Source organism: Capsicum annuum, chromosome 5 (genome assembly GCF_002878395.1).
Source record: "Capsicum annuum cultivar UCD-10X-F1 chromosome 5, UCD10Xv1.1, whole genome shotgun sequence".
NCBI classification, from domain to species: Eukaryota; Viridiplantae; Streptophyta; class Magnoliopsida; order Solanales; family Solanaceae; genus Capsicum; species Capsicum annuum.
In genome coordinates, this window is record NC_061115.1 from 179,952,530 (window position 1) to 180,024,618 (window position 72,089).

The following is a 72,089-nucleotide window of genomic DNA, read 5'->3' on the forward strand; positions in this document are numbered from 1 at the left end:
GAAAAACATGAATTGCACAAAAGAAATAGATGGAAATAAAATGCTTTCAAAAGATGGGTGAATTAAGGTAGTGAAAGTAGTCACATTGTGAGTTGGAAATGAATGAAGTGGCCCATGACCTAAAGTTTGATCGTTTGATGTAGAGTTCAAAGAGGGTGTAGTCACTTTGATCCCAAATGCGTATCCTACCCCTTTCCCGAGCCTACATTACAAGCATGAAAAAGTCCTTCAAGATCTGCAACCAAGTGCATTTAAGTTAGTGGCGATTAAAAATAAGGGCAAGCATATGACATGATACTTATTTGCATTGAGAGATTCTTTTTGAGAGTAGTGCTTGCAGTTTAGTCCCTTTTTGCATGATGGATACTTTTATGTGTGGGATTTCCTTTCGTAATGTGGAATGTAGAATAATTGAGGCAGGTGAAGTTTTTTCCTTCCAAAAATAAGGCAAAAGAGTGTAGTTGAATCATTATTGATAGAGAGTCACTTCTAGAGAGTTAGTGGTTGTTGCTTGGTTGTTCTTAAAAGTCTTTAACATCCTTGAAAGTGTGATTAATTTTAAGCGTAGTTGTGCGAATAGCTTTTCCCATGCTTGAGGGCTAATTGGTGGTGCTAATTGAGTTTGGAATCATTATAATCATTTGGTTGTATGATGGGCTTATAATTGAGTAGCCTCATTTAATGTGGAGTAGTGTTGCTTGAGTACAAGCAAAGTTTTAAGTTGGGGGTGTTGATGAGTGGTAAATTTGCCACTCATCTATATCTAAATTCGTGCACACTACGATGAAATAATTGTATATATGAGGAAAATTCTTTATTGAAGTGCATTAAATCCCATGGTTTGTATGTTGAAGGTAATTGGATTAAAAAGGAGTGAAGCTGAGCTGAAGAGGAAAGTAAAAGACTAAAGTGCTTGCACAAGCTAAAAATCAGGACCAGGGATAGACCCTCAGCACCACAATCACGTCCTGAGGGTCACAATCATGATTCGATGCCAACTCAAGCCTCAGTGATAGCGAGGGGATCATCGCAATTACGTGAGTCGCGAATGCGGTAAACCAAAAGCAATCGCGATGGAGCAGAAATTTTCTAAGGTCAAAATCATAAATTCGTGGAGCTGAATCCCCAAACTCAAAAGCACAAACCCTTGCACAATTAGGGTATCTTGCAATTAATTTTCAAGTTTTTAGTAGAGAAAAACATTCCAATTTTGGAAAAGAACAATTGTAGTAAATTCTTAAGAGATTTTAGTTGTAATTCGGAATTGAAGTTTGGATTATTCTTGCTTGATTTTCAATGGGTGCATAGAATGTCAACATGGGTATATTTCTTTTCTCCAATTTCATGAGTAACTAAAATTCTTATCTTGGGGTTATGTAAAATTAAGTGGTTAACTTTGTGTGGGTGTTAATTGTTAATCAAAACAATTAGTTAAGGAAGTTGGGTTTTGCTATTACTATAGGTTTGACTTGAGAATTATGGGTGAAAATCCCAATTGACTTGGATCCCATATCATCCTTGAAAGAGGATTATGGGTGATGAATAATGTAGACTACAATTTCATTTAGCTTCTCTCATGGAATTATCTTAGAAATAGAGATGTTGTGTCAGAGTGCTATGTTCATAAGCATTTTCTTTGAAATAAGGATGCAAGTATGAGGTGTTGGGTTGATGAATTTGTTATGCTCATAAGGTATTTGAAAGAATCCATATGGATCGAGTACTATGCTGATACGGTACATAGACTTAAATTGTTCCCTACAAGGCATGACTAATTGGGCAAAATTAAGTCCCTTAGCATGTGTGTACATATTAATACTTATTTTAAAAGGTTGTGTGGTTTAACAAGCTGTTAATGAGCAAATGGTTTTCTAATTATGAGGTATAGAAGGACATAATTGTTACATATGGAAAGATTTTTAGTAGCAATGTGACCGACATTAAATTTTGATATTGCTACTTTATTGATTTCTCTTGCAATATGACCGACGTTAAATTCTGATATTATTGTGATATATGAATAGATCAGATGCCACGAGTCGTCATGGTGATGACGGTGATCATAATAATAATATTAATAATAATAATAATAATAATAATAATAATAATAATAATAATAATAAAGGAATTTTTAATAAAGTGATCCAAAGTGATGAATCCAACAAATAATTCAAAAGAAATGATTCTAAAGTTTCAATAATTGAATTAATCCTTCTCAAGAGTATGTATGAGGTTTGTTAATGAGACTTGAGTTCTCTAGCATGAGTTACTAAGATATGAGTTGACTTGTATTCCTTACTTGATTGTATCCTTGAGATTGATTGTGTAACATGTACTTGAAAAAGTGAAATTATGTAATTACTTTCTATATGTTAGTCGACTTGCTTCATTTATACTTGTTGTAACCATAGCTTACCTATTGGCTAGTTATCATTCTTTAATATGATAAGAAAGTATTTGGTTGTTAGTCCGAGGGTTTAGTATGGATTGTTTACGTGAATGTGAGTAATGGAAGAGGTAAGGTGAATAGCATGGGATGGTGGTTGATGGTTTGAATTAATGAGGCTCGAGCATGTTAGTATTGAACATAACATTGATGGAACTGGAAGAGTAGTTGGATGATGTAACTTAAATAGGTAAATAATAATGTTGTACCAGAGCTGGATTATATTTCTATCAAGATATCATGATTTTTTTTCTTTAATTTTATTCTATGATTATGTGATTAACACTGGTCGCTTGATGATGCCTACCTGTACATGTGTTTGTACAAACCCTACTTTTCTATATCTCTTTTTTGGGTATAGATTGGAAGCAGGTTAGTTTTATAGTTACTAGATGGATGATGATATTAAATACCAACTTTTGTACCTTATTCCTGGCAAAAGTGGAGTCTTTTTGTTAATTATTTTAGTGACAATATATTTTGTATGTAACGACCTGAAAATTTGATGAAATATGTGTAATTTGTGATTTTGTGTGATTTAACTATTTTACCCTTTCCCGTAATTTCATTGTGGTACTTCTGGAGTGTGGGGAAGATTGACACGGTTTTTGATGCATTTTGGTACCTTTTGTACGATTTTTGGTGCCTTCGAGGGCCTTATTTTGGATTTATGTGGATATATTTTGATCCATGCAATGGATGGTAGAACGGACTGTGTTAGCAGCTTCAGAATATCAATTTTAGGCTAGGTATACCTTTGGTTTGGGTCCCGATGCACCCGAGCTCATCTTGACCTGTTGGTCGAAAAGTTGAAAAATTAAAAATATGAGTGTGGGACCCATATTTGGTCGAAACTACCTCGAATTAAAAATTTGACTTTGCCAACATATCCAAAACATTGATTTTAAGGTGGTTACATGTTTTGTTGGATTTTATGGCTTTTAAATCTTATTTCGGCCCTCGATTTGAAAATTTGTGATTTTAGGTTTGGGGGTCAACTTTATGTAAATGAAATTTTTTAAAAAATCTGATATCACCATTAAGTCCGCAGCATTGAAGTTAGTATGGTTACATAGTTCGTTTTCATATATCGAACTCCAAACGAATCTTGGAAACCCCATCAAAGTTTAGATTGGACTTACAAAGAAAAAAAATCTAGTTTTTTTTTCAAAGAAAAAGCTGGTGCAGCTCATCTAGCATATAAAAATAGCTCTTTTAGCCCATTTTGCCCATTCTTTCACCTTTCCTTTGGAGAGTTAAACCCTAAAATAGTATGAGAGCTTAAAAGTGAAGCTTGTGAGAGCTTGAAAATCTAGATAAACATCTATTTCTTAATTCTATTACAGATTTAAGGTGACATTTCATTCTTTCTTGCTTTAATTCCTTGATTAATTTTTTAAAATTCCAAAAATCTTAAGACTTGATTTTAAATCCCAATTTCACTTCTTTTCACTTTAACAATATTTTAATATTATAATTACTAGTTTTCATCAATTTAACCTTCAAAACAACTTTGATTCTTAATTTTAACACGAATTTCAGCTCAAAAATAGTTTTTCTTTGATTTGAATCTCATTTTTGACTCGATTTGACTTGAATTTTTAAATGTAGATTCCTAAAATTATGAGAAATATATTTTTGAAGTAAAGTTATGATTTTTTCCTTCTTTTTTGAAAATCCGTTTCGGGGGTCCGTTTTGACTTCGAACCAAAAGTAGTCAATATGGGTAATATTGGCTTTGTTTTGATACGTAGATTCTATATATTTTTGGTTTTAGTTGATTTCGAAATTAGTCGTGGGTTTAAAGTGTAGCGGACCAATTCTGGTATTTGAGGTAGGTTATGACTGAACTCTTTCAGACTGGCTGAATAGTAAAAGTTGGTATAAAATGCATGTTAAGAGTGGAAACTAATCATGAAATATGACTATCTATATTTTGTGCTTGTGGGGACCTGAATATGATGTAATTGCTGAATCTGAGATATCTTGTGATATATGTGCCGTGTGGGGTCTTATGTTAGTGCAAGCGGTATGGGCTAGCATTGTGAGACATTTTTTGATTGCAAGTGACGTGCCCTTAGTGTATATTTTGTAAGCTTTATTTATAATTTTGCTTGGTCGACCTATGATACCTACAGAATACAAGTGGATTATACTCACGCCAACAATGCCCTTTCAGTGTAGGTCCTAGCTTGAGTGTATGCCAAATTGGTTAAATTCGAGTGCCTTCAGATTTATCAAGGTAGAGGTTAGACATTCATGCATCTAGAGTTCACCTTTATATTTCTATAGTAGATATGTCTTTATTTTATTCTGAGAGAAATGTTAACCCTTCGTGGGTATTTCTAATGTATTGACTCATGGTTGTATTAGTAGTTCTTATACCGTTGACACTAGATTTGGGAGTTATGGTTGCATTTTTGATTATATTCATTTTAGATTTAACATACTTGTATGGCTTGATTTTATTCTAGAAGCCTTACCTTGAGGGTATTTATGTCTTTTCTTCTTTGCATATCAGTTTGGGTGAAAAATGCCATCATGACCCTTGATTTTTGGGTCGTGATAAATTGGCATTAGATAAGCCATGTTTTATTGGTCTCAATGCTGTAAGAATGAGATGTCTAATAGAGTCTCGCAGATCGGTACATAGACGTCCATATCTATCTTCAAGAGGCTATAGGATGTCTTTAGAAAACTTTCCTAATTTTATTCCTCACCATGCAATGTACTTTCATGTCTTGTATTCTATGTTGTGTTTCACTTTTTCTTCACAGATGGTGTTGACTAGGTCCTGTAAGGTTAATAATGTAGAGCTTGCTTCTGGAGAGATATTTCAGTTGAGAGGGAGAGCTTTGAATTGTGGACAGACTCGAGGACGGGGATGTGCTCGTGGTTTAGCCCCATCTAGACGGAGTTCTAGGGGACTCTCCCTTAAGCCTCGTGTTGAGTAGGTTGGAGGTGTGGTAACTACTCTAATTCTTTAGAGTTCGTCTGCCTTAGTTTTTGAGGGGTTGCTGGTGTGTTTATTGACCCGTTTAGAGGGTTCTCCTTTGGTTATGTTGGGTATTCCTCCAGTCAAAGTATGGATCCTCCTATTGCACCTGCTTCTATTTTGGCTAGTCCTCAGACCTTAAGTCTTATTCTTATTTTAGCACCGACATCAGAGCATGGTATTTTGAGATTAGAAGTTCAGCCGTTGTCTATGTTACCTCCTTAGATGAGATCTCAATATGTTAGATTCAGTATATCTCCACTAGCTGTGAGTATTGTGATGCCTTCTGAGAATCATAAGAGGTTTGAAAGATTTACTCATTTGGGTCCTCCTAGGTTCAGCAGTGTTATAGACGAGGATGCCTATGAGTTTTTTGATTGATTGCCAAGAGAAGATGCATAATTTAGGTTCATTAGAGTCGTATGAGGTTGCTTATACTACTCTTAGTTGAGAGATACGACTAGAGATTTGTGGAGATCAATTATTGGTTGTAGATCTATTGATGCTCTTGAGATATTGTGGGATCAGTTTGCTGATTCATTTCTAGAGAGATCTATGTCTTACAACCTACGGGATTAGATGTGTGATGAGTTTGACTGGCTGGAGTAGGGATCCTGCATCCATGCCTTGTACAGATATACCCATGCTAGGATTTCCACTATATCTGAGAAGATTCAAAAATTTGTGAAGGATTTGGATGTCTCCTTTTAGTTGGCTACATCATAGATGGTCATATTTAGGGAATCTTTTCAGAATATTATAGATCAGGATAAAATAATTGAGGGTATTCTTTGGAAATCTCAGGGAGGCGCCCAGAAGGTACAGAATTTTAGTGAGTTCATAGGTCAGTCTTTTTATGGTAGAGATTTCAGAGGTTCTCATGGATATCAAGGTAGGCCAATACAAGTGACTTTATAGAGTTCAGGTGGTGGATATTTGGGTTCAGTAGTGCAGGATGGCTATTCGGGCCCAGTGGTACCTACTTCTATTGATGCAGGCTGTAGGATTTGTTCTGTATATCCTGAGGTTAGCCATTTAGACCAGGACTGCCCTCATCGTATTATTAGGTCTACTTCTACTTCAACAGTGAGAGGTAGGGTTACTACTAAAGGACTAAGAGGTAGAGATGGTGTAGCCATGGTGGTAATAATGGGTCTATTCAGTCAGTTGATGGTCGTAGGCAATGCTATGCTATACCAACCAGACTTGAGGTAGAGGCTTGTGATGCTGTGATTATATATATCGTCATTTATTTTAGACCTGCATCTATATTATTTGATCCTAAATCAACTTTCTCCTATGTGTTTATATATTTTGCTTTGGGTTTTGATCCTGTCAATGAGCCTCTTGTCATGCCTATTCGTGTATCTATTCTGGTAGGTGATTCTTTAGTGGTGGATTGGGTGTACTACTCTTGTGTTGTGACTTTTGTTGTGTGAGACTTTGGTGGACTTGCTTGTGTTAGATATGGTTGATTTTAATGTTATTTTGGGTATGGATTGGTTGTCTCAGTATACTATCTTAGATAATTTTGATAAGATTATGACTTTAGCTTCGCCAGGTGTGCCAAGGATATCTTGAAAGGGTGCGCCTTATTCGGGACCCAAGAGGATCATATTTTATGTTCAGGCTCATCGTTTGGTTGAAAGGGGATATTTATCTTCTTTGGCTCATATTCGTGATACTATTTATTATTTAACCTCGTTTCTCGAATTCTTTTTGTGTTGTTCGTGAGTTTATGGATGTGATTCCTATAGATTTGCTTGTTATGCCTTCGGGTTGTGATATTGATTTTGCTATTGATGTTGAGCCAGGCATCAAGCCCGTTTCTATTTCTCCATATAGGATGGCCCCAACCAAGTTAAAGAAATAGATGGATTAGTTGTAGGAGTTGTTGGATAAGGGATATTTCTGACTTAATGTATTGCTTTAGGGCACGCCTGTATAATTTGTGATCAAGAAGGATAGGTATATGCGGATGTGTATTTATCATCGACAGTTGAACAAGGTGATAGTTAAGAATCAGTATCATCTTTCTTGCATCGATGGTTTCTTTGTTCAGCTTTAGGGTGCTGTATTACTTTTGAAGATCTTTTTAAGGTCTGGTTATTACCAATTGAGGATTAGAGATTCGAATATTCCAAAGATAGCTTTTTGGACTCGTTATGGTCATTATGAGTTCTTTGTATTTTCTATTGGGTTGACTAATGCCCCTGTCACGTTCATGGAGTTGATGAACTGGGTGTTTTGATCGTATCTCGACTCTTTTGTTATTATAATTATAGATGATATCTTAGTTTAATCTAAGAGTGAGGCTGAGCATGAGAAGCATTTGCGGATTATGCTGTTGAGCTTGAGGGATGAGAAGTTGTATGCTAAGTTCTCCAAGTGTGAGTTTTGGTTGGAGCCTCTTTCTTTATTGGGTCATGTGGTCACTAAGGAAGGTATCACAGTTGATCCAGCCAAGGTTGCAGTGGTTCGTGATTGGTCTAGACGTATTTTACCCACATAGATTAGGAGTTTTATTAGTTTGGCAGGTTATTATCGGCGTTTTATTGAGGTTTTCGCTTTTAATGCAACTCTTTTGACTAAGCTGACTTAGAAGAAGATTTCCTTTCAGTTGTTGAATGGTTATGAGGCGACCTTTCAAAAGCTTAAGGATTTGTTGACTTCAGCTTCTATTTTGGCTTTGCCCAAAGAGGGCGTGGCTTTTACAGTGGTTATGATGCTTTAGGTATTGGATTGGGTGTTATGTTGATATGTAATGGCAAGGTGATAGCTTATACGCCTCATTATTTAAAGCCTCATGAGAGGAATTATCGTACCCATGATTTGGAGTAGTGCACAGTTGTGTTTTCTTTGAAGTTGTGGACCTTCTACATGTATGGAGTTCATTATGAGATCTTCTCTGATCATCGTAGCCTTCAGTACTTCTTCACCCAGTGAGATATTAATATGAGGCAGCGCCATTGGCTTGAGTTTCTTAAGGATTATGACCTGACTATTTCTATCATTCGTGCAAGGCTAATGTGGTTGCGGATACCTTAAGCCTAAATTCAACTAGCATGGATATCTTGGTGCATATTTTGACCAATGAGAGGCCTTTAGCCTTAGAGGTTCAATCTTTAGCAAACTAGATGGCTAGGCTTGATATTTCAACACCTGGGCGCATTTGGTATTTGTGGAGGCTAGATATTCTTTGATGAAGCAGATTCGAGCTCATCAGTCTGATGATTTTGGATTACGGTTGGTTCGCGATAAGGTGTTGAGTTGGGAGGCTAAGGAATCCTCACTTGATTCAGATAGAGTTTTACGGATTGGAGACCGAGTCTGTATGCCAAAAGTAGGTAACTAGATTAGGTTGATTTTGGAGGAGGCCCATTATTTTGGATATTCCATCCATCCAGGTGTGACTAAGATGTTATCGTTATTTGAGACAACATTATTGGTGGAGTGGTATGAGATGAGACATAGCATATTTTATGGCTCATTGCCTATGTTTTCCGCAGGTAAAGGCCGAGCATGTGAGACCTGGTGGTTTGCTTCAAAGGTTATCCATTCTCGAGTGAAAGTGGGAACGGATCACCATGGACTTTGTGATTGTCTTGCCTCGTACATCTCATGGTTTTGACAATGTGTGGGTCATCGTGGATTGATTGACCAAGTCAGCTCATTTTATTGTAGTTCAGGTATTATTCAGTGCTGAGAGGTTGGCCCGTATCTACATTCATAAAATTGTACATCTGCATGGTGTGACGATATCCATTATTTCAGATCGAGGTTTTGTGTTCATATCTCACTTTGGAGGACATTTCAGGATGATTTGGGCAATCAGGTTGTTGTCAGTACAACGTTTTACCCCAGACTGATGGCTAGTCAGAGTGAACTATCCAGATTTTAGAGAATATGCTTCGCGCATACATGATGGATTTTGGTGGCTAGTTGGAGAAATATTTGGCTTTAGCAGAGTTTGCTTATAATAATAACTACCATTCCAGAATTGATATGGCTCCTTTTAAGGCGTTGTATAGTAGGTGTTTTCGCTCGCCAGTGGGTTGGTTTGATGTTTTAAAGGTGAGGCCTAGAGGTATGGACTTACTTCGTGAGTCTTTAGACAAAGTTCGAATCATTCAGGATAAACATCAAGCGACTTAGAGTAGATAAAAAGCCTATGAAGATAGTAGGCTTCGTGCCTTGAGATTTGGTGTTAGCGATCGTGTTTTCCTTCAAGTTTCACCCATACAGGGTGTGATGAGGTTTGGGAAGCGGGGCAAGCTTAGCCGCAGGTATATTAGTCCATTTGTGATTCTTCGAACTGTTAGTGATGTGGCCTATGAGTTGGCCTTGCCCCCAAATTCGTTAGTTGTTCATCTAGTTTTTCATGATTCTATGCTTCGCCATTATATTCCTTGGGAGTCGGTTCAGTTAAATGAGCGGTTATCTTTTGTTGAGGTGCCAGTGTCCAGTTTGGCTAGGGATGTTAGGAGGTTGAGCTTAAGAGTTATCCATCTAGTTAAGGTTCTGTGCGATATCGACATGTAGATGAGGCTACTTGGGAGGTTGAGTCTGATATGCGTAGTTCCTATCCTTGGCTCTTCGTTGATTCGGGTATTTCTTTGCCTTAGTTTGAGGATGAACTAGATTTTTAGTGGTGGATGATGTAACGACCAGAAAATTTGATAAAATTTGTGATTTTATGTGGTTTGACTACTTTACCCTTCTCGTAGTTGCATTATTGTATTTCTGGGGTATGGGGTGATTGGCACGACTCTCAATGCATTTTGGTGCCTTTTGTGTGATGTTATGATTTTTGGTGGCTTCGAGAGCCTTATTTTGCACTTTTGTGAAAATTTTTTATTTGTGCAATGAATGGCTGAACAGGCTATGCTAGCAACTTTATAATATCGATTTTAGGATAGGTGGACTTTTGATTCGGATCCTGATGCACCCGAGCTGATCTCGACCTGCTGGACAAAAAGTTGCAAAATTAGAAATATGAGTGTGGAAATCACATTTGGTCAAAACGACCTTGGATGAAAAATTCAACTTTGCCAATGCGTCTGGAAAATCAATTTTAAGGTGGTAACATGTTTGGTTGGATTTCATGGCCTTTAAATCTCATTTCGACCCTCGATTTGGAAAATTATTATTTTGGATTACAGAGTCCACTCTGTGAAAATGATGTTTTTTTGAAAATTTGATATCACCATTAAGTCTGGAGCATCAACTTTAGTGTGGTTACATAGATCGTTTGTGTATATCGGAATTCGAACAAATCTCGGGCACCCCGTCGAAGTACGGGTTGGACTTACAAAGAAAAAATCTAGTTTTTTTTAAAGAAAAAATTGGTGCAGCTGGTCCAATGTATAAAAATAGCCCTTTTGGCCCATTTTGCCCATTCTTTCACCTTTTCTCTTGAGAGTTAAACCCTAAAATAGTATGGGAGCTTAAAAGTGAAGCTTGATGGGAAGCTATATTAACATCTATTTCTTGATTCTATTACAGATTTACAATGAGATTACATCCTTTCTTACTTTTATTCCTTGATTAATTTTTTAGAACCCCAAAAATCTTAAGGCTTGATCTTAAACCCCAATTTCACTCCTTTTCACTTTAATAATGTTATAATCTTATAATTACTAGTTTTTCATCAATTTAACCTTCAAAACAACTTTAATTCTTAAATTTTAATGCGGATTTCAAAGATTTTACCCAGTAAAGCTCAAAAATAATTTTTCTTCGATTTGAACCTTGTTTTTGACTCTATTTGACTTGGATTTTCAGCTGTAAATTTTTAAAAATATGGAAAACACATTTTTGTAGTAAAGTTATGATTTTGCCCTTCTTTTTTGAAAATCTGTTTCAGGGGTCCGTTTCAGCCAAAATTAAAAATAGTCAATATTGGTATCGTTGGCTTTGTTTTGATGTGTAGATTCTATATTTCTTAGTTTTAGTTGATTTTTGAATTGCTCGTGGAAATTAAGGTTGTGGGTTCGCAACGTAGCAGACTAATTTCGACATTCGAGGTAGGTTATGACTTAACTCTTTTAGACTGGGCTGAGTAGTAAATGTTGGTACAGAATGCATGTTAAGGGTGGAAACTAACCATGAAATATGGCTATCGATATATTGTACCGTGTGGGGGCCTAAATATTATGCGATTGTTGAATCTGAGATATTTTGTGATATATGTGTCCGTGCGGGGTCTTATGTGTATTGATAGCCTGAAATACATCTGAATCATTGTGTTGTTAGAAATGCCTATTATAGTGCCTTTGGTGTATTGAGATATATATATATATATATATATGTATATATATGTGTGTGTGTGAGTATATATATGTATATATATAAATATATATATTCATACTTTGTGGGCATATGAATCATGTGAAAAATTCATGGATAGTGGAAATAGTGAGTGGATGTTCGCTTACATAGTTGTGGAATAGTAACATTATGGTTAGTGGTGGAAATACATCATATGAGTTGGTTGTAAGAAATACACCTTGTAGATTGGTTGTGGAAATACTTACTTTGTATGGTTGTGAACATTGCATCATCATTCTCATGTCATCATATGCATTATTTCACTTGTTTGTTTTATTACTTTATACTTACTTGTTGTCAGCACTTGATTTGTGTCTTATGTTATGTATGCTTTTTGATAATACTGAAAATATTGAAATACTAGAAACAATAGAAATATTGAAAATACGGAGGCTATGTGCCAACCCCAAGGTTGTGTGCTAACCTCAAGGCTGTGTGCCAACCTATGTATCCTTATCACAATCCTCATCATCATCATCATTATTATCATCATCATATACATTGCACTTGCTTTATTGTGTTTATGTTCTGCTTGTATTGCTATACTGATTCATCATTTATCTATTTATTTTATATCTTATTAATGTCTACTTGTTCTATTTTCCTTTATTTGTACTCGATGATATTGATTATAAATACCCCTCTTTTGTTCTACTTGTATATGATATTGTGTGTATTTGTATCCCTATCAGGTGTGTTTTTGTATTATTATGTATGGATATTGTAGAGTTATTAGTGCAAGCAGTGTAGGCTACCATTGTGAGACATTTTCTGATTGCAGGTGACGTGCCCTCAGTGTATTTTGTACGCTTTATGTACTACTTTTCTTGGTCAACCTATAATACCTACTGAGTACAAGTGAACTGTACTTACTCTTATTACGTCCTTTTGGTGTAGGTCCTAGCTCGAGTGTACCTCAGATTAGTTGATTTCGAGCGCCTTCAGATTTACTCAAGGTAACAGTTGGACATTCATGCGTCCGAAATTCACCTTTATCTTTCTATAGTAGTTATGTCCTTATTTGTATTCGGAGACAAATGTTGATCCTGTGTGGGTATTTCTGATATATTTGACTCATGGTTGTATTAATAGTTCTTATACTGTTAACACCAAGTTATGGGATTTATGTTTGCGCTGTTGATTATATTCCTTCCGCATTTATCATACTTGTATGGCTCGGTTTCATTCTAGAAGCCTTACCTTGGGGGTATTTACATCTTTTCCTCTTTGCATATCAGTTTGGGTGATAGGCTTACTTGTCAAGGTACACCGCAACAAGTGTCATCATGACCCTTAGTTTTTGGATCGTGAAACTGTAATAGGTAGCTTTTGTACATGTCTAAACAAGTCTTAGGGTAGTGAAAACAGTTAAAAGATGTTTTTGAAAAGTTTGTTTATTGGTATTTAATTTTCTTTATTATATACAATTCAGTATTCTCTTAAAAATAGAAGTCTTCTGGATATTTTTTATTAGGTAATAAGGGTTCTTCTAGCTACTTAGGATAGAATAGGTGCCCGCACGGCCCGTTAATTCAGATTGTGATAGTTGGTATCAGAGCGTTAGGTTCACCGGTCCCACAAGTACAAGAGCAATGTCAAGTAGAATTTCTTAGATTAGTATGTAGGGGACCTCACCCAATCTTCAAAATGCTATGAGGTATATAGAAGTCATTCTTCTAAAAGATTAGGGAAAAGCTTGAGAAGATAAATTATTGTTGACTTGACCTTGTGGCTGAATTACTCATTTACACGTTCTTTAGAGTTGGTGATATATGACACTTTTAGAGGGTAGTAATCCCCATGATGATGGCAATGTAAAATCAAATGACTTAGTTACACCTATAGAATAATTAAGAATGACCCTGAATGGGAGAATACGTGGATTATTAAATGAAATGATTGATCTTTCCATGGATGATACTTAGGTGGATATTGTTTGTTGAGTGATTAAGGTGTGTTTATTAAATGGGTATTAACAATGTTGTGGATGAGAATATGTTGTAGGCTCTAATTTTATGGATCTCTATGGCTAATAGTTGTAAGTTTGTGTAATGAGTGAGAAGTTGTGTAGTCACCTATGTATAGTAGTAAACATTAAGCTTGAACCGTGGGTGATCTTGAGGTAAAAAGGAAAGTGGTTGTCAGATATTTAAGGTAGCGTTATATAATAAATCTAGTAGTTTTAATTAAGTGTATGCGAGTATCTAAGTTATATGACTTATAAATGGTGTGGTGACTTACATATGATCAAGATATAGATTATCCATAGGGTAGTCTTGGCAAGAAACTGAGTCAGGTGTCTTAGAGAGAGCTTGTGTGTTGGGTGGATTAGGCGTGACTTGTCTAGTGTTGAAATTCAAATAATAGATTCATGCAGCATCTCATAGCACTTTTCATAATTGAATTTGGAACTCTAGAGCATCGGTAACGAAAAAGAGGTGCTTTTGGATATTTGTTTTCTTCAAGGTGAATCGTATAATCATCTTTATCGGTCTTTGACACATAATACTCAAGTTTGAAACTTACATTGTTGAAAGGAGGGTATAATCATTTTTATCTGTCTTTCACTAGTAAAACTCCAGTTTGAAACTTACAGTGTTGAAAGGAGCATAAGTAATTCGTGCGTAAATGTTTGGCTCTGCATCTTCATATTTTGAAATGCTTTGATAGAATGATTGAGTATAGAATATGAGTTGGTTGATAAGGATATCAAGTGACTGAATAGGGTACAATATAAGTAACTCTGTCCAATTCAGATTAGGTCGGGTTGGAGTAATGGGTCGGTAGTGCGTTTTAAATTAGGATGGATAATTTATTTAGGGATGAAATAAATAAAAATAGGTAAATAGCTAGGATCGCGACACGTGGTACTCCGTTAGTGAAAGGTATATATGTACCAAATAATTAACGACAAGGGTATATTTGTATCCAAAGTATGACGAAGGGTATATACGTACCATTTATCAAATATTGAGGGTATATTTGTACCTTTTCCAATTGAAAATTATCTTCTAACTAGGTCTGAACATAAAATTTCAAAAACCAAATTATCAAGCTGAATAAAAAATAATTGGTAATTGGTATTCTGTAATTCGGTGTTTGGTATGGTATTTGAGAGTAAAATTTCAACATTTCAGTATTCGAAATTGGATTTGATACAAGATATTAATACCGCTTGGTATTTGGTATTTACCGAATATCAAATATATATATATACATATATATGTATGAATGTATGTGTGTGTATGTATGTATGTATGTATATAATACGATATATCTAACTAACCCAATAGACAATAGTATTAGTTATTCCAAAGAATTTCTTGAACCTTGGTAATATATTTGTAAACATCACAAAAATGAATACAAAATATGGTTTCTATTAAATATACTCTTTGAAGTTTAGATGTAGTTTGCACATCTCCAACTTTACTATGGTATTACCAAATACCGTACCGAACCGAAATTTAATTTACCGACTATCGAATTTTCAAACCGATGTTTAAAGGTATGGTATGTGGCATCTACTTTCAAATACCGATTATCGAACTCACACTTTAAAAATACCGAACTGACTACCGAACGCCCACCCCTACTTCAAACTAATCATCCTAATTGGGAAAGAAATATAAACTATTTAAGAAAAAAATTTAAAAAAAAATTTGGGATTGAACATCACCCCCAGGCCTTATCATTAATCACAAGAAGCTGTACATAAAGGGGGACATAAACCTCACCTCCAATCTATGAATACAGATAAATGCAAACGACAGTAAATGAAATATACAAAGAATGTTTGTCTATCTCTATGGTATACTAAGACTGCTCTAAGGTGGCTCATGTAACTTGTTCAACTTTCTTCTTCTAAAACTTGGCATGCCCAGTTTGTTTAGCTGAAAATAGCCTGCAACTTCTGAGGGAAGCTGACAACAATGGAAATAATGCTGAGGTTGATATGACAAATGACTGATTTGGATAAAGCATCAGCTACAAAGTTGGCTTCCCTGTAAACATGTCTACAGATGCACAATTAGAACTGTGCAATGAGATTAAGCAAGGACTCAATTAGAGGTTGTAGTTGCCATGGGATTGGTATCTGCACTCTTATCCACCTGACCAAGAGTTCAGAGTCCACTTCCGATATAACCTGTTGAATGTTATTCCTCAGACACTAAGATAATCCCCAGATAGCATCCTCTACTTTTGCTTGATTGTTGGTCCCCTGGCCCAAAGGTGCAGCATAGGCATAAATGAGATCACCATTATGATCTCTAATGATCCCCTGCTCCAATCCTTCCACGATTAGTGAGAGCACTGCTATCAGAATTCAACTTGATCATATTAGTTGGTGGTTTAGACCAATACACAGTTGTTACTTTGGTCTCTTGTCTGCATTTCTCAACATATTCCATCAAGTAAGACCATCCAGTAGGCCAGGAAATGTAAGGGAAGGCAGTGTGCAATAAGTGATGGATGTCCTTGTAGATGAGAAATTTAACTTTGGACAATTGAGGCTGTTTTCCACCATACTTGACAGCACATCTATATTTTCACAAATTTCAGTAGATAATAATGGAAAGAGCCTGCATCACCAACTTGTGAGCACTATTATTGACCTTAGAACTCCACCACATCATCAGCAAATTTTTGAGTGAAGTTGTATCCTGAATCATCCCCACAGAGGAAGAGAAATAATACCAGATGAGCTTACCAAAGGGTCTATTAACAAAGGTATGTGGGATGGTGTCCCAGCCAGAAACAGAACAACAACCACAGGTAGCAAGAGCAATACCAAATTGGGTGAGTCTGTCATTTGTAGGCAATTTTCTTCTCAGAACTCTCCAAAGAAGGAAGGAGCATTTAAAGGGGATCAAACTGTGCCAAGTGTAAGTATTCGTCATGGTTTTGTCTCTTTGCTCTCTACTTAGTCCCTAGGCAGAAGAACAACTAAATTCTCCACTTGCAGTCAGTGCCCAAATTGGAAAATCAGTTGTTCCTTCTTTGAAATTAAATGAGACTTTAAGGATAACTTGTAGCAGTTGTGGGGGAAGAATTGTGGTTAATCTTTGCATATTCCATGCACCCTTAGCAATGAATTCTTCAACCTCAACATTGTTTGATCTAATACCATTAGCTCTGTAATTATGTAGAGGTCCCAGACCAGACCAATTATCCTACCAAAAGAAATATGTACCTGATCTAATTCTCCAACATATATGATTTTCAGCTTTCTTCGTGTTTTTCATCATGGCCTTCTATATAAGGGATTGCCCAATTTTGTAATTTGGAGCTTGTGGCCCCAAGAAGCCATATGTCAAGTAAAGAACTGTCTCACATAAATAATATTTGCTAGGTGACTCACGAAATAAAATTTCTCAGTAAAGGAACAAATATTTGACAACAAAAGGAAAAGAAAAATATCCTTGGTTCTTAAAAGTTGAAAATAAAAAAAACAAAAAAAGAAACGTCGCCTGAGAGATTTGAAATTTCGTAGGGAAACCCCATGTACTTAGCAGGAACACGCCTTAACCACTCGGCCAAAGCGACTTGTTGAAAGTAGGCGATCCTAAGTTATTTATTTACTAATCCGAGTCAGCTGAAGGACTCCAGGGTTATCGAAGTAAACGTTGGGTATTATGTTAATGGGGTAGGGTGTGGGTTATGTTTTATTTCAATGTGTTTAAATTTTAACTAATATTGATTGATTTTAATTTAATGATGTTAACCTTGAATATGAAGTTACGTTGAGATTTTGCAAAATCATATGAACACTGATTTTTTTATAATGATAGTAGCTTTTAACAAGTGATATAGATGATTTATTTCTGATAATTTAATAATATATTTGAGTTTTAAAAAATATTTATCCTAATATGAGAATGATCAAAGCAAATCCAAGTTTATTCGGCCCCAATGCGAATAGAGAACACAACTGGAAAACCAAAAATATTAGCGTGATTGTGTGAAATTCAAGAGAATACAACAACAAAAGAATGCAAAAACTCTTCCCCTACTTGTCTTGTTCAAAGAAAATGGCATCCCCATTAACTCTCACAAACAAGAAAAAAATACATTGTTACAAGTAAACATCAGTTGTAAGTCTTTATTATTTATTGAATTGTTTTAACTGTAAGTTTTCTGGGGCATTGGGTTGTAGGTGACAAAAGAGTTTTAAAATGAGGTGTAGGTGACAAAAGTCTTAACTATTGAGTGGAGGTGACAATTACTTTATTATGGATTAAGAAAGTTGGAAAAATTTGAAAATAACCCATAAGTTTTTAAATTTATACCTTGATCCAAATGTTAATATAATAGGAAAGGGGGAAAAGACGCATTTCTCTCTCTTCTCATCCGTTGTTGTTTTCTCTCTCTTCACGATTATTGTTATTCATTATTGTTACTGCTTTATTCATCATCTTCTGCTTCATTATCATTATCTTCATCTTATTCTTGTCGATTATTATTGATGTTGTTGTTACCGCTACTGCTTCTATCTGACCAAATTCTTAGGTCAAATTTTATTTTCTACATCATTTTCTACTTTGGTATTACTTCATATTTTACTTTGGTAAGTAAAATTATGGTTTTTATTCAAATTTGTCATCTGGGTATACAATTGCTATTTTTTTTTCAATAATGGATAAAACCCGATCATAATCCAACATAAGTGCCCACAATTTAAACAGGTCACTCATCTGATGTATTAGATGATTAATTTATTGCAACATAAGATTTATCTGTTGCAACAGACTAGTTATCTATTACATCAAACTGATTATCTGTTGCATCAGACTGCTTATCTGTTGCAATAGATGATTAATCTGTTTGGAACAACACAAATTAGCCCCTGCCACAAACCCAATAAATAAGCAATGTGTTTCAACTCTTGTTATTGCTACTGGATTCAAAATTATTTCTTACGTCCAATCATCGACATGTTTGTTGAGAAGATAATAGACATACTAAAAATTAAATATTCCCTCCATCTCAAATAACCCATCATTATCTGTTGCGACAGATGATTAATCTGTTTGGAACAACACAAATTAGCCCCTGCCACAAACCCAACAGATAATCAATATGTTTCAACTCTTGCTATTGCTACTAGATTCAAAATTATTTTTTATGTCCAATCGTCGACATGTTTGCTGAGAATATAATAGACAGAACGAAAATTAAATACTCCCTCCGTCTCAAATACCCATCCCAAATTTTTTAATTTGATTTCTCATTTTACTTGTCTTTTTTTCATTAATTAAGAAGAGATAAAAAAATTCATGTTTCACCTTTTGCATTAATCACTTTTTCTTCAAATTAAAATGTAAACATCATTTAATAGAGGTATTGTGGTAAACTAGGCATGTTATTAATTATTTTTCTTGATCAATGAGTCATCTCAATTTGTTACGGGTTAATTTGAGATGAAGGGAGTATGAATTAAAATGTCAAAGCCGTGCAACAGACTAGTTATATGTTGAAACAAACTAGTTATCTGTTGCAACTTATGAGTAATATGTTTGGAACAACACAAATCAGCCCCTGTCACAAACCCAACAGATAAATCTTAAATCTTTTTATTGCTACTGGATTCAAAATTATTCCTTATGTCGAATCGTCGACATGTTTGTTGAGAAGATAATAGACAAAATGAAAATTAAATATGAATTAAAAGGTCAAAGTTGATCAAACATAATATTTTTATTAAACTAAATTAAATAAAAATACATATACATAGACTTACAAAGAAAGAAACAAAATAATCTAATTATTATTATTATTATTATTATTATCATCTTCATCATTATTATTATTATCGCCAGCCGACCAAGCTTTGACCGGCAGAAGCAGCGCCCTCCTCATCCTACGGATCTCCCGCAACATCCTTACTCTAACAACGGCCAACTCCCACTGTATATTATGAACCTACTACCTCTGCAGTTTCCATACGGGATCTCAAAAAATAGCGACATCCCACACTGGATCAACCATATCTAGAACACACATAAATTGACAAAGAATGCAAAAATAAAAATAAAGAAAAGAATCCTAAAGTAAAGTAATACAACATATATTTACACAAAAAGCAAGAAAAAATAAATATATATGTGTAGTAGAATGAACGAGTAAGGAGGGACCTATATAGATGATTGAATTTGAATGAGTTAGGCAAAAAGGCGTGACTTTTCACCTCCATTTATTAATACTGGTGCCTTTGTTATTAAGTTGTGGCAACAGATTATATATCTGTTGCATTAGATAACCCATCTATGACAACAGATAGACCATTTGTTGCAATAAATCTACAATTTATTGCATCTGATAATATATCTGTTGCAACATATATATTTTTAATAATCATCATATATTTATCTTTAATTCAAATTTGGTGACTTTTTATTATATAAATTAAAAACAGATTAAAAAAAAGGAACGATTTTTCACTTTCATTTATTAATACTGGTGACTTTTTCATTTCTGAAAAGTTATGACTTAATTGGTTCTTTTCAGTAGCCATTTTTATTGAGTTGTGGCAACAGATTATATATCTTTTGCATCAGATAACCCATCTGTGACAATAGATATACCATTTGTTGCAATAAATCTACAATATGTTACATCAGATAATATATCTATTGCAACATATATATTTTTAATAATCATCGTATCTTTATATTTAATACAAATTTGGTGACTTTCTTATTATATAAATTTAAAAAATAGATTCAAAAACAAAAAGCATAACTGTTCACCTCCATTTATTAATTACATTCAAACTGGTGACTTTTTGATTACTATGGAAAGTTATGACTAGATAATTTATTTTCAGTAACCGTTTTTATTGAGTTATGACAACATATTATATATATGTTGCATCAGATAACCATCTGTGACAACAGATTACCATTTGTTGCGACAAATTGACAACCTGTTGCATCAGATAATATATCTGTTGCACATATAAGCTATCTTTTTTAATAATCAACATATCTTTTTAATTCAAATTTGGTGACTTTTTTATTATATAAATTAAAAAAATAGATTTAAAAACAAATATGTCAAAGAGTCACGATCAATTATTAAAATTAAATAACCATTTTGTTACGGTTATAAATTGTGTTTATCATTTATTTCCTTATTATTTATTTATGAATCATTTTTAATATTAAATAATTAAAAAATCATTTCTTTTCACCCTCTCAATAAAAATAACCATTTTTTATCAATAACCGTCTGTTGCAATAGATGATCGATCTGTCGCATCAGATTAACCTCCGTCGACATGTTGAGAATAAGGAATAAACAGAATGATAATTAAATACTAAATAAGAATTAAAAACTCAAAGTCAACCTCCATGTCCAAACATAGATTTTTGAATCCCTTGGGTAGATCCGATATACAAAAGGAGAAAAATACATACATACATACGCTAAAAGAAAAAACATAACCTAATTATTATAACTATTATTATTATTATTATTATTATCATTACTCTTATTATTATTATTATTATTACTATTATTATTGTCAACTGAACATTTTTTATCCGGCAGTAGCAGGGCCCTCCTCAACCTTGCTCCGAAGTCGACCAAATCCCTCTGGAGTTCATCAAACTGCCTTTGAAGTTCCCGCAAGGACTCGATATGAATCTTCTTGTACAAATCTTAATCAACCATATTTGTATTGTAAGTGTAGTAAAATGAGCGAGTGAGAGTGAGTAAGGAGGTCAGAGGGACTTATTTATAAATGATTGAATTGGAAGGGGTTAGTCAAACTAAAAGCCACGACTATTCATATCCCTTAATTAAATAAAACTGGTGACTTTTAGAATATGTAAATTAAAAAAATGGATCTAAATACAACATTTTATCTTTTATTATATTTCAAAAAAAAAAATTGCTTTAAAATAAATCTAACAGATCGGTAATCTATTGCAAAATATATTCTATCTATCAGATAACTTAAAACATATTGACAATCAGTTACAACAGATGAATATATCTATTTGCTTTTCCAACAGATATGTTATATGTTGCAACAGATTGATCATCTGTCGTAACAGATGTCTGTAATTATTTCATAATTTAAACAAATGTAACATCTTTTGCAACTTGCTAGTCATCTGTTTATTCCATTTAAGTCATAGATGGGCTAGGAAGAATAAGGTGCGTGCAGATGGATGGATCCACTGTTATGTGTGGGAGTTAAGTATTACTGATAAGGTCATCGGGAAAATACAGATAAAGTACAATATTTTTGTAAATGCAGTTTTTAATCGATTAGGCGTTGATCATTCAAAAAAGATCCTGTATTATATAGTTAAGTTTGATGGGTTCGAATTGATAAGACTGAGGGCCCCATAAAGATGGTGTAGATACCCTGTTACGAATTACTGATGGTTGTTGCTCATATTTATGTGTGTCAAGTTTTTATAAGGGGTCAATATTTGGTGTCATTGCAGAGGTCCAATAGCGATTGGACTAACTTTAAGTGTGCATTGGACTCTGAGAAGGTCTTCGAAGCCACGCACTGCATCAAATAAGAACGAAAAACCAATAGAAATTCCCTTAGCCCAAATTTATAAGGAAGGGTTGATCGAGAAGATGATTATACGCCAGAAGGAGAATACCTGTGAGGGAAAGGGGAGTTAATGAAAGACTATATTATCTGAGAGCTAATTGAAGAAGAGACATAGGGTAGAAAGTAACTTCTAGCGAATCTGGCTGATGAAATTATCTTAAAACATTAGAAATCTGAATCAAGTGCAAATATGAAAGTGTATCCGGTAATGTAAATTCGTTTGTTGTCTCTCTGAAAGAAAAATAATGCAGATGAACACTTTGCTAGGGAGCTATGACTAGGTAGCGTGGTCGGGATTATCACCTAGATAAAAAATAACAGAAGACCAAGAAAGCAGCCTTACGGGCATCGAGGGTTGAAATAATATACAGTAAGTCTAGAAAACTTGCACCAACAACAACTGCTGTTAAAGTAAGGCATCTAAGTGAAGGCGACAATTCTTGAAGAAGGCGACAATTCTTGAATGTTAAATTGCATCCCATGCCTTCTTGTTTGTGGTTCCGATTAGGTCTACTGCTATTGACCTGATCGAAACCACAAACAAGATTGAAAGACAAATTGAGTATCATTACTTCCTTAGCAATATGGATTAATTGATTGTGTTTTCTTGCCTTAGCATGCTTTCAACATTTCTTGGAGAAGATCAGAGGCTTGTTGTAGTATGTGAATCCCGATAATTTTCAAGCTTGCCTTCAGCTTGCTGATTTGGTATCCAAGCTTGTCATTGCCGTCCTTAAAGTTGGTATAGAGTTCCTGGTCTCTTGTGAGCTCGATCAGGAACACTACCTTCAAAGTTGTGGAATTGAAGAAGGCCTTCAAAATATTTTCTTCAAAAGCCTTAAAGGATACATGGAGGGTCGCTGTGTTTGTTTTAGGTCAAAATGTGTTCATGCACACTCAAGATGTGGTCCCAACCATTGAACAACTCACTTTTATCGAGCGTTGCTCAATGCAGCTTGCTTAACCAACCTTTAAAGAATTTGATAAATTAATAAGCAAGGACTTATGTAACGCTTGATCTAAACCGACTCTACCAAGCCTATCAAACGTTACGTAACTCCAGGCTTATTACCCTATCGAAAAACTTTACTCGAGTTAGTGGACAAATCAAACGAGCTTAATCTCTCAACCTTTCTACTGATTGCTCTTCTCCAATATAGATGATAAGATATTTGCCATACAAAAGTCTACACCATCGCCAGAAATACTTGCCAGGGCGCAAGTTTTCAGAAGGCATCAATATTAATCTCTCAATATCAAGTGATATTGAGAGATTTCTAGTTATGCCTTCTCAAGACTTTCGCTATGACAAGAATTTCTACTGATGACAAGAATTTCTTTCAATATCATTTGCATTCACATGTTATTTATTTGGTTTGTTAAATAAATAACATGCGAATGCAAATAAAAATCTTTCTTTCTTTTCTTTCAAACGAGGAGAGAATATAGTGAGGTTGTTGATGGTAATTATCTGTAGTCATTGCTGAAAACTTCCTTATTTTTGAATGTCTTCTGAAGATTTTTGTACAAGACTTCTTTGATATTAAGAGATTATTAATAATGTCTTCTGAAGACTTTTACTCTGTCAAAAATTTATGCTGACAGTGTAGACTTTTACATGGTGGATATCTTATCATCAGCAGAAATTCTTGTCGTAACGAAACTCTTGGGAAGGCATGACTAAGAATCTCTCAATATCACTTGATATTGAGAGATTACTGTTGATGCCTTTTGAAGACTTGCGCCCTGGCAAGAATTTCTGGCGATGGGGTAGACTTTTGCATGGCGGATATCTTATCATCTATATTGGAGAAGAACGATCAGCAGAAAGTTTGAGAGATTGAGCTCGTTTGATTTGTGCATTAACTCGAGCAAAGTTTTTTTTATAGGTAATGAGCTTGGAGTTATGTAACATTTGATAGGCTTGGTAGAGTTAGTTTAGATCAAATGTTACGTAACTCCTTGCTTATTAATTTTCAAATTCCTTGAAGGTTGGTTAAGCAAGATGTATTGAGCAATGCTTGATAAAAGTCAGTTGTTCAAAACCACATTTTGAGTGTGTATCAACACATTTTGACCTAAAAACATACACAGTGACCCTACATGTATCCTTTAAGGCTTCTGAAGAAAGTGTTTTGAAAGGATTTTAGAATGCCACAACTTCGAAGATGGTGTTCCTAATCGAGCTCACAAAATATTAGGAACTCTATACCAAATTCAAAGAAGGCAACAACAAGCTTGAATACTAAATTAGCAAGCTAGAGGCAAACTTGAAAATTATAGAAATTCACATACTAGAGCAAGCCTCTAATCTTCTCCAAGATATGTTGAAAGCATGCTAAGGCAAGAAAACACAATCAATTATAACCATATTTCTAAGGAAGTAATGATACTCAATTTGCCTTTCAATCTTGTTTGTGGTTTCGATCAGGTCAATAGCAGTGGACCTAATCAGAACCACAAACAAGAAGGCATGGGATGCAATTTAAAATTTATAAATTATCATCTTCGCTTAGATTCTTTACTTTAACTACAGTTGTTGTTGGCGCAAGTTTTTTGGACTTACTGTTTATCATTTCAACCCTAAATACTTGTAAGGTTGCTTTCTTGGTCTTCTGCTATTTTCTATCTAGTTGATAATCCTGACCACGCTACCTAGTTGCAGCTCCCTAGAAAAGTGACCATCTACACAATTTTTCTCTTAGAGAAACAATAGACGGATTTTTCATTACCGAATACAATTTCATATTTGCACTTGATACAGATTTCTCATATTTTAAGATAATTTCATTGGTCAGATTCGCTAGAAGTTACTTTCTACCCTATGTATCCTCTTTAATTAGCTCTCAGATGATATAGTCTTTCATCAATCGCCTATTTTCCCTTGAAGGCATTCTCCTACCGCACCTTCTGGCGTATAATCATTACCCCGAGCAATCCAACCATATAAATTTGGGCTAAGGCAATAATTATATTGATTTTCCATTCTTGTTATATGCAGTGCTAGGCTTCGAGGGCCTTTTCAGAGTCCAATGCACCCTAAAAGTTAGTCCAATCACTATTGAATTTCTTTACAATGACACCAAAACTAGATCCCTCACAATGCTTGACACATAAACATGAGCAACAACCGATATTAAATCCTAACAAGGTATCAGAACCATATTCATGGTCCCTCAGCCTTATCAGTTTGGACCTACCAAACTTAACTGTAAAATTTCAGATATCTTGTTTGAATGATCTATGACTAATCAGTAAAAACAACATTCACAAAATTAGTGTACTCTATGTGTGTTTCTACGATAACATTATCAGTAATACATGCCTCCCACATATGAAGTGGTTCTATCTGCATGCACCTTATTCCTCTGAACTCATCTTTACTGCAGCCTCTTGTGATGGTCGATCAAAAGTTGATCAACTTTCAGTTTCTTATTTCTACAAAGAAGAGGAAAAAAATTAATATCACAAAAGAACATTATCCATCTGTTGCAATAGATGTAGAGTCTGTTGCAACAAATGTGGAGTTTGTTGCAACAAATGTGAAGTCCATTGGAATACATCAAACCAGCCTTGCTGATGGTTTGATTTGTTCCAACAGTTTCTCCGTCTGTTGCAACATCAACAACAGCATAAACTACAAAGAAACAACAAATAAAAAATATCAACAACAAAGAAACAACAATATTTGTTCTAACACCATCAACAACATCATCAACAACAAAGAAGCAACATTCTTTGTTCCAACACCATCAACAACAAAGAAGCAACATCCTTTGTTCCAACACCATCAACAACACCACACCACAAGTTCCAACAACGCTAACCCTACCAACAACATCAATAATAGCATTAACAACAAAGAAACAAACAAAATACATATAAAAAATGATACTGCCAATAAGACTTTTAAACTTTTCCCAACAGATGACTTTTTTCTCATATTATAACAATAAATTCTCAGTTCGTTTATTCAATACTTAAAAGTTCCTTAAAATTTTTTAAATAAATATGATATGTGTAAATGGTAATTAAATAAAAAAAAATAGATGTAAACAACTTGCAAATAAGAAGAAGAGAATAAAAGAGCAATAGTGAACCTCACCTTAATGTCAAAAGGGAATCAAAACAGCAATTTCAGTCGAGGAAAGATATGGATCGATTTCGATCTGAAAGGATATTTATGAGAAAGAAAAGAGAAAAAAGAGAAAAAAGGTTGTGATAACTCTAAAGAGGAGAGAAAGAAAAAGATGAGAGATGAATAAAATAAATTTAGGGCTGAAGCTGAAGGAGAGATAAGATAACTCTAGATGTATTGTATACGGAGTCGTGGGTTTCAATATTCATTAATTAATATAATTAATATTCATTAATAATTTGAGGAGTACGAGGAAGACTAGTGATATTAAAAAGACAAGATAAGACTACTCAATGAACTCATTTTTGAGTTATCCAAGAAACTCTTTATTTTTACCGCATTTTGTAGTACTACTTTATGTACTCGGACAGAAGCTTGCTTTAAAATTAAAACAAAAAAAAATTCAAATAGATATGTCATCTGTTGCAACATATAGCAATATCTGTTTAAAAATCTCAACAGCACAGTCATCTGTTACAACAGATACAAATATCTGTTTAAAAATCTCAACAGCTCACAGATGTAAATGTCCATTTGATAATTAAATCAAATATGTTATCTGTTACAACAGATACTAATATCTGTTTAAATATTTCAACAGCTCAGTCATCTGTGACAACAGATGCAAATGTCTATTTGATAATTAAATCAGATATATCATCTATTACAACAAATATCAATATCTGTTTGAAAGTTTTCAACAGCTCAGTCATCTGTCACAACAGATGCAAATGTCTATTTGATAATTAAATCAGATATGTCATCTATTGCAATAGATATGAATACCTGTTAGAAATTTTCAACAGCTCAATCGTTTATTCTAATAGATTTCATTGCAATTGATTTAGGTGGAACAAGAGATGAATGAATAAGTTCATAGAGTCAACTACAACTTTAATTGAGTCTTTGTAATTGCATGGTATTGGTATTCCGTTTATCCCGACCCGAGTCATCGATCGATTACTCTGAGTTGAAAAGATTCTCATTAACTTAATGTTAAGCTAGTACCTAAATTAATTTTGGTGGAACTAGGGATGAATGAGTTTTCATTAACCTAATATTAAGACAGAAACTTAATTGATTTAGGTGGAACTAGGGATGAATGAGTTCATAGGGTCAACAACAACTTCAATTGAGTCTTTGCAATTGCATAGTGTTGGTATTGCGCTCATCTTGACCTGAGTCGTCGATCGATCACTCTGAGTTGAAATGAGTTCTCATTAACTTAATGTTCAGATTAATAGTACCTAAATTGATTTAGGTGGAACTAGGGATGAATGAGCTAATAGGGTCAACAATAACTTTAATTGAGTCATTGCAATTCCATGATGTTGGTATTGCGTTCATCCCGAGCCGAATCGTCGATCGATCACTCTGAGTTAAAATGAGTTCTCATTAACTTAATATTTTAAAAACTATATCTTTTGAAATTTTAAAAATTAATTAAAATCAATTCGGACCAAATTAACAATTTCAAAACTTGTCATTTTTTCCCAAAATTATAAATCAACCCATACAAATCATCTATTTGCGGAAAAAAAAATTTTCATTTGAAATCTTAAGTTCTTGCTCTTCTCTCTCTCTCTCTCATTTTCGACCACATAGTTGTTATTTTTGACTTCATTCTTACTTGTATCCGGCGTTTTCTCTGTCCTCACAGGTAACAGAGTTCGAGAAAAGTTCTACATTTGTTCTTTATTCTAAAAATTAGGAATTTTTAGTTAATGATGAAAAAGAAGACTTTTAGTTGTATTATCTTCGAGAATGGGTTACCAATTTTGTGTTTGATGCTAAAAAAGTAGGAAGCACCGAGAAAACTCTAGTTTTTATCTCAATGTTTTGTTAACTGTCGTGGTATTGTTGGATGGTGTTTGTGGTATTGTTGGTGGATGTTGTTGGTGGTGTCGGTATTTGTGTTTTTAGTGATGGTTTCGGTGGTCTTGGTGTTAGTAATGGTGGCATTGGTGGTGGTCCATCTATTGCAATATGTGGAAGATCTGTTGGGAGATATTAAATAGGTTTTTAAACAGATTTTCTATCTGTTCCAACTGATGGGTTATCCGTTGGAGAATTTTTTCGTAATGTGGAGTAGAATAATTTATTGAAATATATCTTACCTTTTTAAAAAAAATTATGCAGACATCAAATGCAATGTAGTTTTTGTTTTTCTATTGTTTGGTGTTAAAAGATGTCTCCAAAAACAAAATAAACTGAAAGTGGATCAACTTCTAACCACCCAACAAAAATGGCTAGAGTACAATAGATTCGAAGGAACTTACTGAACAATCTCAGTTAGGGAAAAATAAAGCAGAGGAAAGTGATAAATCCTCACCAATGGGGTGTGAATTAATATCGAAATCCCAGCATTATCCTGTCAAAACCATTAGTATCGACAGGTTTTGAGTTACGATACCGATGGATAACCCTGACAAAGTAAATGGTCATCTTGTACTTAAATGTAAGTTGGGGAAACATTTTGATAAATTTAGGATTATTATGAAGAATGAAAACATAGGCGAACTTTTTAACAAGAGTCGTTTTACATACTTTCTTAAGCTACCTGCGGACCACAGTCTGTTTCCCAATGAGCATGGTATATGTTCCTCTCAAGCGCAGGATCAAGTACGTGGGGAATGATAAAGTTTCGAAGTAGAGGGCAAAAAGATGGATGAAATCTGGATTAACTATTGTGGCATGCCGGTTTGTTTTGGAATGAAAGAGTTTGCCATAGTGACAAGCTTGAGATGCAATCGTCCAGAAGAACCTCTCATCAAGGAAACACCCAACAAAGGATCCAAGAAACACAAGGGAAAAAAAGATGGGTTGTTGGGCATTTTTGGACGTAGTAGATATAAAGCGGACGATTTGATGGAAGATCTCGAGGGCAAAAACATACCAAAGCACTACAGGGAGAAATTGTTCTTAGTTTGGCTTGTCCATTCCATTTTATTGGCAAGAGATGTTAGGAAAGTCATAGAAGATGATTTGTTGGTGCTTGTTGATGATTTTAACAAATTTAACGATTATCCCTGGGGATATGACAGCTACTACTTGACTGTCGAATATTTACTGACAAAACTATCCCCAAAGACGACCACATTATACGACTTTCCTTGGACTTTCATGGTAAAATTGATCACTAATTTTACTCATCCATTAATTTATATTGAATATAGATATTATGATTTTTTTTGCTTTCTTCCTGTTTACATATTTTAGGCTTGGGCATGTGAAGTCATTCCTTCCCTCCGAAAGTAGTTCAAGGTTTACCCGGATGAGGTTTCTCATCCAAGAATCCTTAGGTGGTTCGCTGCAAATGTTAGTAAAAATATTAAAGAGGCTGCTGATCTCTTTAACCCTCTGGATGATGCAGTTCGTCTTCTTTCAACTAAAATAATTTGCCTCAAAGAAAGATATCGAAATAGATGTGCCATCTGTTGTGACAGATGGGTCGTTCGTTGCAACAGGTTACCCGTCAACTACAACTAGTGCAACAGATGGGTAATCTGTTGCGACAGATGATCCATATTTTGCAACAAATTAACCATTTGTTGCTCTGGTTCTCTAAACTCAACTCAATAGATTACCCATCTACTACAAATTATTCAATAGATGGGTAATCTGATGCAATATATTATCAATCTATTGGGATATACAGATCAGCTATTGCGGCAACTAGATCGTCTGTTGCATAAGTTGGTTGTGTTAACATGTAACCCAACTGACTGCAAATTATTATTATATAATTTAAATGCCTTCTCTTTTTTTATAGGTTGTACATCCTTGGATCGTGCCTACTATTGATGAGTTGGGGATGACTTCTTTTCTTACTCTAGGCCTTGTTGATACAAAAGAAGAACCAACGGTGGAGTTAAAGAGCAATTAGGCAAGGTTAGCCTAATGTTGAAGCTCTTCACGACCAACCTACTGCATCAAATCCGGGTGCTTCTTCTAGGGGCGTTACTGGTGGAGTTGTTGATGATGGTGGCAGCTATCTTGAAGCTGTTACTGCTACAAGTCCAGGTTATAAGTATATTAGTACTCAGAAAAAAATAAATACGTTTGAAAACACCCCTTGCACAGTTCTCTCTCACCTCTACACCGGTCTCTCCCACCCTTACAATGGTCCCTCTCACCCCTATTCACGCTCATGTTCTTATTGCAAATGCAAAGTGTGCAAGGACAGAGAGGATAAACTCTTTGAAAAACTAGAGGCTATTACTGAAGCTACCGAGGAGTTGAAATCCAAGAGGGGTGTCATACCATCCAAGAAAGTGAGGGAGCCATACACTCCTACAGTGGCGGTCAGGAGAAAAACAAGAAACATTAGACAAATACTCTTCGTTCTGAAAACAGTAAAAATTGCAACTCCTTCCGCTCCAAGAGTTATTGAAGTTCAGGAGTCGTTGAAGAAGGTGGACATATACGCGGCACTTGGCGGCGAGGAGAAGAAAGAACTGTAAGAGATCATGAACAATGAGACGAAACCCCTAGAAGAATACACCATGCATTCATTTGACGCTAAAGACTTCAGGAGTATGACAAATATGCGCGTGTGGTATGTGGACAATGTAAGTTTACTTTTGATAACCTAGCCTTCCAATCTACTCCATGAAGAAGAAGCTATGTAGCAGATGTGTAATCTGTTGCAACAACTAGGTATTCTATTGCAACAAAATACACATCTGCTATAAAAGTTGCGTTAGCTGGGTAATCTGTGAACTGATTCAGAGAACCCTCCGTAACAAAATCTTTCCACTGTGTTTTTATTCTTTACAATAACTAACTTATTTAAAAGTTGTCTTCTTATACCACAGTATGTTGATAAAATTCTCTGCCTCATGAGGGGCAAGCAATTAGCGTACCCGGATACTTCTGATACTGTCGATAGATAATGGACCTCAACTTCTACAACTATTTCAAGGATAGGTACGATGATCTCCTTGGGTAGGCTGGTCCCAATGTTCGAAGATTTGATAAGTTAGTTTCTACGTTCGAATGGGATAAAGACATGATTAAATATGTTAGAGGAAAGAGACCATATCCACATGGTAAGAGTTGGACCAAGGCAAAGAGAATCCTTGCAGTCATGAACGTGGAAGTCAAATAATTTCTCGCTCTTGAGATACTACTCTACGAAGGAAAGATTAAGGTTTATGACTGCAACTTACCTGTCTTCAACGAGGACACATTTTTAACCTATGTGAAGCCACTCTTGAAGTTGTTTCCCAAGTTGTTGACGCAGAGTAAGCTGATGGATCATTTGCCGAAGGAAGTCTTGGGGAAGGAATCATGGGTTTTTTAAGGTCAAAATAAGAACATCCAGCTCAAAAGAAATAGAATTGATGCAGCGTATGGGTCATACTCAATGGCATATATCGAGTGTTTGCTGGCCGGTACAGAAATGACCAGTATGTGTGATATCGTTGTGGGGAAGATGCAAGGTGTCTGGGCTTATGGGGTACTAACTAAATGGTTGGAGCCTGTGTATAAATAAGAATATGTACAAAGATAGAAACGAACACGATAACAATTTTTTATTTCAAGCCACTTCACTTTACATGCAGTGGCAATAATTTTTTATGTCTGGCGAAAGTTGAATTTTTATAATGCAACAGATTTTATATCTATTGTAACATTTATAGTACCTGTTGTGATAGATTGATTATCTATTGGAATAGGTTGGTCATCTACTGCATTATACAAATGTTTCCCAGTCTGTCTCTCGTAATAGATATACAATCTGTTGCAATATATAATCTATCTGTTGTAACTGATGGGTAATCTATTGGAACAAATCAAGAAGGTAGGAAGACCTGATATATAATTTTCATCAGATAACCAAATTAAATGGTTGGAGCCCATGTATAAAGAAGAATATGTACAAAGACAAAAACAAACACGATAATAATTTTTATTTCAAGCCACTTCACTTTACATGCAGTGGCAATAATTTTTATGTCTGGCGAAAGTTGAATTTTTATAATGCAACAGATTGTATACGTGTTGTAACATATATAGTACCTATTGTGACAGATTGATTATCTGTTAGAATAGGTTGGTCATCTGTTGCATTATGCAAATGTTCCCAGTCTATCTGTCGCAACAGATATACAATCTGTTGCAACATATAATCTATCTGTTGGAACTGATAGGTAATTTGTTGGATCAAATAAAAAAAATAGGAAGACCTGTTATATAATTTCCAACAGATGACCTACATGTTACATCTCATGTTGCAATATATGTCTAAATCTATTTGATAAGATATGTTGTTTGTTGCAGCAGATGTATTATTTGTTGGGATATTTGAATCTAGTATTCCATTTCAATTAACATGTTCAAAACTAAGGATTAAATTATATTCATAGACAACATAAAATAATTGAAGCTTTCAAAAATTACATGAAATAACTCAACAAATAAATGAACCGTAAAAAAAATCATTATGGGTATAGATGATCTACTCTACAAATAAATCAACAAGTTAAACTAAGGAGGATAGGTTATTATATTGATGGACTCAAGCTATAAAGATCTACTCAATATGGGCAAGTTGTTCTTCATCCGGTGCTACGAAATTAGGCTTTGATCGTCGTGGATCTTTAATTTCTCTTGTGTACAGCTTTTGGGCTTTTGCTTCTCTATATTTCCATAAAAGAGCAGCATATCTTTTACGGTGTAATCCGGCATCAAGTCCATCATTTGGTACTTGCAATACATCGCTCAAATACTCGGCGTAGGCGGCAACAAAAAGAACGTAATCCCTGGGTTTTCAGAAAAACAGATAATCTATATCTTGCAGTTCATGCAAGCATTGTGAAATTGGTGAAATAAAACTAAATCATGACACTTAAACTTACAGGCTACCAATGGTTTGTTGAGCAATTCCTTCAACATATTGTACAACAAATGGATTACCCATTTTATCCCGGTATGCTTCAATCGTCGACTAATCAGTACGAACCTTTTGGTCCAAAAAGTCACTCATATCAAGGTAAGTAGGTAATATTTTGGCCAGCTTTTGTATCTCAGACGACGGCCCAGAACGTCTCCTTCGCAACATCGAGTCATAAACTTGGATGTGCCTCTCTTTTAGAACAACGACAGCTAACACCCAATGGAATTTATCACCACAATTGATTGGGATGTACACTTCATCGACCAAATACCAAGTTAAGCCAGTTGGAATGCTAAAACCTTTGATGATGTTGATTAAGCATTCCTTATTTCGGGAAACTTCCACTTGTTGTTGACAATACCTATCATAGGAATTATTGACGTAAACTTTGTACAAATAATTGTCTGTCGTGTATCTGTATTGTTCTTGTGTTTGCAACTTGGCCTTCTTCCGGAGGTAGTATAAAATGACATCGATGTGCTGTGCATATTATCAAATATTTTGGATTATGTGATAAAAAAATTAATACACAGATATAATTAAATAAAGTATTAATTAATAGTAATATGTATGACATTTAAACCTCATTATTCCAGCAAGTTTGGGGCTGTGACATTAAATAGAACCAATTCTTCATTCCAGGATGTGCAACAACAAAGTCAAACATATCAAAACCAAGACTCGATACGTTCAATTTATAGTGTTCGTTATTTTATTTTCTACATGATGATTTATATGTGTTAATGTCATGTTCTTACAACAAGAATTGTATAAACCAATATCTTTAAAATTGATTTATGTACCTATCGGCATGATGCTTTAATAGCCCATCGACAATCCATTCTGAATAGTCGTTGATCAACTGTATTAGTTTTTTTGGAGCCTCGTTCGAGATGTTGAACCCTTCAAAAGGTTAATTCTTTCGTTCTTCCGAACTGACATGCTCCACTTTTTCTTCTTCTTTAGAAGCAATTGATCGATTATCAACTGTGATATTATGCTCTTCAGCAGTAGCTTCTACTGTGAAATCCACCTGGAAAGCCAAAATTTTTAATGCTAATTACAGATATTCAATAGATTGTCCTTCTGTTGTAAAAGGTCAGTTTTATGTTTCAACAGATAAATCATCTGTTGGGACAAATTCGAACAGGTAAATCAGAGTAGTATGATAATTTTGAATAGATGACCCATCTTTTGCAACATAAGACTCATCTGTTGCAACAAATAACGCATCTGATGCAATAGGTTAGACAGCAGTTGCAACAAATGTATATATTTGTTTGATAATTTTCAGTAGATGTATCATCTGTTGAAACAGATATGTGACTGTTTGTTTGTTGGAACAGATGATGTACATTCACTTTCTTCAGCTCAAGTTGCTCTCCTGTGGCCCTTACACACTGAACAACGGTACAGGACAAGACAGAGGTGTCGCAATTTTGCTTTTTTTTATACTTGATGATGCCTTGGAAATATCTTTCCTTCTCCTCTTAGCCACTTTTCTAGTGGAGTGTATGGATATGAATCCTCTTTGATGTAATGACACCCCTCTTAGATGTCATTTCCTTTACAGAAGCAGCTAGTGCATTAATAACATTAATCACTTCATCATATTTCATCTTGCCGTCTTGACATTTGTATGCATAACATTCGCTAGATATGGAAAAATCTGGAAAAAAAAATTTGTATAGCCAGTATGATCATAACCATAATAATTAGCCCCAATAGCAGCACCACTATCACTACCACTACCATCATCAACAACAACAAGCCCACCCTTTAAAATTATTTTTCTTGTGATGGTTGTTGCTCCAAACAATTCCATTTTTGTTCCATCAATGACCTTAGAATCCGATAAAGTTTACACAGATCGTAAAATAAGAAAAATTGGCATCTTCAACTCTTGGTTGGTCGGAGCAGGCCACAAATGAACAATCTAAAATAAATCAGTACATATATTAGAATAATGATAAAATCATTCAAAAGAACCATTAATTAAAAAAAAACTTGATTAGAATTAGACTTACTGCTTCCTTCGGGGGATTGAACAGATCAAAAAATATTGTATTTTTATCAGTTTTGACCAACAACCATCTCAGGATTCTTGGATAGAAAACTTCTTCCTAGTAGTTCACTTGTTGTCTCAAATAAGGAATGACTTCAAATTCTCAAGCCTACAACATAACGTCAATAAATCAAAAGCATTATTAATTTTTTTTTAAAAAGAATCATATCATGATAAAAGAAATATTTACCATGAAGGCCCATGGAAAGCCATATAAGTTGACTATCCTTGGCATTAACAGAGTCAACAAATATTTGACAGTCATTTTGAAGCTTTCATAACCCCAAGGATAGCTGTTACATGCTTCAAGATCCTTCGAGAGATTTATTAAACCGAGGCTTATGTTGTTGTTAACGTCTCTTGCCCAAAGAATAATATGTACAAACCAAACCAAGCACAATGGTTGCTTGTGCTTCTTTGAGAGTTCTTTACCTTTCAACGCTTCTATCAATTTTTTATTTTTGAAGCTTGGACCAACAATGGACACCAGGTCATCACGATCACTCGACTTGCCTTTGCCTTTTTTGGGGTGTGCAGGGTGCTTTTTTGGGTCAGAGTAGGTATAACTTGAGAAGGAGAAGGAGGATAACATTTTAATCCAGTAACTATGGCAAACTCCTTCCAACCAAAACAAAAAGGCATGTCATAGTAATTTATCCACACTTCATCCTTCTTATATTTGTTTTCATACATAAACCTATGCTTGAGAAAATCGTGTACCATTTTCATCTGGAAATGAGTATTGTTGTCCTCCGATAAATCAAGATACTGCCCAAAGCAGCTTTTTCTGAAATAATAATTCAATTTTTGTTCTCAAAGTATTTTTCTGAAGGCGTCGACAGATTATTCCATGGCTGACTTAACCACGAAATCACACGTTAAATCTGTGGTACCATCGCACTGCATTCTCATAGAATAATGATCAATGTTGAAGGTTTTGACCAACTTTTCAGCGGAAAGGCCATTAGCATTTGGATCATCTCTTTTGAAACATTCCTCTCCCCGTGTTCATTATCTTTTGTTCCTGATTGAGATAACGCTTGTAAAACAAGCTCATAGAGTGGTGGATGTAGCCGAGCTGTTGCACTTGTTCTTTTACTTGGACTTAATTCGGTTTCTTTTCTTTTGGGAGCCATATTATCTTAAATTAACAGGAACATAAAATAAATATAATTGATTAATGTATCGTTAAAAAAGAATAACAGTAAATCTAATATGCACAACGGTAAAATAACAGTTCCAACAGATCACACATTTGCTGGACCAGGTATGTTATCTGTTACAATATATAACCGACCTGTTGCAACAGATGAGTAAACCGTTGGAAACAATAAAAATAGATCACTAATCTGTTGCACCAGGTATTTTATCTGATGTAACATATAACCAACCGTTGCAGCGGATGAGTAAACTGTTGAAAACCATAAAAATAGATTACTAATCTGTTGCACCAGGTAGTTTATCTATTGCAACATATAACCAACCTGTTGCAATAGATGAGTAATTCACTAGAAACAGTAAAAACAGATCACTCATTTGTTGCACCAGAAAGGTTATCTGTTGCAACATATAACCAACCTGTTGCAAGGATGAGTAATCCATTGGAAACAGTAAAAACAGATCACTAATCTGTTGCACCAGGTAGTTTATCTGTTGCAACATATAACTAACCTGTTACAACGGATGAGTAATCCATTGAAAACCATAAAACAGATCACAAATCTGTTGTACCAAGTAGTTTATCTGCTGCAACATATAACCAACTTGTTGCAATGGATGAGTAATCTGTTGGAAACCATAAAAATAGATCATTAATCTGTTGCACCAGATATTTTATCTGATGCGACATATAACCAACTGCTGCAACGGATGAGTAAACCGTTGAAAACCATAAAAATAGATCACTAATCTGTTGTACCAGGTAGTTTATCTGTTGCAACATATAACCAACCTGTTGCAACGGATAAGTAATCAGTTGACAACAGTAAAAGCAGATCACTCATCTGTTGCACCAAAAAGGTTATCTCCTGCAATATATAACCAACCTGTTGCAACGTATGAGTAACCTATTGGAAACAATAAAACAGATCACTGATCTGTTGAAACATATTACTCATCTATTGCAAAATGAGTTATCTATTGGATTAATATTATTTAGATTTCTTCCAAACAGAAGAGTCATCTTTCGCAACAGATGAATGATCTGTTAGATTGTTCATCTGTTGAGTCAGATTTTCATTTGTTACATCAGATGTTTTCATCTATTGCATCAGATGTTTTCATCTGTCACATCAGATGTTTCATTTGTTGCAATACCATTTTTACCAAGACAAACAACAAATCAACCCAGCAACACCAACACATCACACACACACACTAAGAACAACAATCGTGACAAAAAATCACCAACAAATTCGAATCAACAGTTCGACAACAAGAAGAAGAAATGCCAGAAATTAGAGTTTTATTCAGTCCACATTTCAAATTAAGCTAGAAATATTAAAATTGTTAATCAATACTAGAAGAGTAGTTGACTCAAGTTCCTCTGTTTCTTCATAATTTTTTACCTGTGAAAAAAATGGGATGACGAAGAACTAGAAGTTGTTGTCGCTGGAGAAGTCTTCACGTCGATTGACGGTTGAAAGTCGAAAGAGAACGTCGGAGGTTGAAGTCGTCGGAGATTGAAGGAAGAATTTTGCAGAACTATTAATTGGGAGAGAGTTGAGAGAAGCTGTTGAGAGAGAGGAGAAAGACGGTTGATTTGGATTAAAGGGGGTGTGGGTTGATTTATATTTTTGAAAAGATTAGAATGTTTTAAAAATATTAATCAAATTCACAATTAACTTAATCAAGTTTTCTAATGATGTTTGACCCTTTAAGTTGATCAATATCACCAATCCTTCATTCAAGACTTAAAAGACACCTTTCCTTCAATTTTCTCAAGTTTTCTACTCCTCACGCATTGTTTTTAATGTACTGAATCCGTTTCTATTAGTTATCATTGTTCTCCTTTACATGTAATTTAAGAAATTATAAATAAAAAGTATTCTATCCGTTCTTAAATATTTTTCACCCTAAAATAGATATCCACAAACTTGTCATTTTTAAAAAACCAAGATAAAATTATTTTTTATTTTCATTTTTATCCTTAGTTATAAATATAACAAATATTAATGTAATTTTTTAAAAAAAGAATTAAATTAAAAGAAATTAATAACTAAGGATAATTATAACATGATAAGTTATCCTCTAAGATAATACTTCCAGCACCTCGTATTACTTGGCATGTTCGCCTTTTGCACATTTTTTAATGAGAAATTAATAAGGAGTACAAATTAACTAATATGACCCTATTAAACTCGCATTAAATATTGTAATTATCTATTAAAGTTAATTACTTTTTCATTAAATTATTAAGGGTAAAGTTTGAAAAATATATCTATTTATCTCTTGATTCTTTAAACATGTCATTTATTTTAAGATAAAATTTTTAACAAATATATTAAGTAATATGAGACTAACTGAGTATATTTTTTTAAGGGATGTTCAAAATAAACATGATACGAGTATTTAAGAACATTGGGAGTATAATTATACTAATTTACCCCTAAGAAATTTTATTAGAACCTTACGGAACATACATTTTCAAAAATAATTAGTTTTTTCATGTATTTCAATTTATGGGGCGTAATTTAAATCAGTACGACTGTTCAGAAAGAAAAAAAAAAAATTGGTGGTATAAAATAAATTATACATAATTTTGTGGTTATGAATTATTTTATTAAGGATAAAATAGACATTTTAAAGTTAAAATGTTACTAAGCTGGAGTTTTGAATATAGATTTTCAAATATTTTTGAAAAATTATTTTTGAGTCAAGATATGGGTGAAGTTTCATCAGGTGTTTGACCATAATTTTGGGGGAAAATGAGTAGTAGTTTTTTTAAGAAATATGATTTATATCCAGAAGTTTTAAAAATTACTAAAATTATTCATAACTTTGTATTATCATTTTATAATGAACATGTTTCATGATAAAAGCTAAACCCATATTATAAGCTTCAACTTCCTCATAAACAATTTCACACATTGTAGGATTTACGGAAATTTTCTCAACTCACAAAGGAAAATCTAATTTTTTTTTTTTTTGCTTTACATTACTTTTAACAAGTGTTATGCAATATACTATTACATACTTGAGTCAAATACCAAAATTTATTAATGGATTTTGTTGGTAAATAGATATTAGTTCGAATTAATAAATGGTGGAATATTTTTATAAAATATAAAAAAATTGGGGTAAAATTTAAATTTTCAAAAATTCTCAAATAATAGAGATTGGCCCAAAAATGAAATTTTTTAGTATTTAAAAATTTGAATTATTCAACAAAAATATTTGTCAAATAATCAAAAATTATATGGCCAAACACTTTTTGTCAATTTTTTTCCAAATATTATTTATAATATCTGTGACCAAATGTTAAGTCAGATAGAAATGTGTTGATTCTTTTTAGAACTTCTTTTTAAAACTAATTAAAAAGTATAATGGGTCACATAAATTGATAGTGATAAAATGAAAAATTATACTTACTAATTATTTCTATTTTAATTTTGTGAAATTGACAAGTAATCCGCACTACTTTTTTTTTTTTTTTTTGGAAGCATCCGCACAACTATTTGCAGTAAAGTGGATTTTTTTTTTCCTATTCTTCTTGAAATGTGCTTCCATTTTTCTTGTATTTCCCCAAGATCAGTTCTTTTTGGACGATTCTGTAACTAATTAGATTCTTTATTGATCTGGGGTTAAGCGAAACCAACAGTTATGAGAGTCTATCATCACAGAAGTGGCACAATGGCTGTTTGTTTTTTGCTGCTTTTGCCCATTTTCTTTCCCAGTCTTTTCACTCCTTTGAGCCATGCCTCACCCTCCATTTTCTCTGTATGTCTTCCATTGTCTCTCTATGTTAATTTTTCTTGCTTTATGGCAGTGAAGTGTTATCGAGATAGGAGGACTTTATTTTGTATCAGTATGTTATTGTTTGTCGTATTACTTAGGATAGTCTTTGTTTATATTATTATTTGGTGCGTTAATAGTATTATTTCTTGTTCCTTTAGCCAGGGTCTATCAGAATTATGTTGGCATTTTCTTTATGGACCGTAACTTCCCACTTATCCACTCAACTTGAATTTCAAATTCAAGATTATCTATAACTGTGGCCGCTCTGCCCAACTGCTTTTGATGAACGCCCAGTATAAAAGAGAAATTCTGACTGGTCCCAAAGCATAAAATATCTCTCGAAAATTCACACCATCTACCATAAGATATTCTGAGTGTTTAGAAAACTCACCGGAAGTGGAAAACAAAATCCGACGACGCCAACGCTCCGACGAACTTCAACAATGGCTGGAGGTATGTCAAAATCTCTATTTCCGCTGCGCTACTGCTCTGTTATCTCTTACATTTGGTATCAAAGCGTTTGAAATTTACCTCTGCCTTGTTAATTTTCGGAGTAGAAACCTTGTTCAAAAAAAAAAATGGTGTTCTGATTTTCAGATCTGTGTTTTTGAATCTTTGATACAAATTGGTGTTAGAAATTATCAGAAAACAAATTTCTATCAATTTTTGTGAATTTTGTATCTTTTTTCGGCGTCTGAAAAGGTAAATACGAACTAATTTTGCAACTGAATTTTCTTTGGAGACGAAGAAGATGACCGTATGTGATTCTTTTTCTTTACAGTTAATGAGTGAATAATATGAGATATTCACATGTGAAAGCTTTTAATATATGGGATCCAGTTTATGTTTTTTTCTTTTACATTTATTGGAAAAGTCAACTGGCAATAGTTACTTTGGAGTTTTTCAGGATATGTACTTGTACCTTTCTTGGTCACATAATGGTGCCATTAATATATGTAGTATTAAATTGGCAAATTTGAGATTATTCTGTCATTATTTGTTCATTGTATGCATAATATTTGTTACTTTGAAAATTTTCTAGTACATGATATTTAATTTTATTACATGATATTTAGTAATAAAATATTATATGTGATAATATAATTTTATTTGAATTAAGACTTAGCCACAACAATCTTAATTTAGTAAGATTATATATTATTATAGAGTCACATAAGACATATAATAAGAACTAATGTTAGTAATCTATAATTGTTTAATTGAAAATTAGCCACAACATCTTTAATTAAATAAATTTTTAAGTTTAAGCTTACATAAAGAATATTTAGACATTAGAGTTGTAATTGATTATGCACGATATAGTAGCTTAAGAACCTTTATTATTGGGTTGCATAATTAATTAGGATAAAATGTTAAATACTTTTCATAATTACCCACGGGAATTATGAATGAGAATTTAATAGTTTTATCGTCAAGATAGAATATCATGCTAGTCAACGGTAATTCTATCATAAAAAATGAGTCTAATTGAATTAAAAATTTAGCCCATAGGCAATTTTTATGTCAATAGATTCAATTTTATATTATTTTCCTCAAATTTACTAAGCATGTGTTTATGTATGTATATTTTTGCAGTTATGCAACCTGCAAATTTCTCTGATATTTGTGATATTCCCGAATTAAATGGTGAGAATTATAAGATCTGGAAGGAAAGAATTCTCCTTCACTTAGGGTGCATGGACATTGATTATGCTATCAAAAAAGACGAACCACATATTGATGAAAATAGCACTCAAGCTGAGATTGCTCTTTATGATCAATGGGAGCGCTCTAACCGTTTGAGTGTTATGTTCATTAAGACCAAGATCTCTGCTGGTATTCGTGGTTCTGTCGAACAACATAACAATGTCAAGACATTACTGAAGGCTATTGATGAACAATTTGAGACTTCAGATAAGGCACTTGTCAGCACCTTAATTATGAAATTCTCATCAATGAGGCTCACCTGTGTGAGAGGTGTGCGTGAGCATATCATGAAAATACGAGACTTAGCGGCTCAACTAAAGACTCTTGAGGTTGAAATGTCTGAAACTTTTCTTGTGCACTATATTTTGAATACTCTGCCTGTACAGTATGGCCCCTTTAAGATGTCTTATAACACACATAAGGATAAATGGTCTATTAATGAACTTATGGCCATGTGTGTTCAAGAAGAGGGTTGATTGCTGTTGGAAATAGGAGAAAGTGCATTCACGACTACTCAAGGACAGAAGTCTCATCAAGCCAATAAAAAGTTGAGGAAAGGCTCCACTTGACTCTGACATCAAAAAAGAATTCAAGTGTCGCTTCTGTGGAAAGAAGTGGCACATAAAGAAAGACTGTGTCAAGTTTCAACGATAGCTTGAGAAGAAAGGTACTTCTATTTCTCTTGTTTGTTATGAAGCTAATATGATTGATGTTAATCATAACACGTGGTTGATTGATTCTGCTTCTACAATCCACATTACGAATTCCTTGCAGGACTTAAAAAATCTGCGAAAGCCTGTAGGAGCTAAGCGAAGCATCTATCAGGAAACAAGATGCAGTCGCGTGTAAAAGCTATTGGAACATGCAATTTAGTTCTTAGTAGTGGTTTTATTTTAGAGTTGGAAAAGACCTTTTACGTTCCTAACTTTTCTAGGAATTTAATTTCAGTATCAAGACTTGTACCTTTGGGATACTCCTTCTTTCTAGAAGGTTATTCTAATCTATTTTATAAATCTAAACTTGTTGGATATGGTACACTGTCTGATGGTCTTTTCTCTCTTGATTTGCAAAATGATTCCACTCATAATGTTATGCATGTCCAAACTGGCATTAAACGATGTGTTATGAATGAAAATTCTTCTATTTTGTGGCATCGAAGATTGGGACATATCTCCCTAGATAGAATTAAGAGATTAGTAAATGATGGAGTACTTAGTATTTAGATTTTACTGATTTCAATACTTGTGTTGACTGCATTAAAGGCAAGCAGACAAACAAGTCAAAGAAAGGTGCCAAGAAGAGTTCAAACATATTAGAAATCATACATTCAGATATATGTTGTCCAGATATGGATGCATATGGTCAGAAATACTTTATCACCTTTATAGATGACTACTCACGATATATGTATCTCTATGGTAGGTACACTGAGGATGGACAAACACAAGGTCCATTTGCGAAATTTCTTCAGGAAAATGGGATTGTTGCCCAATACACTATGCCTGGTTCTCCAGATCAAAATGGTGTAGCAGAAAGAAGAAATTGAACATTAATGGATATGGTGCGTAGTATGTTAAGTAGCTCTAAGCTGCCTATGTCCTTGTGGATTGAAGCTCTTAAGACCAAAGTGTATATATTAAATCGAGTTCCAACCAAGGCTGTCCTAAAGACACCTTTTGAATTGTTCAAAGTTTGGAAACCGAGTTTAACACATATTCGCGTGTGGGGATGCCCGTCTGAAGTAAGAATTTACAATCCACAAGAAAAGAAACTGAATCCTAGGACCATTAGAGGATATTTTATTGGATATGCTGAAAGGTCTAAAGGATACAGATTCTATTGTCCATCTAACAACACCAGGATTGTGGAATCAAGAAATGCAAAATTTCTTGAAAATGACTTAATTAGTGGGAGTGATCAACTTCAAAATACAATTTCTGTTAGAGATCGACCTTCCACTTCAAGTCAACGATTGATTATCGTACATAACACCCCTCAAGTACAATTGGGTATTGCACAAGTCAATGAAATTCCACAAGCTGCTGAAAATGTTCAAGTACATCAAGTTCAAATGATTCCAAAAATTATTGAGCAACTAGTTGAACAACATGATCCTCAGGAAAATATTGGTGCAACATTAAGAAGACTACTAGAGAAAGAAAATCAGCAATTCCTAGTGATTATGTTGTGTATTTGCAGGAATCTGACATTGGAATTGAAAATGAACCCAAGTCTTTTCCACAAGCCATGGATTGCAAAGTCAGAATTGTGGTCCAGTGCCATGAAAGAAAAGATGAATTCCATGAAAAGCAATGAAGTTTGGGATCTTGTCGAGTTGCCTAATGGTGTAAAAGCCATTGGATGTAAGTGGGTCTTTAAAACTAAAAAGGACTCATCAGGCAATATTGAAAGATATAAAGCAAGACTTGTTGCTAAAGGATTCAATCAAAAGGAAGGAATTGACTATATAGAGACATTTTCTCCTGTGTCGAAAAAGGATTCCTTGCGCATTATATTGGCATTAATAGCCTATTTTGACTTAGAATTGCAACAGATGGATGTGAAAACCGCATTTCTCAATGGTGATCTAGAGGAAGATGTTTATATGAAACAACCTGAAGGTTTCTCCTCTAGTGAAGGTGAGCAATTGATATGTAAGTTAAAGAAATCCATATATGGACTAAAACAAGCCTCTTGTCAATGGTATTTGAAATTTCACAATGTCATCTCTTCATTCAACTTTGTTGAGAACATTATGGATCAATGTATATACCAGAAAGTCAGTGGGAGTAAAATATGCTTTCTAATTCTATATGTGATGATATCTTGCTTGCATCCAATGATAAGGGAATGATACATGATGTGAAACAATTTCTCTCTAAAAGTTTTGATATGAAAGATATAAGTGATACGTCTTATGTCATTGGCATTAAGATTCATCGAGATAGACATCAAGGTATCTTAGGTTTATCTCAAGAAGCCTATATCAATTAAATTTTAGAGAGGTTTCGAATGAAAGATTGTTCACCAAGTGTAGCTCCTATTGTTAAGGGTGACAAGTTCAACTTGAATCAATGCCCGAAAAAACGATCTTGAGAGGGAACAAATGAAAGACATTCCATACGCTTCTGCTATTGGAAGCTTGATGTATGCTCAGGTTTGTACAAGACCTGACATAGCATTTGGTGTTGGAATGTTAGAAAGATATCAGAGTAATCCAGGTCTTGACCACTGAGAGCTGCAAAGAAAGTCTTGACATATCTTCAAGAGACGAAAGATTACATGCTTATGTACAAACGATCAGATGACTTGGAAGTCATTGGTTACTCTGATTCAGACTTTGCTAGTTGTGTTGATTCACGAAAAATCAACTTCTGGATACATTTTTATGTTAGCCGGTGGAGCTATATCTTGGAGGAGTGCCAAACAGACTTTGATTACTACTTCTGCTATGGAGGCTGAGTTCGTTTCTTGTTTTGAGGCTACCTCACATGGCATGGTTAAAGAGTTTCATTTCTGGGCTGAGAATTGTTGACTCTATCCCTAAGCCATTAAGGTTATATTGTGACAATTCAGCTGCTGTGTTTTTGGCTAAGAATAACAAAAGTGGTAGTCGAAGCAAGCATATCGACATCAAGTATCTAGCCATAAGAGAACGTGTTAAAGATAAGAAGGTGGTCATTGAACAAGTCATCACTGAAGTGATGTTAGCTGATCCTTTAACTAAAGGCATGCCACCGCAGAAATTTAAGGATCATGTAGTCACAATGGGACTTAGTTCTACTATGTAAATTTTCGTTGTAACAATGAATGTCGATGAAACTTTATTTTATATGATATTTCTCTTATTTGAAACTATATGCACATTCAGTTTGTTTTGAGAAATGTCACTGAAGTATGAACCTAGAATAAATATTGAGTTTATTCATTAAGTAATAAGGGCTGAGGCTTAGAGGCATAACACATTGTGATACATGAAAGATTCTGCTCGCTTTAGAGGAACTATCGTCATCATTCATGTCTTATGCTTCACATATGGGATGAGAACATACGGACCAAGTGGGAGAATGTTGGCATTTTCTTTATGGCCCGTAACTTCCCACTTATCCACTTAACTTGAATTTCAAATTCAAGATTCTCTATAACTGTTGCCGCTCCCTTATCTAAAAGAACTGTCCAATTGCTTTTGATGGACGAGCAGTATAAAAGAGGAATTTTGGATGGTTCCTAAGCATAGAAAATCTCTCAAAAATTCTCACCATCTATAATAAGATATTCTGAGTGGTTAGAAGACTCACCGAAAGTGGAAAACAAAATCCGACGACGCCAACGCTCCGACGAACTTCGACAATGGCTGGAGGTATGTCAAAATCTCTATTTCCGCTGCGTTACTGCTCTGTTATCTCTTACAATTTACTCTCTCTATCTCACCATCTAAGGTAGTGGTATGGAGTGGTATATTTACTCTCTCCAAACCTCACTTTGTCGGAATATACTGTCTATGTTGTTGTTGTTGTATGGTAGTGGAGTTATGTCTTGCTTCATAGTATTAGCCTTAATTCTTGTAGTTTCTTACTTTTTATTTCTATCGTGATCTTGTTGTTTATTGTGTTTCGATTATGGGATTATTTTGTTGCTGTTATTGTTAATTTCCTAATTGTGCTCAAGTGCTTTCCTTTTTTGTTTCTATGTTTTCTTCACTATCTTTTTTTTAATAGCCGGGGTGTTCGAGCCAACTTACGTGCACCTCAACTAATTCATAGATACCTGTCACCTTAGATGGAAAGAAATCACCTAGTGTTTTTTTTTTTGTCTCTGTTGGGATTTAAACATGAGACCTCATTATTCTCATCCACTTCATTGACCACTAGGTCACACCCTTAGTTTCTCTTCACTGTCATTTTTCCTTTTCATAACTACTTTGATTTGCTGCACTTGAGCCGAGGATCTTTTCATAACTACTTTGATTTGCTGCAATTGAGTTGAGGGTCCTTTGAAAACAACCTCTCTACCTCCACCAAGTAGGGTTAAGGTGTGCGTGAACTCTACCCTCTCCAAACCCCAATTGTGGGATTTCACTGGGTATGTTCTTCTTGTTGTTATGCCATTTAAAATTTAAAGAATCTATGACAAATTATTGAGTATTGTTATGAAACAACTATAAAAGGAATAGAATAAATATTCCACCTAAGTGGAAAGAAAAGAAGGAATTGAAAAAGGAAAAAGCGTAGCTATTGTGAAGCTTAGAGAGGCAGAAGGGGAAATCGCCCGTAAGAGTTTCTCAACAGTAGGTTAGCTTTGCAGCTTAACTTTTTCTATTGGTGGGGATTGTTGGATACATCTGATCAATAGAACACGGGAGGATTGATGAGCTAGATGTTTGGTTTAGCGGTAAGAGCCTAGCGTGTGATATATATGTTCGGCGCATGTCATGCGCTTGGCCCTTCCGCTGATAAAAAGTCTGCTTGTGCTATTTTTCCTTTCACCGTTTGGGTTCATTGAGGTCTGTTGGGAATGAAAGAAAATTGTTGGGAATGAAAGAAAATTGTTCCTGGGGATGCGAAGGTAATGTGGAAAAGCATAAAACTGCCATCTTTGAAGAGAAAATTGTAATGCAGTAAGAGTAGATCCTATGGAAGCAGGGGCAGAACTACGTTATAATTTGGGGTGCTCCGGCACCCACTAAACTCGATGCGGAATAGGTATAATTACATAGAAAATATACAAAAATAGGTATAAAACATATAAAAGCACTCACTCTAACAAAAAGTTGGTTGGGTGTACTGGCATTTAGGTTGATCTTAAGGTGCTTCACTTGGAAGTGTTGATTCGAGTTCGAACCTCATCGAGGTCATTGTTTATTTTTTCTTAGCTTTTTAATTTTTTAAGCACCCACTATTCTTAAATTCTGGGTCTGCCATTATATGGAGGATCAATTGAAGGGGTTGGATTGTAAAAAACTTGTATGCCATATTTATTCTTGGGGTGTAGAATGGGAAGTGGAAGGGCGATTAGAGAAGTTGAAACCAGAGAGTGCTTGGTAGTCAGTTTTAATAGCTTCCTGGAAATGCATTATCCGTGTTTATCATTCTTTATGAAAGTTATAGGCATGATTCACCAAACAAAAACTTCTAGTCAACGTTTCAAAGATTTACCTTCATTCGTGTTTGGAACTATTGAAGATGAATCTAGATGATGCTATACATAAGCTGAAATAAAAGTCACATGCTTTCCTTGACTGGACTCCTAATTCTCTGAAAACAGTAAAACAATTGAAAAGTGGAACTCCATAGAGCAAGAGACTATGGATAAATTGGACTAAGCAACCGGTGTGAAAAGTAGATTTCTACTTCCCATTATCGTAATTCCTCCTATCTGCATTGAATGAACTTTTAACAGCTCGGGGAATACAGTCAATTGTGCGTATAAATACATGCTTTTGGTTGTCATTTCACAATTCGTCTTGTAGCATATATAGAAGTTCAATTCTTGAGGCAAGTTTTATATCTGCCATCAATTTGCATCTGCAAGAATGGAATTCTCCAAAACCCAGGCACTCACGTCTTTTAAAAAGTCTCTACTACGGCAGACTGTACGTAAACATTCATGTGTTCTCAAAATTTTACTCATGTTTCCCAGACTCTGGTTTGCTATCTTATTTGTTTCTTTTCCATTTAGGCCTCCGAAGAACAGTCTGACCTTTGGATGCCTTTGGCCTTCCAAGGATGGAAACCCTGTACTGAATCTGTCGCAGCCTCGAGTGAGTATCTATGATCCGTATTTAGATGGACCATCTGTTTCGAGGATTTCTGGGCAGCAATCTTTCATTTCGTTGCATCAACTTGATCTTTACTGTACCCTTTTTTCTAATTTACTGTAACTTAAACGCATGGAGCATTACCTGAAAAATCTGAAGGATACATTCAAGTGTTCCTCAATGGAGGGTTAAATCAACAAAGGATGGCGGTGCGTATCATAAATTTTCATAGTTTATGGGGACAATATATGATAAATGTGTTTTATAGGAATATTTTACCATAGATGTCATTTCTCAAGTTACTTAACAAGCTGCTGTGAGATGATTACTGACATATGTATTTCATGAACAAGATCTGTGATGCAGTTGTTGTTGCCAAGATTCTGAATGCCACACTGGTGATCCCTTATTTGGATGTGAATCGTGTTTGGCAAGATTCAAGGTCTCTGTAATATATTGCTATATTGATTATTGAGTTTCATTTTTCAAATACATATTACAAGGTCTTTTCTCAAATAACGGTGGCTTCGGAGCCAACTTATGCACACCTCGACTATCCTAGTAGGTACATAATACAAGCTATCTGCCTCTTCTTACAGCACATTCAAGGATATCTTTGATATGGATCATTTCATCAATGCCTTGAAAGATTATATATCAATTGTTAAAGAGCTTCCAGATGAATTCTCTTGGAGCACAAGAGTATTATGCAACTGCCATTCGACCAACCAGAATCAAGACAGCACCAGTTCATGCTTCTGCAAACTGGTATTTGGAGAATGTATTACTGTCCTGCAGAGGTAGCCCACTTGATTTATTTTTCTTTTAAAATTTTTAGGTTGAATTTATTTGGTATTGGTAGCGACACATGTGTTCACTTTCTTCATAACGGAGATGACAAATCAAAAGGACAAGGCTTAATTCCTTAGAGTATTCAAAGTGCCTTTGACGGACTAAAACCTAGCTCAAGCATTGGTTTTGTTTTTTTCACAGTAGACGTAATGCTATTTACCAAGAGTATGACTGCTAGATATCGAGAGTTTCAGAGAGCTTATGAACTTTTAGAAAAGCTCTTCTAAAATTCTACAGCCTAGCACTAGCTGTCTAGCTGCAGTTATTGTTATGCTAGATATAATGACATTCGGTTATAATACCTACAAACAGATGATTGCATATTTTCTTCATGTGAGTTACTTTAATTAATCAATAGGAACCGTATTTTGCAGCCTTGGGTTCAAGTCTCTCATCGGTAAGCGCCCTTCAACCCTTTAGGAACATCCAGGGGAATTGCTAGACTTGGGGTTGTCCCATCGACTTCTATTAGAATAGACTCGAAATGGGAAGCCCCTAGCGAAAGAAGTGCGGCTTCAAGTCACGCGACTAGAAGTGTGTTTTCTCAAGTCTTTCTCTCCTTTCGGAAGCAGAAAGGGCTATGACCTTATGTTAAGCTTACTGCCTACATAGGCAACTTGGCAAATAGTTTGCCTAGGTTTGGAGTCAGCTCGTTAAAATAACATTTTTGTTTTTTCATAAAAAATGATTCAGTTACGGGATTGCTGCAATAGCACCGTTTTCTCACCGATTGACGTTTGACAACTTGCCCAAGTACTTCCAACACCTTCGGTGTAAAGTGAACTTTCAAGCACTAGTCTTTGTTCCTCACATAAGACATCTTAGAGATGTCCTTGTCAATCGCCTCAGAGATTCTTCTACCAAAGCCACTATGGTTGGTGGTAACTACCTAAAAAAGGTCACTGAGAAATACAAACAAGGATCAGGGAAGTTTGTTGTTCTTCACCTTCGCTTTGATAAGGTAAAACACTCTTTCTTTTAGCAGTTACAGGATTATTCTTAACATTTTGCTCTTCGCATTACAATGACTATCTGTTTGAAGGGCTCTGGAAGTTTTAATTTAAGGATCCACAATGTAACCTTGTTTTTGTAACAGGATATGGCTGCACATTCAGCCTGTGATTTTGGTGGTGGAAAGGCAGAAAAACTGGCATTAGCTAAATATAGGCAAGTGATTTGGCAGGGAAGGGTCCTCAACTCTCAATTTACTGATGAAGAGTTGAGAAGTCAAGGACGGTGCCCGTTGACCCCAGAAGAAATTGGATTACTGCTAGCAGCTTTGGGATTTGATAATAGCACTCGATTATATCTTGCCTCCCATAAGGTCACCACTCGATTATATCTTTTAAATATCTTGTGTGGTGTTGAGGTGCTAGATTATCTTAAGCCTGTATCATTGCCTTCTGAAGTTACTCTTTTTATGTCATCGTTTCCAGGTTTACGGTGGGGAAGTCCGAATCTCAACCTTGAGAAGTTTGTTTCCTTTGATGGATGACAGCAAGAGCCTTGCCTCTTCTGATGAAAGAGCTTTTATTAAAGGGAAGGCTTCTTTACTAGCTGCAGTTGATTATTACATCAGCATGCACAGCGATGTTTTCATCTCATCTTCCCCAGGAAATATGCACAATGCAATGGTAATTTTGAGTTCGAAGGTAGCTTTATATTACATCATAACATAGGCCTATTTCCTTTTCATTGCAGACTAGAATTTGTTTGGTTAACCTGTAGATCAGACCGAGTTGAACTTTGTATCCAAGAACCAAACCTTGTTTGAGATTTATTTTGAATACCATACAACTTGAAATCAACAGGTGGGGCATATCTGAAGACAATAAGGCCTAATATGGCTTTATTGGGCCATCTTTTCCTGATTAAAACACTGAATTAGCCTGAGTTCCAAGAAGCAATTGTGGCAGGGCACAAGAACCGGCAAGGGCAAATCAAACTTCGCAAACCCAATCAATCAGTATAATACTTATCCTGCTCCCGATTGCATGTACCAGGGTTAAAGATTACCTACATCGATGGCTGTGAATGCCTTAAGATCTTTGTTGACATTAAAGAATCGTTCGTGCCTCTATAGTTAAACTAAAAGGCTAATCCTTTTATCTATCTATCACACTAAAATTACTGCTGTTGTGGAATGTGTTACAATCTGGTACTAGTCCTGTCATGACCATTATACAGAAAGCATCTTTGGCCAGATATATCTATATTTTAGCAGTTCTATGAAGCACTGCAATGAATTACTCTAAAGGATGTTTCTTTTGGCTATGGTAGACAAAAAAAAGGGCAGCCCGATGGACCAAGCTCCCGCAAATGACCGTACTGTACGCAATCTTACCTTGCATTTCTACAAGGGGTTGTTCCCACGACTCATATCCGCACGTGGCAACAACTTTATCAGTTTCGCCAAGGCTCCCTTGCTATGGTAGAAAACTAGAAATGATCAACTTACCAAATGATAGATAGTGAATGAAATTGTTTTTTGATCGACTTTTTAGAGTATCTTTGTAGGTGCAGATCAAGTGAAATGATATTATTATCGTATGATAGATTCTCAAGAGTGTACGTCATTGTAAAACATTTGAAGGATCTTCTCATCAAATTTGCAAAAGAAAAGTCGTTGTATGGATGTGCTAGCTTTACCCTATTAGCAGTGGCATACACAAGATTTTTCGTTACCGGTGGCTGGTGTCTTTGAAAAGCTAACCAATCACTGCCATAACAAGCGGAATTATTTTCTTTACTTTTTCAATATTTTCATTTTGTTTATCATCTATTTATATGTATCTATCTAATTAAAAAATCGATGAAACGGTGTTTTTTGATATAGCTTGTGGTAAGGTATATCTGCGCTTGCACGTATAAAATGAGCCAAAAATATAACAAGGGATTTAAAAACAAAAAAAAAATGCAAGAATTTTGCAAATGGAATTTGAATTTTGCAGAGACGTGATCCTTGATAGGAGGTGTGGAAGACGCGAATTTAGGTAGAGGGCTAGTGGGCAGGTGTTGTCCTTACTAGTAGGAAAGAATGTTTTGTTTGACGATTTTACTGGTAGTGTAAGTGTTGTGAATGTGTTTTGTAGTTTCTTATTCATGGTGTTTTGAGTATGTTTGTGATTTTGTATAGGTGTTCATTATATTACTCTGTAGGTGTCTTGTTTCTTCTATTATCTAGTGGTGTGTTACCATATATATGTTGTTTGTTTTTATGTTCTTTGTTTGGTATACTTAATTTGAGGTAGTGGTATGAACTGCGTACACTTTACCCTCTCCAAACCCCAATTTGTATGAATACACTGAGGGGTTGTTTGGTACAATGTTTGGAAAAAAAATAATGCATACATTAGTTAATGTTTACTACTAGTACCTTGTTTGGTACCATTTTTAACCTATGTATAACTAATGCATGCATTAGTTATACACTCTATTGTGTATTGAGGTGTGTATTAGTAATACACACAGTTTTTCATGTATTACTAATACGAAGACTTTAAACACATGTATTAACTTAATAGATGACTAATTTATCCCTTCTTTTCATCTTTTTCTGCTCTCCATTAATCTGTAGAGAGCTCTCCATTATAGGATCTTGCTCCGACTGCATCCTCAAGTTATAAAAGAAATTTGTAAATTTTACGGCTTCAATATTTCTAATATTTGATTCAGCAATCTGCGATATTTGCTAGGATCTAGCTAAAGCCAATTGATACGTAGAGAGCTCAACTTGAAAGACTGAGGATATTTTTGTAAATGAGTATTATTTTTAAATAATTTATTGCACATTATTTTTAATACATCACACCAAATCGTGTATAAAAAATAATGTGAACATAAATAATACCAGCATAACTAATACAAACATTATTAATGCAAGCACTACTAATATAATTTATTCAACATTATTCTTATACACTTTATCAAATGACCCCAGAGTATGTTGTGTAGCGGAAGACAATTTTTAATGAGTTTGTCACTACAACTTTTCTTTTATAAATAGGATCAAAAATTTATGTTTAGACAACAAAGGCATAATACATAAATATGACCCTAAATTTGACACCAAATTATAACATTGACCTTAAACTTTGATAGTGCACAAATAGGACCTAACTATTCAAAACCTAAACAAATATGGGCTCCGATTTTATAAGCTTCATGCGTGTAACTCACTTGCACCTACATGGATATGTAATCCAATCATACGGTGCCACGTCATTAAAAGGGCTGACATGGAGGGACTTTTGTCTTTCAATTAAACCGACGTCGTTTTGCTTCTATAAGTTAAAACGACATCGTTTTGCTATTATTATTATTATTATTATTATTATTATTATTATTATTATTATTATTATTATTATTATTATTGTTATTATTATTGTTATTATTATTGTTATTATTATTATTATTATTATTATTATTAGAGAAAATGACCAAAAGATCCTCCAAGCTTTGCCCAAAATCTCAACTACACACTTAATTTTTATGGGAGTCCGATCACCCCCCTGATCTATTTTTTCATGTATTTATCACCCCTCCAAATGTTGAGCTGGCAATGTAACCCAAATCATAGTGCCTTCGTATTTACACGCGCTGGGCCCACACCTTCCAGGTCATTTTCCTCCTAAAACGTCATATGGTCCTATTATCACCCTTTCAACCTCCTCTCTCTTCTCTCCTCTCTCCTCTCTCTTCCATTCTTCCTTCACGAAATTCCTCCATTATTACATGCAAATTTAGTTATTTTTGTGTATGAATCTACTCTTAGTGATAAAGTTTTGTGGATTTTCGAAGATTTGGCATTTGATTGCTGGTTTAATTTAGGAGAGGTACATGTTTTTTCCCTAAACTAATTTCATTGTTAATTGGGGTTTGCCCTAAGCATATGTTGACTGCTTAATAGATTTCTTTTCTTGTAAATAGCAGTTTTACCTTTATAAGGATTATTATGTCTACGGATGTAGCTGAGAGTTTGAGAGAAAAAATTAAAGAGGGTTTTTGACACGCAAATCTTCTGCTAATTTATTTGGTACTTAGGCTTCCGATGTCGATTGTTGTAACCTTTTATAGAGGAATTATTATGTCTACGTATGTAGCTGAGAGTTTGAGAGCAAAAATTAAAGAGGGTTTTTGCCTTACCCAAAAATTATTGTTGTTGTTGTGAGTTCACTGTTGGGTTAGATCTTCTTTTCTGTGGAAATTTCACCATTTACCATTCGTCATGGGTTTCTTGATTTTGCCCATCTTTGAGGAATCATCTTGTTGGTTTGGGACCAAGTTTGTGATTGAAATTTGCTGCTGACATTTATCTTTTGTATGCCTAAATTTGTCTCATTTGATGCAAAGATATCCCTCGCTCTCTTACATAATGAATTGTTTATGCTACCATATTTGTATACAGCTAAGCACAATTTTCATGTAATCAATTTATTTCTTTCTCTTCTAAGTTGTACAATGTGATATAAATTTGTGTTTTTCTTCATTGTTTAAGCATGATGTATTTGTATTAAAGTTTGTTGATACTTGATTTTTGATAATATATCTGCTATGATACTTTGTCTTATTGAGTGTTTATTGTCATCAGATCAAACATGAGTGATTTTACTTTGATTATTCTAAGATGGTACCATGGTGGAGTGTTAGATTTAACTAGTGGAGAATCGATTTATAAAGGTGAAAAAATTACAGAATCCTAGATGTTGATGTTGACAAGATGTCATATTTTGAATTGAGAGACTATATAAGAAAATTAGGATATAGCACAACATGCACCTTTAGTATTAAACCACCTAATAGTGTCATTTTGATAGATGTGGATAATGATATGGATATTTTTGAAATGATGTGTTCCTTGAAAAATGGAGATGAAGTAGATGTATTTGTCAAGCATTTAGTGGATGAACCAATTGTTGTGGACCCCCTATATTCTTAGAAAATGTAAGTGTTGGGAATATGGAGGAATCTGGTGCATCTTTTGATAATAGGCCTAACTTTATGGTAGGTAAAGACTATATAAATGCGGAGGACCCTTTTACTTCTTTTTCTACTTCACCTCCTTGCACTACCACACTTCATTTCACAACTGCAGATAGTGCTACTGCATATAGTGCTTCAGCACCTACTGTTGCACCTAGTGTTGCTACATCTACTGCTGCAGCTAGTATTGCTGCACCTTCTGCTGCTCAACCTAGTGGTACTGCAGGTAGTGTTGCTTGACCTATTGCAGATGCAGTTGATGATATAGATGTTGGTCCTACTGGAAGTGATATTTCAGAAAAAGAAGTAGAGGGTTCTGATTACTCTACTGAGGATAGTGTTGATTTAGAAGAAGAAGAAGAATTAGTTAGAGATGATGATGATGAAAAGTATGGTAGTGATGTGCATGAGGAAGTTAGGGAGTGGAGAGTTGAACAAAGAAAGTTTCAAAGGAGGAAAAGAAATGAGAGAGTACCAGCTAACAATGCAGAGGTACCAGTAGGTGAAGCAGGACCAGATCTAGGGTTTGATGACACTGAAACAGGTAAAGTCAGTCATGAAGGCAGGTTGGAAGGTGATGAACCTTACTTTGCAAATTCTAATGAGGGGAGTTTTGAGTTAGATGGAGATGATTATTGTGCTGATGAAAAACATAATGTGCTTGCATCTGATAGGGAAAGATCTGTTAAGTTGTCAAGGAAAAAAGGACAACAACCTAGAAAATCATTCATGACCCAACTGCAAAGAAAGTTGTTTGGCAGTTGGGTATCGTGTTTAAAGATGTAAATAAATTTAGAAGAGTTGTGACTAAATATGCAGTAAGAAAGAGGGTTCCTGTGGAGAAGTAGGTGAATGAACCAAAAAAGGTTAGAGTTAGATGCAAGGATGGTTGTCCATGGCTTTTGTATGCAGGTATTGACAACACAACAAAAGATTTCATGATAAAAACTTACATTCCAAAACATACTTGCAACAAGACAACCAGAAATTATTTGTGGAATGCAAAATTTTTAGTTGACACATTCAGAGAAAGAATAATTGAGCAGCCAAATATAAGGGTATTCAATCTGCAAGAGTTGATTAGAAAAAAAATTCAAATTGTATGTTGGTAAGACTACTGTGAGAAGAGCAAGAGCTAAAATTTTGAAAGATATCATGGGTGATCATGCTATGGAATTTGGAGAAATTCTTGACTACAAGGATGAGCTGCTGAGGACAAATCCAGGGACAAGTTGTGTTGTTAAACTTGATGAGGCTAATGAAGAAGGTAAACTAAAATTTCTGAGTTTCTACATCTATTTTGATGCTTTGAAGAAGGCATGGGTACATTGTAGGAAGTGTATAGATTTAGATGGTTAGTTTCTTAAAGGTGTTTGTAAAGGGCAATTGTTAGTTGCAATTGGCAAGGATGGAAATAACCAGATATTGCCACTTGCTTGGGCAGTAGTTGAAAAGGAAAACACAAATACATGGACTTGGTTTGTTAGGTGCATAAGGGATAACCTAGGACTTGGATAATGAGAAGGTCTCACCTTGATTACAGATATGCAGAAGGTATTGTACTGTATTATGTGTAATTTGTTTTTCCAGTTTAGCCAAGTAAATGTAATAATGTACTACTTTGACCTTGTTTTATTGCATGTATTGTATTGTAGAGACTGTTTACAGCAGTTGAGCAGGTGTTACCTCAATCTGAACATAGAAGATGTACAAGGCACATCTTAGCTAATTGGGCTAAGGAATGAAGAGGTCTTCAAAGAAGACAACAATTTTGGAGGATATCCAAAAGTACATTTGAGTCTCAATTGAGGAAAAACATACAGAAGATGAAGTTGTTTGGTCCTGAAAAAATAATGGATGACTTAATGTACTTCAACATTAATTACTAGTGCAAGTTTTACTTCAACACTGAAGTAAAATGTGATTCTGTGGATAACATGTCTGAGTGTTTTAATGCATGGATCTTACCAGCTAGGCACAAGACCATCATTACCATGCTTGAAGAAATCAGAGTAAAGATGATGACAAGAATGGGCACTTTGAGGGAGTTTCCAAGTACTTGGAAGTCCAACTACTCTCCAATGTGTTTGAAGGTTTTAGAGGAAAACATCAACAGGTCTATGGATTGTACCATTCAGTTTAATGGAGTTGTTGGTTTTGAAGTGAAAAAAGGACTTTGTCAACACAAAGTTGATATTGTCAAGAGGACTTGCAGTTGTAGGGTGTGGCAGTTAAGGGGCATACCATGTGCACATGGTGTGGCTGCAATATTGTTCAAAAAGTACTGTGTATGAATATATTAACAGCTTCTACAGTAAGGACACATATTTGAGGACTTACGCCAATGTTCTTGAACCACTAACAAATATGGAAATATGGCCAATTTCTTCAAACATTGTTGTTGCACCACCTGAAATCACAACCCTGCCTGGTAGGCCAGTTAAGAATAGGAAGAAGGAAGTTGGGGAAACAAAAAAGTTAGGAAAATTGCCTAGAACTGGACTAGCAATGACATGTAGTGTGTGTCATGTTAGAGTCCACAACAAAAGAGGGTGTCCTCATAGAGCACCATCAGCAGAAGCAATTGTGGGTTTGCCTCTTCTCCTGCCTCTTCCTACTGGGTCAGGCAGGGGAAGAGGCAGACCAAAGGTAATTTTTTTACTTGAATTCATTATGTTATAACAGTATTCTAATTGTTAACATTCTTTTTTAATTTGTAGAAAACTCCAACAAAAGCAACTACTGCCGCTCCTCAAGCAAAAAATAATGGTTCAGGCAGGGAAAGAGGCAGACCAAAGGTAATTTTTTCACTTGAATCCATTATGTTATAACAGTATTCTAATTTGTTCTATTCATAACATTTCTTTTATATTTATAGAAAACATCATCAAAAGCCACTACTGAACCTCCATAAAGAAAAAAAGGAAGAGGGAGATCCAAAAGAACAATTTCAATAGGTGCTACTGCAACTTCTCTACCTACAGCACCTCCAGTACCTACTATATTTCTAGCATCCTCTTCTGTACCTCCTGGTTTTTGTATATCATCTTTAATAGCTGAAACTACAAAAAGAGGAATGGATAGTGGTAGGGAAAACACAGCTCCATTCAAAAGGCAAAGAGTAGTAGGAATGGGTGTGTTTCAAGCTGAAAATGGCTTCAAAGTCCTGAATGTAAGTCTCTTACTTTGTTATATCATATGTAGATTATGAGTCATTGTTATATGTTGATTGTTAAACTTTTTTATCCTTCTTTGTAGCCTGGCATGCCTAGCAGTAAGATATACTCCACTGGTCAAGCAAAGGTTGCAAGGTCAGCTGATGTAACTGGTGACATTGGTTATACACCAAGTAGTACCAGTAAATTAAAATTGAATGGCAAATCAGCAATCTACAAGAAAACTACAACAACTTAAAGAGAATAGAAGAAATAAGACAGTGGGAAGTAGTTCACACCATTCAAGTCAACATAGCACTTCTTCACAGTCCAAGATGCTATGAAAATTGTAGTGATGTTGATGTATTTTAAGCACTGTTTTAACTTAGTCCAGTTGACATGAAAATAATTCCATTTTGGTGTTGGAAAACAATTTAAGCACTGTATATTATTGATGAATGTTGCCTAATGGTTACGCATTATGAATGTAAATTTATTTTGGTATGAATGATGATGTTGTATAAAGTTGGAATGTTTTATTGATGACTGTTGTCATTAGGCATTATTGTTGTGTGGTTTAACTGGTGGTGATATTGCTATAATGGCAACACAACATTATCATTACACGATGCTTTCATAAACAACATTATCATTACACGATTTTGTAAGCATAAGCAATAACATAACAGCAACACAAGACACAACTTTGCAAGTGTAACCAATAACATAGCGACAACATAAGACACAACAAGTGTAAACAATAACATAGGAGCAATACGTAACACATTTTTGTAAGTGTAAACAACAACATAGCAATAATACAAGACACAATTTTGAAAGTACAAACAATAACATAGCAGTAGTACAACAAACATCTGAAGTACGACTAGGCAAAACACACCATAACAAAATATAATCTGATATATTTAGAGAGAGGTATACAAAATTTACACCATAGTAGACAAGATCTAGCAACTACTTTCAGTTCATTTGTTTCTGATGAACATAGTAGCAACACAAATCAAAATACATAAAAATATCTTCCTATTGAACCTACAGCATCTCCATCTTCCATTGAGTCTTTTCTTCTGCGTCAAGTTATCAATTTATACCTATTTAAGCCATAATTCTTCTTCCAACTCATTGATTTTGTTCACCAATCTTGGAATGATAAAATTTGATCTTGGATCCACTTTTTCATTGTCCCTCCATAGAAAAAGTTTACATTTTTAGACTGAAATTTTTTGTAGAAATCAATATATTAACATAATTTGAATATAAAGTGACAACAAAATACAATGCAAAATATATACACCATAGTAGGGGCAAGACCAAAATCTTCTTCCCGAATTTGACTTCGACCATGAAGTTTGCAAGTTAAGCAAAATACCATGTTTGCATCTCACAACAACATTGAGCATTGGGTCTGATTCATCCATACACAGCTTATTCAATTTCGAATTTATCATTTCATGAATTCCGACAGAATCAATCATCAAATTACAAACCCTAAATTAAGAGTTGAACCAAATTACACAACAAAACTCCAAGAATTCAAGTAGAAATTAGGATTAAAATCTAAAACGTAGGTTAAAGAAATAAAATAAAAAACTGAAGGAAGATGAAGGCAGTAGGTGGACAAAGAGAAGAGTGATATAAAGAAGAAAAAGATGACCGTTGAAGTGAGAGAGTCTTTTTCATGATTTATTTCTTCAAAAAATCAATTAATGGTGTGTATTATACAGGTGGAAGGATAAAATCTTACTTTGGAGTTGTTGGGACTAAACCAATGCGCCTAGAGGGGGTGTTCTCACCTTCCTTAACAGCTCAGCATTTGGAGGGGGTGATAAATACATGAAAAAATAGATCAGGGGGGTGATAGGACTCCCATGAAGATTAAGTATGTAGTTGGGATTTTGGGCAAAGCTTGGAGGGTCTTTTGGCCATTTTATCTTATTATTATTATTATTATTATTATTATTATTACCGTAGTTTGCAGTTTATACATCATTTTATTACAATTGCATTTATCATTATTGCAATCAGTACATTTATCAACATACTCCTACTCACTATCAGAACAAGGCAATTCAATATCATTTTCAGATTCAGAATCACAATTATAATCAGATTCGGAACCGAAAGTATATAACAACCATAAACTTGATCATGCATCTGATCAGAGAGTCCTAAAGACTTCGGTTTTTGAAGTTTACAATTAGAAGTTATATGACTATATTGGTTGTACCTATAGCACTTGATTTTTGTTAAATCTCTTTTGGATCTATTCTTCGTAAATCTGGTAGACTTGCGATAGTTTTTTCTAGTTTTACGCTCTTTTTTGGTTCTTTTTCTAGAGCGCTTCTTTCTATAAAGTTTATCAGACTTAGAATGTCTTTTGTTTTTCCCTGTCTTAGTAGAAACTGGTTTATTCATCCCAAATTGCTCACAAAAATCTCCTAGTTGGGATTTTTCTCTAAGCTTGTCACGCTTAATTTGTCTTGCTAATTTTAGCTCGTTACATAAGCTAAGCCTTCTTGAGTACAGGCTGTTATAAGCTGACCATAAGTCTGTTCTTTAAATTTTATTTCACCATAAGATCCCCTAAGTGTTTTTCTCACTCTTTCAGCAAAAAGAGGGGGAAGACCATCAATAAATTTTGCTTTCCAATGTTCATACGTACTTTTGGGTAAATCCATAACCCTACTTAGAAAGGTATCCTTATACCACTTAAATTCTCCTAAGGTTCTACATCTAAGACTATTAAGGAGTGTCCTAATGTTTTCATATTGGTTGGTAAATCTACCTCCAAAATGTTCTATAATGGTAAGCATAAGGGTATATACAACATCTTCTCTACCCGCAAGTAAAGGTCTCCCCAAGTTATCTTGTCCAAGAGTATTATTCCTAGCAGTAAAAATGGCATTTCTTTTTTCTGTGGTTAAGAAGTTGTCCCACCAACCACGAAGTTGGCCAGTAAAGCCAGTAACTATTATTTTACAAATAGTTTCATCATTTCATCTTGAATGATTTTCGGCAGATGCCATGGCTTTTGCAATTGTAGAATACATTAACATTGGAATACAAGGTCTAGATAATATTAAATCGCCTGCCTTGCTTTCTGAAGTAGAAGCAATATCAGATGACTTCATATTATCTTTAAGCCTTTTAACCATTTTAGTTAATTCATCAAGTTTTTTATCAAGGGAAGAAATATGTTCTCCTAGAACTTTAACATACAAACTCAAATAGTTATTCTGAGAAATAAGATTATTATTTTAGAAATAGTGATTTTTCCAACATCATTATCAACGAAATTCTGAAAAGCATAGAAAGTCATCCCAGTATTATTAGGTAATACAAAGGAAGATTGAGGAGGATAAATTGTCTAAATAATTGTACCATCAGAATTTTGATAAGATCTTTCAATGATTTTTACATAAGAAGGCAAATATACAGACATAAACCATGGCACAAAACAAATAATTTTATTATGTAATGCACACATCTTATAAAATTCTTCAGAGATATTTTTCAATTCATTAGGACTAAAAAGGCACTAGCCGCAGTTTGCAGTTTGAATACGATTCAGGCCTTGCATTTCGGCCATTTTAAGGTATTTATTCTTTCTTCTTTTGTTGTACTTTTAATACAACTTCTTTCCTCTTCCAGCCATGACTATGTCCAACTAAAAAGTCTCTTATACCTATGTTGAAGAACTAACCTCATTTACGTGGTAACTATGAAAGATCCAGACTCTATCAAAATGTGAAGAAATTTTTCTATAGTTTCTCGACTTGGTTCCAAAATGGTGGCACAGTCGAGTTTAATAAAATTATGTTGACTTTGTCTCAGTGACTACATCTAGTAAGTTGTGCCTCTTTAGCTTGTTATGCTGATGAAGAAAGGGCTACTTTTTGCACAGTTAGAACTTCTAGACACATGGGTTAAACATAAGTCTATTGAATCTCTGACAGGACCCTTGTTTGGGTAAAAGTTTTCATGCAGTCGTTAAGCTATTTGAAATTCTTTTATATTTTGGTCGGTGCTTTGGTTCGGTTTTCCGACTATTGCTTAATTCGGTATTATTAAATATGTCTGGCAGGCTGAGCGGCTTACCCCAACCTGTTGAGATCCTGTAAAATGGTATCAGAGCCCAGAAACTTTCATAGTAATTATGTGAGAGATGTGAAATATTCAGCATAGGTATAAGAATTTTATAAACATGGATATAGGAGAAGTTAGTACCAAAAGTACTAAACTAGAAGAGTTAGACTTACCTCAAAATACTGATCTCTTACATAAATGGACAATTCCAAAAATTAACATAAAAACTATTTATGATTATGGATTTTTGATAAATTCAAATATAAACAAATAATAAAAACCACCAAACAATCTATTGTTTTAAATGCTGATGAACAAACTATTAAACTGCTTAATCAAAATGATATTGATATATTTAAAAATCATTATAGTTTTATGCATATTGGCTTAGTACAAATTGCTTTTAAACCCTTAACTTTAAAGGGACTTCCAGAGACATTTTTAGCTGCACTGTGCGATGCTAGAAATTTAAATTTTAGACGATCTCTGATGGGATCTATTGAGTCCACTCTTGCATATGACCCTGTTTATTTCAATACTCAACTAAATTTACAATTGTCTTTAACTGATTAAAACATTCTTGATGCTTTAACTCTAAATGTAAAAACCCATGGTTATAATTATGCATCCAGATCTGAACTTATATGTTTATCCTATCGTATTTATTATCGCTTATTATCTACAATGAATCCTCGATGTAAATTAGTGGACAATTCTTCTAATTATACCATTCTAATTAAGACAAATTTTGCAAAATCTAGAGTCACTACGAGAAGACCTATCAAATGGGATGAGCTTAATTTTCCAAAAACTTGAATTTTAAATTCAGTCATTTCTCAAAAACAACTTGCAGAGGATGTGACAAATAAAGAGTTAACCCATGTGACTCAAAATACTGATGGGAGAATTTGCCTACAATTTGACGATAATTCTATTGTTTACAGTAGAAATTTCTTTTCTATACCTAGAATGTTGCCTTCTATACATCATATTTCCCCAGTCGAACCAGTTTATGGTCCGCCTAGGAGACGTGCTGCATTCTTGCATACTTTAAATACTGCAGATTCGCATGCTCTATCTAAAAAATGTAGAAAAAATTAAAATCAATCCTAAAACAAATATAGTGCAAGATTTTGATAATGAAAACCCTACTCCCTCCGAAATGGAGTTTGATATTAATTCTATTTGATCATGATGCCACAACTTATTGATTTTAGTCCTGGCTCACAGGCAAGAAACTATATTAGAAAAGAATTTTTTGGTGAAAAACGAAAAACTTTTAGGACATGAGTTTTTCAGCCATAGAGGTCGTGCCCCAATCTTCAATGGAAATGAGCTTTTTAATCACCATTTTAGAATATCCGTGAACATATTCAGCTGTTTCACTTAATTGGTGATGTTCTATTTCAGCAAATCCAGTATAGATTAAAATGAATTCGTAATAAGATCTTGTTTTAAAAGACTCACCTGCAAAGTAAAGGTTAGTCAATAAATGTTTTTGGAGCAATCTCCATTGATCATTCTGTTTGCATATTTGTGAGTTTTCTACGAGGAGTATCAATTCTCTTTCGTCTTTTTATAATTTTGCCTATCGGCAGTGTTTTTCATAGCAACTGCTGCAAATGAATCAGCTTGCTTGACAGATAAATAAGATTGTATTTATTCGTATAAAAGATGATCTTCTGGAATATCATCCAGATAAATTGAAGGGCTTATATGCAGAATTTTTGAAGATGATGATTCTGTAATATGCTGGATTTTTGTATTAATCAAACTCATATTTTCTCTTTGCAATACTGGGAAATTCGATGAGCTTGGAGTATATGAGGATGATGATGAGGGAGAATTTCTTCCTCTTCCTCTAGAATTTTGAGTTTGGCTTCTTCCGTTTTTTCCTCTTTCACTGACCATTTGACAAGGTGGATCATTGCCCATACTACATAAAATAGTTTAATATGCATCAAATGATGTATCAAAATCATCCCAATCAATTTCATCTCGAATATCTTCAAGATTAGGAAGATTTAAATCTTCTTCAGTTATTTTACGAATGAGTTTTTCTAAGATAATAAAATGAATATCTTCATTTAAAGGAATACTTTTGATAATCGTGATAACAGTTTTTTCAGAGAGGTAGTGAGTGTAAAAATTCATGGATTGTTTAAATATTCTCTAGAGAGAAAATTAGGTAAAAAAAATTCACTTCCTTTCTTGTATTGTATGTCAAAATCAAAAGGAGCTAACTGGGCTTGCCACCTTGCAAATATTAGTTTAGAAGAATCATGTTTAAAGTCTTTATCAAACATGTATTTAACAGATAAGGCATCAGTTCTAATTATAAACTTTTGATTGTATAAATCATCTTGAAATTTTAAAATACATTTAACAATAGTTAACATTTCATGGGCCACAGTGGCGTATTTTTTCTGACTTTCAGTCCATTTGCTAGAATGAAATCTGACTAAACATTCAATTTTAGTATGGGGATTAACTTGTTTAAGTATTCCTCCATAGCCAATATTTGATGCATTAGTCTCATTTATTTTTAACCAAGACGGATTAGCTAAAGTTAAACAGGGAAGAGTTTCAACTCATTTTTTTATTAATTTTACTAGATCAGTGTGGACTTGAGTCCAAGGCTTTTGTAATCCTTTTTCAACCTATCATACAAAGGGGCTAAATCCCTAGACAAATTTTCATAAAAAGGAGAAATATAGTTAAGACTTCCAAGAAATCTCTGCAGTTGCGTTTTATCAGTAATAATATCAGGAAATTTTTCAGCAAAATTTATAGTTCTTTATATGAGTTCAATTGTGCCTTGACGAATATTATGTCCTAAAAATCGAATATTTATCTGGAATAAATTCATTTTTGATTTAGAAATAACCAAACCATTTTGAAGTACAATTTGTTTAAACATATTTAGATGTTTGAAATATAATTTAAGAGTTTTTAAGAATACTAGAATATCATCAATATAGACAATTATAAAATCCATATGAGGATTAAGTATATCATTCATAATTTTCTGAAATTCAGAAGAAGAATTTTTGAAACCAAATGGCATGACATTCCATTCATATTGTCCAAAAGGAACATTAAAAGCAGTTCGATAAGTGTGATCTTTATCAATCTGAATTTGTCAATATCCAGATTTTAAGTCAAATTTAAAAAATATATTGGCATCATATAATCTAGAAAGCAAGTCTTTTTTATTAGGTATTGGGTACCTAATCCATTTCAAAACTTTATTCAGAGGTTTATAGTTAATAACAAGTCTTGGCATACCTAGGTCTTTTTCAGCTGCATTATTCACATAGAAAGCAATACAAGACCAAGGGGATTTGAAAAACTTTATAAGACCTTTCTGTAAGAGACTGTCAATCTCTTTTTTCACAGAACTCAACTAATTCTGTATTCATTTGGCAAGGTCGAGATTTAGTCGGGATTTAACTTCACTGAAATCATCTTCATAAGGAAGAGAAACAATATGTTTCTTACGATTCCAAAAAGTATTGGGGTGATCAACACAAACATCAACAATCATTTGTTCAGATATTATTTTTTATTTTTTCTTTAACCTTTACTGAAGTTAGTGTATCATGAATGTTTATACTCATCATTTTTAATTGTAAGAAATTTACCTGTCTTTGCTTCATACCAATTAAAGTATTTATATCTCTTGTCACTGGATCAGTAACAAAAGGATGAGAAATTTTTCAATTTTTATAAGTAGCTTTAAAACCACTTACATCAATATGAGTGTAACGATAAATAGTATTTATAAAAGGGGTTCCTAAAATGATAGGAGGATAAAGTTGATTTTTTACCAAGAAAAAGAAATACGAAATGCAAATCTTATTTCGACAAATATGGGTATTAGGTAATTTATAATTAATAGCAAGACTATGTCCACATGCAGATTTAATTATATGAGTAGTTTTTTCAAAATATCTAGTCGGAATTAATCCTTCCTAAATGCAACTAGCGCTAGCACCACTATCGATCATAGCTACATTAGTGATAGAAAATTCTTTATTAATCAGAATTGTCCATTTATTTAAGAGATCAGTATTTTGAGGTATTATTATTATTATTATTATTATTATTATTATTATTATTATTATTATTTGCTAAATTTATTACAGGAGAGAAGAGAGAGCTAGAGAGGGAAATGAAAGAAGAAAATTAAAAACTTTTGCCTCCCTACTAAGAATGAGGCGACTATTTAAAGAAAAGAAAAGGAATCTGCGCACAGTATTATGGGACCTACAGTGGGTCCTTACACATAGTATTTTTACTATTACAGTGGGTCCTATGCATAGTAAAAGCATATAAAACAGGCGTAGTAAAGTTTTTAATAGTTTTGACTGTTGGGGCCCTCCTGTCCTTCTTTGTCTTTTCCCTTCCATCCTTCTTTGTCTTTCCCTTTCTTTAGTTTCCTGAGAAATGCTTCAGTTTTTTCAACAATTTCTTCATTTGTGAGAATATGTTCTGGAGTTAAAGGTTATGAGTCTATAATGTCTTTGGTGTCTACCTCTTCACTTCTCATAGATGTATCAGAACTTTGTTCTACAGTTTGGAGTAGTTTATTCCGAACTTCTGTTAAATATTTCTCGATCATTTTCATCTTGTTACCCTCATGTGCAGATATTCTTCTGGAAATTTAGTTTAAACCTTTGTTTTCAAATATTATCAGTTTTTTAGGGGTATTTTCATATTCAACAATTTTTCTAATGATGCTTTCTCGTTGGTCCTTACCATAAGGAATTTTAGTAACCGGATCAAGGCGAATTAGCTTGTCCCAGAAATTACAATAAAATACCCGATATAGGGCAGGGATTTGTTGATTGGTGTACCCTATTTCAATAGATCACCTATGAATCCAAGAAAGAGAAAATTCGATATAGAAATACATCTGATCAATAGTATCTAATTTACAAACGTGGTCAGATAGATATAATTCGATTAAGAATGGCGAGGTATTTTTTCAAGATTGATAAAGAGTAGAATATTCTGGCGGTAGAATTTTTACTGTGGGGCCGTGGTAAGACCAACATTGGATAAACCAATTTGGGATGGATTTTTCAAATACTTTGGCACAAACTTTTAAGAACCAAGTATGTTTGTATTTGGTATTGTTATAATATAAAGTTTGAGTGAATGCCTTAATGTAATTCCAATATGTAAAAGTTATTTGTGATTTCCCCATTGACCCCATTGGCATGGTTTTTTGAGTCATGGATGTAATTCTCCATTTTTCTATTGAAATAAGCTTTTTGATGACCATTTTAGAGTATCCATGTACTCCTGGGGTAGTTTCTCTCATTGGGTTATGCTCAATATCAGTACTGCCGGTTTGAACAAGAATCGATTCATAAAAAGTTCTTGTTTTGTAGGATTCACCTGTAAAGTAGACATTAGTGAGCAAGTATTTTTGAAGTAATTTCCGTGCTTCGTCAGGGCTTTCTTGCTTAGGTATATAAGAGTTTTCGATAAGAATTATCAATTCTCTAGCTTCGAGATTTTCATAAGTTGGCTTATCTGCAGTATTTTCTTGAATTATTGAAGCGAACGAGTTTGCTTGCTTATCAGATATATAAGACTAGATTTGTTTGTACAATGAATGATCCTCTGAAATATCTTCTAAATGGATTGATGTACCAATAGGCTGAGTTTTCAATGATTCTGCTATATTCAGATTTTTTGCATTAATCAAAGTTTTGTTTCCTTGTTGTAATACTGGGAAATTCAAACTTGTTGAGCTATATTCTGAGTTATTTCTATTTCCATATGAAGGATTCTGTCTTCCTCCGTAATAAGAAGTAGAATTTTGATTTCGACCGTCTCTCCCTCGATCACTGGCTATTTGCCAAGGTGGATCCATGTTGCACTAAGAATTTAGAATCTATCAAATGATGTATCAAAGTCATCCCAGTCAATTTCATATCGGACATCTTTAAGATTAGGGAGATTTAGATCTTCTTCAATTATTTTTCTAATAAGTTTTTCTAGGATGATAAAATGAATATCTTCATTTAAGGAAATACATTTAATAATGGTAATAACAGTTTTTTCAGAAAGATAGTAAGTGTAAAAATTCATTGGTTGTTTAGGTATTCTCTGGAGAGAAAATCGGGAAAAGAATTTTCACTTCCCTTTTTATATTGTACTTCGAAATCAAAAGAGGCTAGCTGGGCCTGCCACCTGGCAAAGATTAATTTTGAAGCATTATGTTTAAAGTCTTTATCAAACATATATTTAACATATTGGGCGTCAGTTCTAATTATAAACTTTTGATTATATAAATCATCCTGAAATTTTAAAACACATTTAACAATAGTTAACATTTCATGGGCCGCAGTGACGTATTTTTTTGACTTTTCGTCCATTTTCCAGAATGAAATCTGACTAAACATTCAATTTTAGTATGGGGATTAACTTGTTTAAGTATTCCTCCATAACTAATATTTGATGCATCAGTCTCAATTATTTTTAACCAAGTAGAATTAGCTAGAGTTAAACAAGGAAGAGTTTCAACTCATTTTTTAATTAATTTTACTAAATCAGTGTGAACTTGAGTCCGCGATTTTTTATAATCCTTTTTCAACCTATCATACAAAGGGGCTAAATCCCTAGACAAATTTTCATAAAAAGGAGAAATATAGTTAAGACTTCTAAGAAATCTCTGCAGTTGCATTTTGTCAATAATAATATCAGGAAATTTTTTAGCAAAATCCATAGTTCTTTGAATGGGTTCAATAGTACCTTGACGAATATTATGTCCTAAAAATCGAATATTTATCTGAAACAAACTCATTTTTTATTTAGAAATAACCAAATCATTTTGAAGTACAATTTGTTTAAACATGTATAGATGTTTGAAATGTAATTCAAGAGTTTTTGAGAATACTAGACTATCATCAATATAGATAATTATAAAATCCATATGAGGATTAAATATATCATTCATAATTTTCTGAAATTCAGAAGAAGCATTTTTCAAACCAAATGGCATAACATTCCATCCATATTGTTCAAAAGGGACATTAAAAGCAGTTCGATAAGTGTGATCATTATCAATCTGAATTTCTCAATATCCAGATTTTAAGTCAAATTTAGAAAATATATTGGCATTATATAATCTAGAAAGCAAGTCTTTTTTATTAGGCATTGGGTACCTAATCCATTTCAAAATTTTATTCAAAGGTTTACAGTTAATAACAAGTCTTGGCATACCTCGTTCTTTTTCAGCAGCATTATTCACATAGAAAGCAGTACAAGACCAAGGGGATTTGGAAGACTTTATAAGACCTTTCTGTAAGAGACTGTCAATCTCTTTTTTACAGAACTCAACTAATTCTGTATTCATTTGGCAAGGTCGAGATTTAGTCGGAATTTTATCTTCACTGAAATCATATTCATACGGAAGAGAAAGAATATGTTTCTTATGATCCCAGAAAGCATTGGGGTGATCAGCACAAATGTCAATAATCATTTGTTCAGATATTATTTTTATTTTTTCTTGAACCTTTACCGAAGTCATTGTATCATGAATGTTTATACTGATCAATTCTAATTGTAAGAAATTTATCTGTCTTTATTTCATACCAATTAAAGCATTTATATCTCTTGTTACTGGATCAGTAACAAAAGGATAAGAAATCTCCCGATTTTTGTAAGTCGCTTTAAAACCACTTGCATCAATATGAGTGTAAGGATATATAGAATTTATAAAAGGGGTTCCTAAAATGATAGGAGGATACAGTTGACTTTTTACCAAGAAAAATAAATACGGAATGCAAATCTTGTTTCAACAAATATGAGTATTAGGTAATTTATAATTAATATCAAGACTATGCCCAGATGTAGATTTAATTATATATGTAGTTTTTTTGAAATATCTGGTCGGAATTAATCCTTCCTGAATGCAACTAACGTCAGCACCACTATCGATCATAGCTATATTACTGATAGAAAATTCTTTATTAATCAGAATAGTGCAATTTATATACCATCTATGAGCAGTAACTAGTTGCATCATACCCAGAAAATAATTATTTTTTAAATTAATTTTTTGAATAATTTTATTCATATCAGAATTTTCAGTATTTTCAACAACTTTCTTTTCTTTTCCTTTAGAGGAAATAATTTTTTGGGAAAAAATACAAATATCTTTTTCAATTTTCAAAATCCTATGATCAGAGATCATTTGATTTTGTTTTAAAGAGATAATTTCTTTTTTCAGTTTTTCAACTTCTATTTTTAAATCATCAAAAGTTGTATCCCTTCCTGGGGTTTTACTCAAGGAAAGTCTTCTATTTACTTCAGATAAAGAATAAGGCATATAATAATCATCATCAGTATTTTTAATATTATTTTTAGAAGTACTGGCAGTACTATCTGCAGATTTTTAACAACAAAATTAATAATTTTTTCACGAAGCTTTTCATCAAAAATTTCTTTTTATAATTCAAGAACATTATCAGTAGTAAGAGTTCAAACATTTAAGTCCAAATCTTCAAACTGTGATTGCAGTTTATACATCATTTCAACACAATTGCATTATTATTATTACTATTATTATTACTATTACTATTATTATTACTATTATTGTTATTATTACTATAATTATTATTGTTACTATTATTATTACTATTACTATTACTATTATTTTTAGTATTACTACTATTATTATTATTACTACTACTATTATTATTATTATTATTACTATTACTATTACTATTATTATTATTAGTAATATTATTATTACTATTATTATTATCATAGTAATAATAATACTATTATTATTATTATTATTATTATTATTATTATTATTATTATTATTATACTTCTACATATTACGTACTACTATTGTTTCTATGAATATACTACTACTACGATGACTAACAACAACAACAACAACAACAACAACAACAACAACAACAATAATAATAATAATAATTATTATTATTATTATACTATTTCTATATATTACGTACTACTATTGCTTCTATCAATATACTACTACCACTATGAGTAATAATAATAATAATAATAATAATAATAACAATATTTTAATAAAATTTTCATCTTAATAATGTTTTATTAATAATGTT

At 33.9% G+C, this 72,089-nt stretch overlaps 1 long non-coding RNA gene and 1 pseudogene across 1 annotated transcript; one reads left to right on the forward strand and one right to left on the reverse strand.

The window, feature by feature from the left end:
- Window positions 1–35,061: 35,061 nt before the first annotated feature.
- Window positions 35,062–35,473, reverse strand: LOC124898946. The gene is made up of 2 exons (XR_007056057.1): window positions 35,417–35,473; window positions 35,062–35,325 (listed from the first exon to the last, which is right to left on the reverse strand). It is a non-coding gene; the product is annotated as an uncharacterized LOC124898946 (long non-coding RNA).
- A 4,669-nt stretch (window positions 35,474–40,142) lies between these two features.
- LOC107871970 lies at window positions 40,143–52,283 on the forward strand (annotated as a pseudogene).
- The last annotated feature ends 19,806 nt before the right edge of the window (window positions 52,284–72,089 follow it).